This window comes from Uranotaenia lowii, chromosome 2 (genome assembly GCF_029784155.1).
Source record: "Uranotaenia lowii strain MFRU-FL chromosome 2, ASM2978415v1, whole genome shotgun sequence".
NCBI classification, from domain to species: Eukaryota; Metazoa; Arthropoda; class Insecta; order Diptera; family Culicidae; genus Uranotaenia; species Uranotaenia lowii.
In genome coordinates this window covers 369,749,887-369,817,322 of record NC_073692.1, presented here as the reverse complement: position 1 = coordinate 369,817,322, position 67,436 = coordinate 369,749,887, and the positions used below count along the sequence as shown (strand labels likewise).

The 67,436-nt window shown below is 39.5% G+C and overlaps 2 protein-coding genes across 4 annotated transcripts; one reads left to right on the top strand and one right to left on the bottom strand.

Moving 5' to 3' along the window:
• Window positions 1-9,482: 9,482 nt before the first annotated feature.
• Window positions 9,483-49,644, bottom strand: LOC129750156 (stAR-related lipid transfer protein 7, mitochondrial-like). 3 transcript variants are annotated; one of them, XR_008738313.1, is made up of 7 exons: window positions 49,109-49,644; window positions 21,882-22,227; window positions 21,646-21,818; window positions 21,231-21,581; window positions 21,040-21,166; window positions 20,716-20,846; window positions 10,792-10,930 (listed from the first exon to the last, which is right to left on the bottom strand). XR_008738313.1 is itself a non-coding variant. In XM_055745403.1 (6 exons), the coding sequence occupies exons 1-6, from the start codon at window positions 49,325-49,327 to the stop codon at window positions 10,632-10,634; spliced, it is 1,515 nt and encodes a 504-aa protein (XP_055601378.1). In that variant the 5' UTR covers window positions 49,328-49,644; the 3' UTR covers window positions 9,483-10,631. The 3 variants fall into 3 exon arrangements, 2 of the variants coding, with proteins under 2 accessions (XP_055601378.1, XP_055601377.1); XM_055745403.1 differs by lacking the exon at window positions 20,716-20,846 and having other exon boundaries at window positions 9,483-10,930; XM_055745402.1 differs by lacking the exons at window positions 10,792-10,930; window positions 20,716-20,846; window positions 21,040-21,166; ... (1 more) ...; window positions 21,646-21,818; window positions 21,882-22,227 and adding an exon at window positions 43,892-47,248 and having other exon boundaries at window positions 49,109-49,250.
• Window positions 49,645-64,430: 14,786 nt separating this feature from the next.
• LOC129749176 (fatty acyl-CoA reductase 1-like) lies at window positions 64,431-66,325 on the top strand. The gene is made up of 5 exons (XM_055744088.1): window positions 64,431-64,802; window positions 64,860-65,251; window positions 65,306-65,851; window positions 65,914-66,039; window positions 66,104-66,325. The coding sequence occupies exons 1-5, from the start codon at window positions 64,599-64,601 to the stop codon at window positions 66,315-66,317; spliced, it is 1,482 nt and encodes a 493-aa protein (XP_055600063.1). The 5' UTR covers window positions 64,431-64,598; the 3' UTR covers window positions 66,318-66,325.
• Window positions 66,326-67,436: the final 1,111 nt, after the last annotated feature.

Sequence of the window (67,436 nt, the reverse complement as noted above, 5' to 3'; positions counted from 1 at the left end):
TACGGCTAGTAGCATCATCCATCAAACAAAACACCAGAAACATAATGTATGAGCATGTGTTAATTCTTCGAATTCTACAAACAGACCTAGATTATTTTGTTATTGCTTTGTTTGATGAATCTACTTCATCGTTTAGTGCAAAATGCATCGATCATGAATGATAAATGAAAAAAAAAAATCACCTTGACCAGGAATCGAACTCGAGTCTACTGATTACCTTTCCTACACCTAAACAATAGGCCAAATCGTCAGATGAAACAAGTCAAGCTGTAGCTCTATTATTCAGTTGACTTCATCGAGTCTAATTCGCTGCTAGATTCCCCGGCAAAAAAACGCTCATCGTGCCCTGATTAATGGTGCTTATACTGCCCCAGGGTTTTTTTTTTCATCCAATTAGGCAATAGAATATTTGAGTGTCTGAACACGAAACAATGATGTAACTCACATATTATAGCTGTTCTCTATGGTTAAATAAGCGTTTTTCCTTAAGGTGGCCATTATGCCCTTATCTCCCCTGTATCAAGTTATTATCAAAAAATTCAACCACATTATAATTCTTTAAAAAAACACAATTTTTAGTGAGTATGGTAATTAATCGTGGGTTCACGGTTTCACCTCGATTTCTAGACATTTTGTAGACATTTTCTAGCAATTATTTCTCTGAATTTTCTTAACAAATTACTAATAAACCTGTTATAGTAGGTTTGGAAGTATTGGATTCTATCAATAGAGTAATTTACCATGAGTGCACAGATTCACCACGATTCATTCAAAAGTACTTTTTTAGCTTAAGATTAAGCATAAATAATTGCTACTATAATAATCTATCTTATATATGGGTCATTCTATACCAAGTGACCGACCATGAAAATCCAAGATTGCAGCCCCATCGCGGGATAGGAACCTTAGGCTAACAGCCTTCTGCTCCCAATTTATTTAATTATTACGGCATCTGAAAGAAATGGAAGCCACCCCATTCTTAAAAATTTTGCCTTTTTCCTCAAAAACGACAATTTTCTTTTGTGAATATCGAAAACGTAAAAGCTACAGACAACGTAAGACCCTTGTTTTGAAGATTAAGTTATTGTCAATCGTATGTCACTGTTAAATTGTGTGTATAGTAGACTGTCCCAAATTTGTATGGAAAATTTAAAACCTGTGAAATGTTATGCGCTGCAGGCTAAAATTGATCCTACGCCTAGTACGAGATGTCATGCCAAATTTTGGCCGGATCGGATCATGGAAAGGGGCCGCTCAACGAGCCTGAAATTTGTATGGGATTTTGAGACATTTTGTTCTAGAGAAACATGAATCAGTTTTTAATCAACAGCTTCGGTTCCTTTCGAGTGATTTTTTGGAATACGGATTTTATTAAAGCCTTAATTATAACAAATATTTCATCCGAAGACTGTAGGGTGATATTGTTATATTGTTGATTAACTGTTGATGAAAAACTGATTTTCCATTTTTTTTAAATATATTTATTATAGACATTTAATCACGGTTGGGGCTTTCGTGTCTCTAAAAATAAATTTTTACACAATTATTTTACAATTTTTTTGAAAGCTCTCACTTTGATATAAAACTAAGTAATTTTTTTTCCTGATGGTCATTGTTGGCTAGCACAGTTTGCACGGATCCCTCTAATTCACATTCACGTCGTTCTTTTTTATACACGCTCATTTTTTTCTAACCATTTTTGACTTTTTTTCAACCGTTTTTTGGTATTTCTTGAAGAACTTCTAAAATTGTTATTTTTCAACCATACTCAATCGTTGAATTTTTACCATTCCTGAAGTTCCAATCGAAATCGCACAAAAACGGTTAAATTCAATCGAGAAAAAGTTTCACTGCTGTTGTTTTCAAACGTTTCGAAAGTGTTTGCACCTTTGACAGCGCATAAAGTATTTGGGCTTGATTATTTGCTTCTCTCTGAATCTGATTCTCCTGCTGATTCCGAACAATTTTGCAATAGATTAATTCAGGAGTAGATCCGAGAGGCTATCAGATCCAGTGGAAATAATATGAAAACAGGTATGGAAAAATTGAATGCGGGTAACATAACCTCATATCCGTTTTACGGTCAAATATTCCCTTTCAGATCGCATTGTGTGGCAACGGTGGCTACAGAAAATAAGAAAATGGTTCGTCCCAGCTGTGGAAAAATGCTGCTCCGCACGGCTCATCGAAAAACGTCTGGAACCAGCAGAAGCAAAATTGAGGAGGGATCTGGCTACAGGGTTTCGGTCGGCATACTGATGGCAGTAGAGAGGGCCACCATAAAAATCGACAGTCGGATCCTTTTCCAGTATGGATCTTATCACGATCATTTGCTAAAAGATGAGGTTCCAGGTGTAGATTAGGTAATTCGTCAGTTTATGATTCTTGATGTCTTATTGAAATACCGTTCTAAATTCCAGATAGATCTTGATATAAAAAAAAGCAAAGCCAGCTTTTATTAGACCTGAATTTGTTCCATGAACAGGCTAGTAGTATTGGAGAGAGCTGTTCCGGAAAATTTTCAACGGAAGTACGAGTGCGAAGTGAGCTTTGATCATTTTGAATTTCTGGAGTAAAAACATCGATTTACATTTTAGCGCCGATGTGGTCTAGTGGATAGGCTGGCGCGAGTCTGGTTTTGATATGCCAGGCGTACTGGGTTCGATTCCCGGTATCGGCAAGAAAACTTTTGGGTTCGAATCCCATAAGTTGCCGACAGGTAAGATGTGTTTCCTCATATAACTGACTATATAATAAGAATGTTCAATCAGTTGCCAGCTGGCCAGGTATATACACGGATGCCGGAATACTTGTAAGTAAACTAGCCCACCTGATTGACTCGTTCTTCCAAAATATACCCTACATCAACACAATACATTCACTACATAACAGTTCATACGAAGCCATGGGGTCCGGGTCTAGTGTACGCAGTGCATTGGAGATTTGTCGAACTTAATAATCTAAAGAATGCACGTGAACGCATACTTAGGCAGAAACTGCGGTGAATCCGTGCACCCATGGTGGATAACCAACATACATACATATATATAAAAACATCGATTTACATTTTCGTCAACATCTTTACTAAATGGAGATTTCAGATCGAGCCGCGGTGCAAAGGAAACCATTCTGACTGAAGCTTTATGTTAATGCATCTCAACAAGTATTACCGGAATCAATTGTATATAATAAATTTCATGTTTCGCATACTTTATTAAACTAATAAATTGGTGAAATTGATTAAATCAGATTTGGCGCTAAAATTCAAATTAAATGAACTTTCGTTTTATTTCTTAAATATTGAACTGGCTCCTTTCTTTTGAAAACGGTTATTTTTAAACCATTTTCACCTGCGAGAGCATGTTTGAAAAATAACCATAATGCAAGTTCTCCTTGAAATCTCATTTTATGAGTTTTCAGTGAAAACTCATAAAACGACTTAACCCACAAAACTGCCATTATGGTTATTTTTCAAACATTAATGGTTCAACATGGCTGACCGTGTACTTCCTACATTCAATGAGGATGTGTTGTACTGTAAGAGGTACCCCACAGCCGTTACAATCAGGTCTGGATGTTTTTTCGAAGATGTAACAGTGTGTCAAGCGAGTATGGCCGATGCGCAATCGGGAAAGATTTCGTTGTTCACTCGCAGATTTCCTATCCGTTGACTTAGATACAATAGGTTTTGTTTGTCGTAAAAACCTGCTGCGATCTCACTGTTTTTGCCAGGCGTTTTGGATACTTAAACTGATAAAGTGCTTGGCGTCAGAAGATGGTATGGTGATTTTTCATGTTTCTCCCGAACAAAATGGCTCCAAATCCCATAAAAACTTCAGACTCGTTGAGCGACCTCTCCCTGTGATCCGATCTGTATGTATGTATGTATGTAGATAATCCACCATGGGTGCACGGATTCACCGCAGTTTCGCCAACGTATGCGCTAAATTGCATTCTTTAGATTATTAGTTCGGCCAATCTTCAATGCAAAATACCACATACCCGACACCATAGCTTCGTTTGAACTGTCATGTAATGGATGTATTTCGTATATGTGTATGTCTTATTTGTAGAACAAGCAAACAGTTTCGCAACCGTATAAAATTCATAACATTTTCAGTGTTATAAATCTTTGACAGGTATTCCGCATGCGTGTAGATACCTGCCCAGCTGGCAACTGATTGAACGTTCTTATATAATATAGTGAATAAATGAAATAGTTATACAACAGAATAACCTTACCTTTATACCCATCTTACCTCAAAACACTCTAATCTTACCTTAAGATATAACCGACCTTGTTCAGTATTATAACCATATTTATTTTCATCTTATCTAAAATAAACAATTTTTAAACTATTAAAAAATTGCGAAGAGAAATATTTGAACAAAGAATCGAAAATGATAAATTCAGTTTAAGTACAAAAAACTAAGAAAAGTAAACAGGACCACAAATACAACCTATTCCACACTAGGTAACGGTTGAATCGCTTTGTAGCCTGCGGCGAATCGTATGTAGTTCCACCGACCCGTAACTCGTCGCTGCATCTAGAAAAGCCCAGTGATGACTTGAATTAAACGTTAAAATAGTTAAAATATCATAGGCCGGGATATTTTTTTACTAAGCAATTGAGTGAAAAGTATATGGAACTACGTTTTATAATAATATTATTGTTATAGCAGAGATTTGGATTGTAATGAGCCCTTAAGTTGAGCATACTATGGATTAAAATGGATTATATAGATGACCTCCAGATCCCATACCCGGCACCATGTCTTCGTGTGAACTGTTATGATGTGTATCTTTTTTGTGTTAATGTAAGTAAATATTTGGATGAACAATCCAATCCAGTGCACACCCAGTTCAAAATTAATAACATGTTCAGTGTTATATATTTACTGCAGGTATTCCGGCATCCGTGTATATACCAAGGTTGCCGAAATCACAGAAAAATCTGTATTATAACAGAATGTTGAACATAATTTCGTCACAGAATCTGTGTCACAGAACACAATTTTTTTTTAAATTTTCACACAATTCACAGATTTTCCAAATTTTGAACAGATTTTTAAAATTATAATTTTTTTTGTCATTTTCGACTTTATATTTCTGACTTCAATTCATGAAAATATTAAAACAAGGTAATGTAGATTTATCGTTTTAATAACTATAAGAAAATTCCAATTTGTTGATATTTAACATGATTTCCCTATGAATTTCATAGAAAAAACGTCACAGAAAACCGTCACAGAATTTTAGGTTTAAATCACAGTTCGAGATTTTTTTTTGACGAAAACACAGATTTTTTTTCGGCAACCTTGGTATATACCTGGCGATTTGGCACCTGACTGAACGCTCTAATTTAAATATCCGAAACCAAAATTTCATGTCATGAAAACAAAAAAGAACAATCTTACCAAATAACAGGCATTCATTCCTACGTTTTTCGTATGCGTTCATTGTAGTGCCATAACGCCAATCCGCATTTCTTCTTCGGCACACGTTCAAACTCTGGATTCGTCCGTTGATACTTAGGGTACGACAAGGTTCACACATCTATCCACTCAATCTCGCCAAACGCGATATTACTAAGAGAAAATTAGGCTTTCCGCACCACGCGCAACACAAATTCTGCGAGCCGATTATTAACAACCGAATAGCAGTAATAACCGGAGAAACCATGCATTCACGAAAACCCCGCCGAACCTGCCTTTTTTGGAAGCGATTGAACATTGCTCTTCTAATTGCAATTTCACCGCTACGTCATAGTAGGCCGAGAGCGTGTCACATATATGAGCTAACTATCATCTCGTATCATTAATTTATTTACCGGCCGCTTCAGATACTTTTCAAGTTCAAAATTCCAACTAGGACCACCATTCGCGTATTTTTGTCACATCACAGCAAGCTGTTCGGAAATTCAAAACTGCTTGTAAATTTCAGGAACCTCTCTGATTATGATTCTCTCTTTCGTGTTTTCGTAGCCATGATTTCCCTTGCCCCATACATATATTTTCTCGGGCAACTTTTCTTTCAAATTTTCTACATATTTTATCAATGTCACCAAATTATAGCATACTTTTCCACTTGCTAAAATAGTCTAAGAAGTAAGCCCTTCACAATTTCCCTGGTTCACAATAACACCATTTTTTCACACACTGCTTCGCGAAAAAAAAACGCCCCAGCCACTTTTCATTGAATTTTATTTTTCACATAATTTTGAGGGCCTTCTTTCCTCACAAACCAAATCCTTATGTAAAACCACCATTTAAATCCTCTCATCAGGAGTAATATCAAATTTCACTTTCCTATGCAAGCACTTTCTTAAAATTTCACTACTATTATATGACAAGGCAGCTATCGGAAAACGCGTCCGTTCACAAGCAAAGCTCGAGAGAGAATCCACCTCTCCCTGTGATCCGATCTGGCCAAAATTTGGCATGAGATCTTGTACTATGCCTAGGATCAATATTAGCCTGCAGCGCATAACTTTTTCAAAAGTCGAGTCATTTGAGGCCAATATTTTTGTTTTTCGCTTATCTAAAAATGCCCTCATATTTCCGATTTTTATGGCGCTAATGTGTTCAGCGTAAAATTTTACATTAGAATCTTGAAGCAGTAGATCTCATTTGGGTTTGTTGGGTAAACTAAAGCCCCGTAGTTGAAAGTTTTATTATGGTTTTATAATGGCATTTTACATGCAGCCAGATTTATAACTATTTTATTTTGATCATTAAAAATACTTGGATTTTTGATTCAACCATTTGTTTTCAGGAAGTTCTGAAAACGCCAATAAAGCTTTTACTAAATATACTGTTTAAGATGTTTAAAAAGAGTGCTAAATGTTCTATTAAAACTCCAATAAAACATAAACTAAGAAGATTGTTCCAAGCATGTTTTTGTATGCTTTATAAAGGCACGCAGATATATAAAAATCTTTGAAATACTTCAAATCACCGGAAGTGGAATGAATATCTCAACAGCATGAGTTTTGAGTGAAATGGCCCAATTAGTAGGAGAAAAAATTTGGCGGTTTCCGCTTTTCTTTTCGAAGCTGTAAATTACCGAAAATCTCATGAAACATCCACAATAATGGGTTTTGGGTAAAAGAGCTAAACAAGTCGAAACCGAATTTCGCTATCCGACGGAATCTTGAAATCCAAGATGGCGGCATATGCTCAAGTTGAAAATGCTGTAAATGACTGACAATAGCATGATACCCCCAAAATATGGGTATAAGCTGAAAGGACTCAACGAGTAGAAGTCGAATTTCGCAAGCTGACGCCATCTTGAAACCCAAAATGGCGGTTCAGATTAACTTCAAAAAGGCTATGAATCATTGAAAATCACATGAAAACTCCACATTTTGTGTATTGGGTAAAAGGGCTCAGCGTGTACAAGTCGAATTTCGCTCTCTGACAGCGTCTTGGAATCTTTTCTTTCCAAACCTGTAAATTACTGATAATCGCTTGAAACCCTCATAATATGGGTATTGGGTGAAAGGGCTTAACAAGAAGAAGTCGAATTGGCAGCTTTCGCATAAGTTTAAAATGATGATTCACGCTATAGCTCTATAGGTGAGATTTTATTTTTACGAACCGGTCAAAGGGGAAAAAGGAGAGACCGGATTGAGTGTCAATTGAAAGACCGCCCATTTACTTTAAATCTGTTCACTTTTGAATAGCTCAAATCGTTAATGTCGAATTAGCATATTCTAAACTTTTTGGAGACAAAGTATTTAGGACAAAGGAATTATCCTTTGTTTAGTGGCCAAACAAAAGAAAATTACTTTAATTCTGGGACAAATAAAAAATCATTCGTTTCTAATCTGTTTTCCTTTATTTCAAAGAATTTTTCAACTTTGAAATTAAAACAAATTCTTTGATTCAAAGTATTTTTTAATTCAATGAATAAATGCTTTGTTTCAAAAAAAAAATTTTAAAATCAAACTCATAATACATTGTATCAAATAAAAAAGAGTTGGTTTCAATGGAATATTTTTTTGAATCAAATTCATTTTTTTTTTGGGTCAAACACCAAGATTTCTCTGATGTATATATTATTGATAATCGCTTGAAACCCTTCATGATATTGGTATTGGATGAAAGTGCTAAACTAAAGGAATTCGAATTTTGCTGAAATCCAATATGGCGGCTTCAAAATGCTGTAAATCACTGAAAATCTCATGAAATTCAATTGAGATGTTATGCTATGGTTTACAATTATATTTATTGAAACATGTTTTTCGTGTAACGTTTTTAATTTTAATTTTTTTTCGAGATGAAGCGAACTTTAAGATACTATTTTATACACATTTTAAATAAAATCTTGACTGGTAGCAGAAAAGATGCTCATGGTTAACAAATTGCTTTTTTATTATTAATTTTACCAGATCACATCTCAATAATGCAATCATCATTCATTAACCATCATGGTTACTGAAAAAAATCGTAGAACTCACGGAATCGAAAGAAAAAACAAAACAAAATTTGCTAAAATGTTTTATAAAAGCTTTATAAGGGTTTTGATGACCAAAATTGTATAGCATAATGATTAAAAAACGATGGCGTTTCTAGATTTCAAATTTTAGCTTCATGTGATGTATTGATTTAGATTTTTATGAAAAATTAATGATGTAGCTCTAACGAAGTTGTGCTGGCCATAATAAAGCTAAAATTGTTAGTTGAGGTTTTTGGAAGATCACTAAAACTCTCGTTGAGGTCAGCGTGATCGTAAGGGGTATGTATTATTTTGGGTGGCAACAAGCTCTTATCTTATTTACTAACATTTCCTGGAAGTCAGCTGTTGGTCATCAAGATAACAAATATCATTTGGGGACAGAATAAACAAACCAATTGAGCACACGATGCAATTCAGGTGTTTGTCAAATGCAGTTTAGCGACCCAAATAAAAATTTAAATAAAAACTTTAAATAATCGTATACTAAACAACCTACATATCTTTGTACCTGATAATGTCAGAAAACGTGAATTTGATAGATTGAAATGTTTTTCAGATTATAAGAATCCATCATGCAGGACATCAGCATATTTGAAGATTATGCTTTAAAAAGCAAAAAAGGAGGCTACAAAATTGGTTTAAATTAAGATAACGAGATTTTTTTATTTGTCATCAATAAATCGTTGGGGGTCCATCACACGAAATGAATTGCATTTTCGGGTGGCAACAAAGGCTTATCTAGGTTAACATTTCAGCCAGAGACAATTGCCAGCTGTTGGGACAGCGTGATAACGTAGGATGAATTCGGTGTTGCTAGATGCAATGAGCCACAAAAAGGGTAATCACCAAATTTGGGAGGTTCGAATACAAGAACAATCACACCTGATAACACCAGGAAACGTGATTTTTTGAAGGATTAAATTTTTTACAATTGCTGCTAAGAACCTAGTCTAAATAAATTATTAATGATTTCAAAAAAGTTTGGCGTTCGGATAGTTTTCAAAATAAAAAAAGTACAGAATTTTGTTTAAATTTTCCCAATAGTTTTATGTGAACAATTTTCACTGCTTTTCTACAATCGCAATTTGCATAGTGTGCCTAATAGTTTAAAAATAATAATGGAACCGATTAGCGATGAACCGAATACGTAATACCTATTTACAGAAATTGGCTTTGTAACTGATTTAGTTTTATGATTTTGTATTTTGTTCGCTCATAGCTTGTGATTTTTTTTTACAATCAATTAAACGGATATTTGCATTGCTTTCGAAATTTCTCGTTTCTTTGTTTTGGGTTTCAGTGTAGTTTAGCTAGATCATTCAATACAACTCGAACAGTTTGAATGTTTTTAAATCTAAAAGGTAAAACGCAAGGAGACCACTACAGATATCGAATAGTTAAACTTTTTTTGTATAGCGGTTTCGCAAACTTGTAGGTAATGAATATTTTTTGGTATTGCACAATTTCTATTCTCTGCTACTTTTTGCAGACTCTATAACCATCATCAAAAGGCAATGTATTTTAATTTTTTTCTGTTGTTCACTGAGTCAGAAGTTACTCGATCGGGTCTCTGGTTACAAGCTAGAGAACGCAATTCTACCTCTGCTGTTTTTTTTTTATTTCAAGCACCTGTAAACGATCCCGATCGGTATCGGGTTCTGCTACTGAAATGTTACTGGTGTACTGTGCTATTATATGTTTGTATGGTTTGGTTAACGATTCTCACGATTCAGCAAACTGGTTTAATCTGGCTTATGTTTATACTTTCTGACTACGTTTCATAATTCAAACTTTGACTATATATCGAGTAGGATAGAGTTTTTAACTCGGGTTCGTCAGAATTGACGAACCTTACTTATTTTATGTTGAATGAGCAAAACGATAAATTCTTAAACGAAAACTCGGATGGTTCTGGCTAGACTCTACAATCATTATTGTAATAGGTTGGTAAAAATCTAAACTTTAAACTATGATTAGTGTGACCTTATCAGTACTCTTCTGAGGCCAGTGACGAAATCAGGAAGTCGATCCTAGAACATTCACTTCAATGAAAGCATTCACTTCAATTTTCTTCCCAGAGATCGACTCCCCAGATACGCCGCTGATGCCACAGCCAGATGGTGAATAAACTGAAATCCACATGTTTGCATTCGCAGCCTTATCAGCGCGTTCAGATGAAGTATAAATAGGAATAGAGATAACTCCACCAGGAAGATTTCTGTTGCTGTTGTTGTTGTTGCTGCTGTTGCTGTTGTTGAGCTGAGGAAGGATCTTCCGGTATTGGTGGCATTGGCACGGCCGGTGTTGAATTGGTGGAGGATGAGCCTGGTAACGAAGCTTCCGGCTGCTGCTGGCTTTTCTTTTGATGCTGCTGTTCGACCGCCTCACAGTTGTCGCCGTTGGTTTCGGGACAAGCCATGGTGTCCAATTTCTTTGCTTCCTCAAGAATGGGATGGATTTTTGGTTTGACTTTTGGGAGGGGAGTAGAATATGGGTGTATTAAAATGAAATAGTTATTTCAAAATCAAAACAATTTTTAAAGGGTTAGAAGCATGCAAAATGAGTTTAGCACGAGATGCAATTTGTATCCAATCCGTTTCATCACAAAAATTTACAAGGTTCGTTGAAATATTAAATTTGGTATGAACAATGAACATTTAAGCGATTTTCATCCAATTCAAAAAAGTAAAATCAAAATCTTCAATTTTGCATAATTACTTTTTTATGAACGCATCCTTAAAGCCAAGGAAAAAAACTTAATAATCAGACATTGAGTGTCAATTTGACACCCCTCGCTTAAAACTGCCATATCTCTCTTGTTTCTCAATCGATTTTTACAAAATTTATAGTTTTAGAAACCTCGTTATGCAATATGTTTCTCAGACAACATTCAGCTACAACATTTTAATTTTCCGTTATTCAGAATCTAAGAAAAAAATCCTTAAAGACATGTTCCGGAAAAAAGATTGTAGAATAGCTAATGCTAATGCTAGAATGCTTACAAAAGATTCACTTAAAATTTGTTCACGTAAAAATGTGATGTGATATTAGCCGTACTTTTCACTCAATGAACCGTCAAAATTAAATTTTTAAAAGAGGATTGGAAAGTTAGTTATCATATCTGTGTAAAGTATTGCAGCGCTAATGTAAACACATCACTAGAATCTGAATCGGTATGAAAATTCCTTTCTAGTGAATATAAATTATTAGAGGAAATTTTGCGTGAATACACTCAAAATCCAGTGCAAAGTTGAATTTAAGTGCAAGAAAATCTAAAAAATTGCGAATTGACAAAAAAATTCGAAAAAAATTGAAAACTTGTTAAAAATTATGATGTATTTTGAAAATCTGAACATATAAAAATGTGCCAAATTAGACTCCGCTGAAGACAGACGTATGGAAACACGCAAAATACATCAAATATATGCTTGTTGTGTTCAAATATGAGCGCCCGGAGACAAATGATGCACCAATTTGTTGCAGTTAGTTCAAGCTTCAATGTGGTTTATGAGTTTTAAAAATCCACTTGCACGTTTTTGCAATAAACACTCGTGAAGTTGAGTGAAAATTAAACTTATAGTTGCAATAAGTTGGCTAGGGAACGTCGTAGAATGTTGAAATCTTGTGCAAAACGAGTAGTTTGAATGCTCCAACTAATGTTCAGAACATCTTATTCACGTAAATCCTCATCTAACGATAGTTAAGTTTAAAAAACTAACTTTTGAATAGCTTTCAAAATAAAACCATCATAACTCTGCACTGAAAAGAGATGGAGTTTTGATGTGTTCAACAAAATTTCATGTTTTCACGTATTCTACAACTTTGTAGTATAAAGTAAAGCCACGTAAAGCTCTATCTATTGAAATAAAAATGTTAGAATTTTCAATTTTTTTATAGTGGACTTTGACTAACTTTTGATGCTTCCAAGTTATGAAGCATGTTTGAAGAAGCAAATGTTCTGAAGACACTTAAGAGATAAGATGAAAGACAGAGGTGCTACGAAAAAAGTTCCACTTTTAACCCTTTCGGACCACAGTGCGGTGTGGCCATTGCCGACGAAATTGTGAAGAACACTATAGCCTTCAAATTTCCAGATGGTGCTTCAAGCCCATCTTTGTTTGAAGTCGCTAGGTTTGTGAAAAACTTCGAAGCTGACAAGTCGTTGATGGAGTAAAAGGTAGCCGTGGATAAATCATTCCAATCTAATGTTTTGAGTTCGTCTTAGTTCATCTTTGTGCCTAAAAAATTTTCAAAGGCAAAGAAAGAAAGAACATAAACCGTAAATATCATAAATTTCTCGAAAGAAATACAACGGCTCACCGGCAGGATTTGAACCCGCATTTTCCGCTTACGGGTTCAAGTCCTGCCGGCTCACCGGCCAGTTGTATCTTTTTCGAAAAGATTATTACAGCTTATGTGTTTTCTTTCTTCGATATCTCATATTTCTCTAATACTTTATATCATTATCATATATCATTATTCATAAAATTTTAACCGAACGATGCTATGAAGGATGCCACTGCCCAGAACGCGGAGGTTTTCGTACTCAAATGGAAGTATTGTGGATGTAACGATGGCGATTGCAAAGTTTTGCATTACGTCGTATGAAACATCTTAAGAATTCACAGAGAACTGCTGCAAAAGTTATCAAAACAACTTCAAAGTTTATATTTCACACCTAGAATGTGTTGTCCAGACTACAAATATAAAAAAGTGGCAACAAGTTTATGTCAGTTTTTATACTTTTTTGTAAAAAAAACTGGGTATCGATTTTTGAAAAGGGCCAACACGCCAAGACATCTGTTTTGAGAAAAACGCATTCGAAGATTCAGAAAAAATAAGCGTAATTTCATACTATTCCCAAGCAACCAGAATTCCCTTAAAAAGGTTCCATAGAAGCTTAATCAGCTCTCGTTTGTGCCTGAAGGGAATGCTAATCAGCCCAAAATTTAAGTTCTTAAAGCTACTTTCAAGTTCGTTTAGGTGGCTGTAGAGAACGCTTTTCAGCTTTTAAGAGAATGTCAAGAAACTTCTACGCGCCGAAAAAAAAAATCCGATTGACGGATTGCTCTGACATTTAGATGTCAGGTTGCTAGGTTGCCGGTCTATCATGGTCTATCTCATTGATTTTAATTTTATTGTTTTGATTACAAAAGCTGCTTACGCCTATATAGAGAATTGAACCGCTGCTCTCTCGGTTCCAATGAAACTCACCAGCCTCTCGACCAATCCAGCAATAGTGAATTGCCACTGTAATGATTAGTATTTAAACTTAATGTCATTTGAGATGATTGAGTGGGTTGGTCAATAGATTGTACCTTAATTTCGTTCAAAGGACTTTCAGTACACAATATAAATGATAACAAAAATTCGCATCATCAAAAATTTATTCAAATATCTTAACATTTAAAAGAAAATTCGAAAAAATCTTTAACTCCATTTGTAAATATCAGTACAGATATAAACAAAACAAATACCATGACAAGAAATTGACAGACATTTTTGACATGTCACTTAGAATTCCCATATAGGTTCTTTAAAACACCTTCAAGTATCTTAATGGTGCGCTTTAGAATGTTACGCGAACGTTATCGACCTTCTTGAAAAACATTTTTGACATGTCGCTTTGAATTCCCATATAGGTTCTTTAAAACACCTTCAAGTATCTTAATGGTGCGCTTTAGAATGTTACGCGAACGTTATCGACCTTCTTGAAAGAAGTTCCATTAAATGCGCTTAAAAGTTCCTTTATCGATAGTTTATCCTTTCAAAGGGCGATAGAAGTTCCTGAGTAACTTTTACGCGACAAGAGTCACCTGAAGTTCCCGTAAAACATTTTTTCAGCCAAATGTGAACTTCGGAATTCGGAGTTAAGTAAAAACGCGACTTTTGGTTGCTTGGGTTGGCCCTTTTGTTCGCGAGGAAATTTGGGAGGGGAAAAACTTGAAAAGAAAACAGAACAAAAATGATGTTTGGCCCCTGGTATCATAAGGCGAAAGGGCCAACCCTAATTGGATACTCAAAAAAATGCTATTCGCCTTATTTAAAAAAATAAATTTTACGATGCTAAATCGCTATTTTCGGATATAAATTAGAGAGTTTAACACATTTATGTGATAATCTGGATTTGTTTACAGTTGGCGCATTCGCCGTATTCAAAAATCGATACCGAACTGTTTGTTTACATACGAGACGTAATGAAAGCTCACGCGGGAGATATAGAACTTGACTTGTTTACTGGTGTTAGAGGAATATATATTGAGGTTAAAAAAGAGACCTCGTGTTGTTTGAACTTCTCCAACCGCAAAGAAAGAATATACAGTAAGCGAAATAAGAATAGCACCACTATGTGTTTTGCTTGTTAAAATATGAATGATTGAATATCATCAAAACTTTGTTCTATAAATTGTTTTGAATTGTTTAACGAATAAATCAAGCATAAGTTTACTTTTTTTGGACGTTGCAATTGGCGTTGAGGACCAAAACTATGGAAAAAGGGTGCGAAATAAGAATAGAACCACTTGTGTTTTTTCAACAAAAACAAGACTATTTCTAAAAATTTACTGTGTAAAAGTGAATAATAATGCTTCTACGAATTATCTGAATAGATAACTGTATTTTTAGGAGTTTTCTAGAATTTTAAAGATTTTCAAAGGTTTTAAAAGGGGGTTCCAAGAGATGCTCCTCTAGCGTTTAAGAATTTGATACTTGAGCTATAATACTTTATCAAACTGCTTTATTTCTTCATTATCATTCATAAGTATGATGCAAATTGACGAAACATAGATTTGATGCTGAATTTGAATAAAAAAACAGGCTTCAAATTCAAAAATTCTAATGTTTTCAAATAGTCAAACGCTATTTCTCTAGTTTTAAGTCATAGATGTCAGCACAATCTTGCAATTAAACCGAATTGATGCCCATTTTCAGATATCTGGGATTAAATCAGGTGTGCTGGATGATTTTGGACAAGAAATAAGTACTTGGTACCGTGTGACCGCCTTGGAAATTCTAAAATCACAATATCAAAAAATAAGAATTTCATCATGAACCCATGAAAGTGAATTTCTTGGACCGATAATCAGAATAATTTTGTACTTTCCGATGGAGCTTGATGGACCAGATAACTAGCAGTATTATTGGTACGATTTGAAATTGAATCGAAAGTTGAGATGTGCAGGAATTTTGGCGGTGTTATATTCTTGTGCTGGTGTTTTTTTTTGCAAATCCGGAAAAGATTTCTGCAGCGTGAACTCCAACAAAACTGGTTGGAAAACTACATCGAAATGATGAATATGGGCCTAAATAAACCTGAAAAATCAATATTGAGACTTCATTTGGTATTAACGGCAAGATAGTGCTGCCATCTATGACTTGAAACTGGAAAAAGTGATGTTTATTGAAAAAATCTAAGTTTATGAATACCAACCTGTTTTTTTCTGATTTAAAATAAATCGAAAATGTTTGATTCATCATTTCACGTCATTTTAGTGAAGAAAGTAAGTAGTTTGGTAAAGAATTACAGCTCAAATATCAAATTCCTTAGTTCTAGAAGAGCATCTCTAAAAACACCATTTTAAAACCTTCGAAAATCTTTGTAATTCTAGAAAACTCCTTACACTATTCAAATAATTCGTAGAAGCATTATTATTCACTTTTACACAGTAAATTTTTAGAAATAGTCTTGTTTTTGTTGAAAAAACACAAGTGGTGCTATTCTTATTTCGCACCCTTTTTCCATAGTTTTGGTCCTCAACGCCAATTACAACGTCCAAAAAAAAGTAAACTTATGCTTGATTTATCCGTCAAACAATTCAAAACAATTTATAGAAGAAAATTTTGGTGATTTTCAAACATTCATATTTTAACAAGCAAAACACATATTGGTGCTATTCTTATTTCGCTCACTGTACACTAAGGTTTTTTACGCGGTATTTTTTATGCGACTTTTTTACGCGGATTTTTGAATTAGCGCGGTTTTTACGCGGATTTTCGAAATTAACACGGTTTTTTTTAAAACGGGTTTCGCAAATTAACACGGTTTTTGAGAGGAAATATTCTAAGACTGTTTCAAAGGAAAACACTTCGAATCTTTTTGTAGTTGGGAAAATCTTAGCTCTGAGACTAAGAACGTGATACATGAGACCTAAGACCTGAGACCTGACCCTTGAGACATGAGACATGAGACCTGAGACTTAAGACCTGAGACTTGAGACCTGAAATATGAGACTCGAGATGTGAGACACGAGACCTGAGACATGAGACATGAGACATGAGACGAAGGAGAGGAACTCACCGAGAACACAGTAAAAGAGAGACTGATAAAAAAGATTAAAAAGCTGAATTTACTTCAATCCGCATAATGCGTATTGTTTTAACGATCAGAATTCTACACAGTCAAAATAACCCTTACTATATTCTACTATTGTATTTGATTTGTAATTGATTTTGTTTTTTATCTTAAAATGATCATTGTACGCAAATTTTTAAATAATCATGGTTCTTGCGCGTGTTTTTAATAACGTGCTTCTTTACGCGGATTTTTAAATTAAAGTGAATTTTGTGTATTATGAAGGACATTCAGTCTTTTTTCCGAAACATGTTTTTTTGGATTTTTTCTTAGACTTTGAATAACGAAAAACTGAAGTGTTGTAGCTGAGAACATATTTGAGTTACATTACGAGGTTTTCCAAAACTTTTATAAAAATTGGTTGGGAAACAAGAGAGATATTTTGGTTTTAGTCAGGAGTGTCAATTTGACTGTAACGGGTAAAAATTTCTGGGACGGATGAGGGTGAATGTGTAGTTGAATCAACTATCATGTGTCACGGCGATTGCAGACTATCTAATTCCAATGGCACATTCCACGCACTTGCGTCCAGAGAGTCAAATTTTTCAAATAACTCCTACAGCTAAAACTTTCTGGTCAACTTGATGAGGATGATTCAACGCGTTCGAAAATGTATAGTTATCATATTTAATGATTCATATAACCTCCTTTGAATCAAGTGTCAGAAATGGCAAAGTTCTTCTAAAAAATGAACATATTCGTTGTATGAAGTGCAAACTCACCTCCAGGACGTAAAATTGATCGAATTCAAATCTTTTAAATACTGTTTAGTAGTTTACTGGATATATAAAAAAAAGTTGCCAAATAAAGTACCTCAAAATATTTTGACCCGGAACAGTTGCTATAGGCGTGCTGGTACACGTTTTTTGCGTCGTCACGTCACGAAAAAGATACATTTGTTTAGTATTCTCTTAACTTACTAGTTGAAAAAGTAGTGTTCTACTGTACACTCAATTTTTTTTATTCTTAATCAAATTTTGATGATTGGGTAAGGTTATTCAAAATAAACAATCTTTATTCAGAACAGATACCAAAACCTCGAAAACTAATCCCTGGTTCAGAATTCTGCTACCGAGTTCCAAAATTTTCTCACTTGATGATAGAAATTTATTTCTGAATACTAAATTTTAATAGATTGAACTCTTTTGAGAGTTCTGTCTCCTATTATCAATATCTAAATTTTCAGTTCTCATCATCTTTAGAAAATACTTGAAAAGGTATTTTGAAATTGTAATACAAATTTGGTTATGCATTTCATTCAAAATTTTATCCATAATTTTTTAAACTCATATGCCTTAAAATAATTATTTGTCGAATATGAAAAAACCACAATATTAAGGCTATGATTATTTAGAATCCGGGCAGTTACAAAAGCGTTAATTTAAAAAACTATTTGTTTGATCGAAAAACGTAGGCGTTTTAGTCAGTCTCCCTTATACTTCTTATCTATTTGGGCCGAAGGAAAAAATTACAGAAAAAATCAACAGTTCATGAGTTTTTTAGTCGACAATTAAAGATTTCCGAGGTGATTGTGCAAAAATATTTTTACCATGTCCTTTTTCATCGTAAATTAAAAAAAAATCTTATAAACTTAGACATCTAAAAAACAGGCAAGGTAGTCCTTTCCATTACCAACACAACGCTGTCAAATTTTGCATATCCGTATCCTAGAAATGTAGTTATCACCAAAATTAAGAGCTCGGACTCTTAATGATCATAGCTTTAGAAATCATCCTGAGTTTTTGTTTCATATCCAGATCCGAAGTTCTTAAACACGAAGAAAATTTAGTCAAAACATGAAATGTAAATTCCTAAAGCAGAGGACGAATGGCTGGAAAGGTTAAAATTCTCTTAAAATAAACAAAAAAAAAAGAATAGAATTGTTATTAAACTTGATTATTTCGCATAATTCAAAACTTCAAAGTGGCGATCCAGAATAAAAAACTCAAAATAAGATTCATCGTTCGAAATTCATATTTTAATTCAGATTAAAAATAAAAATGAAATTATCAATGCAGATTAAAACCCAAGACAGCAAATATTAAACACCAGATTGATGATTGAGGGCTCTGAACTTCTCTGAAAAAAATTTCAAAGAAAATTGGCAAATTATGCAAAAAAACCCCGGGACTGAAATTTTGTATGCTTTAATATTCCGTTGCATTGCGGAAAAAGACACAAAAATGAGTTTCAAATTTAAATTTTTGATTTATACCTAGATCAATTATTTCACATTTTTTTTAAACATATCAATTTTTTTCAGCACTCGACGTCATTATCCAACTCGGTAAGCTTCACAAATAACGACTCGTTAAAAAAAACCACTTTTTGCAATTTGTTGCATAAATAACTATTTCTTCACAAAATTTTCAAGCTATAATGCAAAGATTACTCGTTTTTATTAAAGAGTTCTTTTTGGATAATAAATGTTGAGCCCTGAGGTGATCGAGTATTAAAGTTTTAAAAAATATCAATAAATATAAGAATAGGTATAAGTATAAGTTTAACAATGTCCTAGTTTTCAAAGATATATACCTTCAAAATATATACGAATACATTTAGAATAGAAGAATAAAAAAATATAATTTTGAAAATAAGGTACACCGGGGCAAGTGCAAACGGTTTTCACCATAGTTCAACTTTCACATGTTCTAGAAAAATATGTAAATCTTCAAAAATTATAAATTATCGTTCGTTGCTTTATTAAAATGGTTCTCAACAAATTCCCGTAGAAAGTGAAAAATTAAAAAATGTTGGTAAAAAGTAACGGCACTTTTGTGAAAAAATTTCTAAGTTTGCACTTGCCCCGTTTATGGGGGCAAGTTCAAACGCAATGCTTTTTCCAAACTTATTCAAAGATGCGTCCGTGTATCGTTACTAAAACGAATTTAATACATGTTCCGGTATGTTTTGTCAACTTTTTTTGATGTATTTGCTGTTTTTCTGCTATATTAATTACTTTTTGGAACTTCAGTTTTGCTGACTGTGTTTGAAGCAAAAGACCTTCATTTGCCAAGGCATTACGGAATTTGGAATATTTGCTTCAGATACAACACTTTGGATACCCTTTCTGACCACTCTAATATAATGCTGAACCATTTTTGAGATGATTTTTTTCTATTTCTGATGTTACATGGCTTAAAGGTGCGTTTGCACTTACCCCGGTAGTGTCGTTTGCACTTGCCCCGCAGTGGGGATTGACAGGAGTGAATATTATTTTCACAATTTTTAGGGTCTACTGAAAATTTATCATAAATTTTCTGCTTTCACCTGAATATCAATCCCAAACACTCACCTTTCGACGAAAAATCGGATTTGAATGCCCTTTTTTGTAGCCAAAAAAAGCAAAATAAAAACACACTTTTCATGTCTAGTACGTACTTGAATTCGTGTGTAATCAAACAGTGCCGTGTTTTTAGTGAATAATTGAAAGAAAGTTTAGTTTATCTATGTCAGATTGTTGGTTTGGACAACAACAACAACTTCTAGAAGAAGAAATATTTTTTAATTTTTTTGTAACAGAGGAAAGTTGATCGTTTGCACTTGCCCCGAGTTTGCACTTGCCCCGGTGTACCTTATATTGTTTCACTGTAACATATATAAGTAAAGAACATTCATTGCAGGGTCGAATGGGGTAATCAGGAACAAACTATTTAACTACATTTTCGCAATATTTATAGTTAAAATAAATCTTTCATCAATGTTAAAATTCTGAAAAGAAAACAGAATTAAATTTTGAAAACAATTTCAAACTTTCCTCAAGCCAATAGTTTTTTTTGCATCAACTTTTGTTCACCTATTGAATTACAGGTTAGAAGTGGAAAAGAAAGACAAGAAGCCAATTCCAATAACCATATCACCGAAGAGAAGGTAGCGAGCAAGCAAGAACTGATAAGACAATCACCTCTGAGTTATCTTTGATTGGTTGATGTCCTGATCTCGATGCACACGAATGAGTAGTGGGCTGGACAGCCGACCAGATTTACTTGATCCTAAAGAAGACGTAGCGCCAGAATTTGAGCTTCTTTTCGACCACTGTATGATGGCGACAACGTCCACGAAATCGGAACACAGTATGGTATGAGAAAGCATGAGAAGATAAACGGGAAATGAAACAGTAAAACAACAAATTGAGTTTGTAGCCAAACAAATAAAGAAATATTGTTATAACAACGGGGCCTTTCTTGATAGCAGATGTTAGGATGAAAGAAGATTTCAGTGGACATACCTTCCTGCAGACTAGTTCCAGTCTCTTCGTTCTGCTGCGCATGCAAATAGTCTTCGGTGGAGAACCCAGGCAACGTATCCGGTGGGTACTCGAAACCTGGATCGCGATGTTTGTCCCAAAACTCAACCTGGAATGAAAGAAAGAGAAAGTTAACAAACTCCACTCTTCCAACGTGAATTTACTGATCGTACAATTCGCTTCTCGTCATGTTTCTTGGCAGTCGCGTAATCGACTGTAGCCTTGTGAAGCTGGCTCAGGAAATCTGGCATCTGTTTCTTGGCAACCCAGTTGGTGATATACTTGGGAATCGACAGACCCGGATTGTCGAAGTAGGTTAGTATGAAGGAAACGCCCGGTTTGGTAAACGTACCGGTCGTAGGTTTAATGACCATAAAGCTCCAGTACTCGTTAACACGCTGGTTGGAAGGTTTCACCGGACACTTGGGATGCTGAACACTTTTATTCACGATCACAATCACTTTTTTCGTACGATCCACGAAATACCGACGGTTATACACGTAGTCCCGATTGGCGAAAAGTTTCTGAAAAAGTAAGTTGTTTTGATTAAAGTATTTTTCGGGATTCGATTTCGAGATTGATTTTTACCGGCCAGAGCATTTCCCAGTAAATAATATGGCTACTGGATCCTTTGGAAGAAGCTGGATCTTCATCGACGATCTCTAAACTCACAGCTGTATTGTCCCATTTTTTCCTATACTCAACATCCGTTTGCACATGCAGAAAATCTTCGGCGGTTATGTCCGGATATTCAACATACACTAGAAAAAAAAATTAGAATTAAGTCATCCGAAATTTGTAGAAATGTACTTTTTAATACATACCCTTGTAAGCGTACAGTCCAGGTTTAACTTCCTGGCGCCAGGTGATCATGCCTTTCTGTTCGATGTACGGTTCCCAACATTTCCATGGATCAGCAGCACATTTATCGCTCGCTTCACGAGCGGCTCCGCGCGGACAGCTACAGTACCGGACACCCTCGACCCGGTTGTCGATCTCTTTGCGTTTCTGGCATCGCTGGCAGAAGATCGTTTCCTTCTGGAGCCGTTCCAGGAAGTTGAAATCATCGAAGTACTCTTTCACGTCGTCGAACTCGATCCGTTCCCGGTCCCAGTCGAAGGTGAGCAGAGCCGCGGACGAAAGCAGAAACGCTTTGGCATTCCGTTGGACCTGGCGGAGAAAGATAGAGAGACGACGTTTTCAACTTTCGTCGGTCATATGCTATCTGAGGATACCAAGTTCCGAGTTTCGAAACCGGATTTTAATACAGAACTCTAAGGGCTAGAGCCCGCCATTTACAGCATGAATATATGTATCTTACGTCTTCTCCTATACATTTCCATCTGTGAAAAGTTCAAATATTTTAACTTACATGTTTCTTCCTAGGGAAAACAATTTCTCCCGCCCTCCCTTGTCTTGTATATTCAAATCAACGGGTCAAAATTAATACTCAGCTCAGCTCAGCTTTATTTAAAATCTTAGAATTATTGTATCAAACTTTTTTTTTCAGCGCTGATGTGGTCTAGCGGATAGACTGGCGCGAGTCTGGTAACCCAGGCGTACTGGGTTAGATTCCCGGTATCGGCAAGATAAACTTTTGGGTTCGAATCCCATAAGTGCCGACAGGTGAGATGCTTGGGGAGTAAGTAGAGGCCAGTCTCGAACCCACCCTTGTCCTTCCTTCAACTGGTATCAGGAGGGGTTGGTTTGTTATCTTGAACTGCATTCTGTCCATATACAGCCGGAATGGATATAATGAAGTGCATGATGGTCTAACCAACGTCTCATGATCGCTTTCTATTCTACACTGCCTACTCTAAACTTTAAAATTTCCTTCTCCAAACTATCTCTAATTTTCATTTCCAGCGTCAGCTCCCCGAGCTATTTAAACGCCACAAAATTATTATATCAAACGTTTTTCGTCTGCTTATTGTTTTTTTTTAATTCTTAAAAGATAAACTGGATCGATATGAAGTTGAAGGTTATGGTCCGGTGAATGAGAATAACGATCACGTTGAGGCTGACCAGCCCTCACTTCAGGATCGAGGTCGTTAGATGATAGCGACTGGAAGGTATCTGAAGCTGAAACATGAAAGGTCGTTAGACCGACAGGAGCCAGATTGACCGCAAAGGGTAAAAATAGTACAACAATTTGAAGGAGTTTCTGGCAATGCCTGTGTGTTTTATATCAATCGAACAGTTTTAAATCAAAGAATCATTTTAAGGAAAAAAAAAATGAAAAGCTTTTATTTTGTAACTCAAAGGAAAGGTAGCAAAATTTCAATGCCGATCGGAGCCAACTATGTGCCGGAAATGCGCTGAAATGTGCATTGTGCCAAAATGATATGATTGCTTCCCCATTACTAGCATGAAGTCTCGAGCTCTCGGGCAAAATTATGCAGGACCACCACATACGAACATTCAAGCGAAACAAGAAAACTATTTTATGGGATTTTCATCCTACTGGATAACAATAAAAAAAAATTGCTGTCTGTGTGAATCGAACTCACAACAATTTTCTACCTTTATCTTGCTCATCCGATAGCTTAACCAGTTAAAGTCTGCTTCATTTAATATTGGAACACAAACAATTGCGTGTAGTTCAGTCATTTATTAACGAATTCATAATTTGTTTTTCATACAAATGTAGCATTTTCTTTACTCTTTCATAAAAAAAAAAAATTAAAAAAATTATTCATTGCTGTTTCGAAGAAATTCTCGTACTTTTCCCGTAATACGGGGCACATTAGGCGGCGCACACCCTTTTCGTCCACCGTTTTGGCGATTTGATTCCACCAGTTCTTCATTTGAGTCATGTTCCTAACAAGTTTTCCCTTTGCCTTTAGCCTCCTCTTCGTGATTGCCCAGTTTTTCTCTATCGGCCGGAACTGGGGGCAGTTTGGGGGGTTGAGGTCCTTCGGTATTACGCTGACCCCGTTCGTTGCGTACCATTCCATAACCGTTTTGCTGTAATGGCAGCTTGCGAGGTCCGGCCAAAACATTACTGGACGGTCGTGGGCACGAATAAACGGCAGAATCCGTTTCTGTAGGCACTCTATTTTGTAGACTTCTGATGTCATTGTCTTGTCAGTGAGAAAGACTTTGGTTTTCTGTCCACAACTGCATATCCCCTGCCAAATCATGTACTTGCGGGCGAATTTATCCGCAAACACGAACTTAAATTTTGCAGGTACATCCCCCCAAGCCGTCGCCAAATAAAATTTTTGACCTGGGATTTGCCCAAAGTCCGCCTTCACGTAGGTCTCATCGTCCATCAGAATACATCCGTCGAACTTGGTCAGCACTTGGTGGTACAGCTTTCGAGCACGGATTCTGGCCACATTGTTCTGCTTCAGCGTCCGATTTGGCTGTTTGCTGGCTCGGAATGACCTTATTCCTTCCCGGAGACGAATTCGTCGCACCGTACTGTGAGCGGCCTGGAACTTATTGGCCAAATCGCGGTCTGAAAGATTGGGATTCCTCTTGACGGCCTTGATGACTTTCCCACGCAGTTTCCGGTCGACAGTTCCACTCCGACGCTTCGAATGCGGCTTCCGAGCCGTCGTCAATGTTTCCTTGTACTGCTTGATAACACGCCATACGGTATTTCTGGGCATTTTAAGCTGTTTAGCTAGCTTCGATGCCGACAACAATGGATTTTCAAGAAAACTGTGCACAATTTGATCTCTCCGTTCGGCTTCCATGGCGGTTGTTTACAAAATGCTATCGTTTGATGTTATGACATAAATACATGGTGAAAGGTAATGAATTTCCCGACACGTGGGTGAAAAAAGTTTCCAAATCCGTCCACTAGGAGCGCCACAATAAGCAAAAGAATTTGTTCCAATATTAAATGAAGCAGACTTTATCACCAGTGCCGAATGGAGAACAAGGGTTAATTTTTATAGTCTTTCTACACGGTACATCACAAAAAAAACGCACAGTGTCTGCCGTTTGACCGGGGATTTGCCAGTAGGTATTGCATTATGACGGCGGAAGGCCATGGAAACGAGAAACTGTTATTTGCTTTCCTACTGCCTGCTTACATACACAGGCACAGCCGGGCAGCTTGGCCGGAGATTGTCTCCGGGTGGTTTGAAACAAGGAAATGTTTCTTTTTCTGTGCAGTTTTCCTAATGCAGCCTCACATACGCACGCACAGCATCGATCGAGTAGATCAATTCATTCATTAACTGTTTCTGTTGGATCCCTCGTTCATCAACGTAACAACTGGTTCTCCCGGTTCAACCGTCAGCCTGACAGATGCCGCAGTTCCGTATCGGTGATGAACGGAAACCAAGGAACGTCGTCAGAACTACCATTCTTATTATATTCATGAGCGTCAATATACAACCTTATTTTAAACTTCCTAATTCCGTGTCTTTTAATTCGTACAACCGGTATCGCAACAGTGGTGACGAGGCCGGAGCTAGTGCGTTCATAAAGCGCGCGTTTTTGTCAAAACAAGCCAAAAGCCACGTTATGCAGGACACCAACAAAGTTGCGGCTGCAGCAGGTGCAGGAAGACAGGTACCACTACCACAGAACTTTTCGGAAGCATTTCTGCGATTCCTGACTAATCAACAGGCCCTCATGACACGGATGTTCTAGCAGTTGGCCTCTACACAGCAGGCCATCAAGAGTTTGTCCCGGGACGAAACCGTGCTAGACTCTTTATCGAAAAGCATGGTTGAGTTCTCCTACGATAAGGTCAGTGGACACATCTTTAACGCTTGGTTTTTCCACTACACCTGTTTGAACGCGACGCAACTAAGCTGGACGATTCGGCGAAAGTGCGGCTCCTCCTAAAAAAATTGATTTTATTTCTTCTATGATCACAAGTGGCAGTCTTGCGGCAGAGTTGGTCACCGTAAAGGCTATCGCGCGGTCGCAACACAACAAGAGCAACACCGGTGCAAAAAACACAAGAAAAGAGAACAAGCGCAAAACATCAACAAAAACACTGGCCGTACACAAAGATGGAGCTGGAAAAAAATTTGTGGATGTAAACATCCTCCACGTCCCTCTTCGACTGCAACTGTACACCGGGTCGGATATTTCGATCCTATCGCATCGATCTTGGGTCAAACTTGGAAAACCCAAACTGAGTCCAGCAAGATGTCGGGCCAAAACAGCTTATGGCGGAAATGCAGTGCCAAATCACCATCAACGGCTGCACAAAAAGCAGTAAGTGCTTCATAGCTTATCCTAACAGTGATATCGACATTTTAGGGATCGACTGGCTGGTTTTATTTTATATTTGGGACCGCCTAATCAGTGCCTTATGCAACAAAGTTGACCTCCATCTACGTCGAGTGTGTCGTAATGGACCTTTGCAACAAATCGCCTGGTCGGTTGGCACACGGTAATCCCAAACCGATCTTTCGCCCGAAACGACCAGTTGCGTGCAGTGTGGAGGCATTGATGGAAGACGAGCTCTATCGCCTGCAGGAGCTAGAAATCTTCTATCATGGTGGTCCGGAAGCCGAACGGATCCGTACGGATATGCGCCGATTTTTCGACTGGCTTGCACGATGTTCTCGAGCCAAACCAATATCAACTTCACTTAGGATAGTCAACCGCTGCTAACTATTAACACCCACAAAGGCCTATTTCAATTCACCAGGCTTTTACCAGAAGTCAAGGCTGCCCCCGGTACATTTCAACAGTTGAAAGACACTATGCTAGCCAATCTTTATAATACGTTGATCTGGTGCTCCAGCGGTTGAAAAATTTTGGATTCACGGTCCGCATAAAAAAATGCTCTTTCTGCATGCGGAAAGTGAAATATCTCGGCCAGATTCTGGATGGCAACGGCAGACAAGATATCACCCATCGTGAACATGCCGCCCCCACACGACGTCTCAACACTGCGTTCGTAGCTGGGCGCGGTAAAATATTACGACAAATACGTCAACGAAATGTACCAGCTTCGACATCCGATGGACCAGTTGCTGAAAAGTGGCTTCAAGTTTGTTTGGTCAAAATGTCAAGCTTCTTTCGACCGATTTCGTCAGATTCTACAATCACCGCTTTTGTTGACCCACTACAATCCCAAGTTGGAACTCATCGTGTCGGCAGATGCTTCTAACGTTGAAATCGGAGGCCGAATTGCCCATCGTTGGTGTTTGCGGTGCCTCGATTCCATCGCCTGGTTTTCGGTCGACGGTTCATTCTTGAAACCGATCACAAATGACATCTGTTACATTTCTACGGATTCTTTTGCTCACGCTGATGTTTTATCACGCCTAGTCAACCGGCATGTACAGCCAGAAGAAGATTTCGTAGTGGCTTCCCTTGAACTGCAGCACACCGTCCGGAGTGTCATGAACCAAATGCTTTCTGTTTTACCGTTATCATTCACGGCGGTGACATCGTTCAACTAATTACCCGTTTCATCGATTCTGAATGGCCGTTCAAACAGTCCAGTATCGTCAACAGTGAAATCCAGAAATTTTATCAGGGATTACGTCCATTACTACCATGCGAATGCTTCTAGGAGTTTTCGCAAGTTTCGGAGCACAAACTTTGGTCTCAGACAATGGCACAAAATTCAACAGCGAGCAGTTCCTGCGATTTTGCGAAACCTATTCCATCACTCATCTAAGAACTGCACCGTTTCATCCCCAATCGAACGGCCTTGCTGAACGGTTCGTCGATACTTTCAAGAGTTCCCTCAAGAAAATCAGCGCAGTGGGAGAAGCCTTAGACGAAGCCATCGACACATTGTTGCTCTGCTATCGGTCGACACCATTCCGCAGCGCACCTAGTGGGAAATCTCCGATAGAAGTTCTTCTAGGTAGACCGATACGAACATCACTGAGCCTGTTGCACCCTCCATCAGCTGTTTTCTCGAACGAAAATGGCCAAGACGAGCAGTTCAACCGGAAACACGGAGCAAAACCGAGAAGTTAAGTATCACGAGACCTCGTTTGGGCCTAAGTTTTCCGAAACACAATTACTTTTGGGAAGCGGGCCGTGCTCTCGAGCGTATAGGGAAGGTGATGTAAAACATTTAATTGCCAAGCCTAGCTATTTTGATGCGTTCCCATTGCAACCAACTACGCATCAGACATGAAGCGAAAGGCCAGCAATCCCCTTTTCGTGAATCCCAACTATAGCTGGGGACATGGTAACAGCAATCCTTCATCGGAACACGTCGCGGCATCAGCTTGGAGTCTACCACCATAACCTCGGAAGGGTTTGCAGCCGCAGCTCTTGCCACGCCGCCACAGTTCTACCCTCAGAAGTGTTCAACTAACGGTTTCTCTTCGCACATCTTCACGAACTCGAAGGCAGCCTGTGAGGTACGAGCCGTATCATCTCTACTAACGGGGGGAAGTGTTGGATCCCTCGCTCATCAACACCTGGCTCTCCCGGTTGACAACCTTCATCTTGACAGATGCCGCAGCCCCGTAACGGTGATGAACGGATACCAGGAAACGTTATCTGAACTACCATTCTTACTATATTAATGTGCGATTACCAGTTTACATGTTATTGTACAAATCCATTTTAAAGTCAATATAAAACCTTATTTGGAATAGTAATTCCGCGTATTTCAAATCGTACGGAGTTGTCCAGCTGGCCTCTTTATCCTGTGATGGTATAAGAAGGGACATGAAAACGTTTTTATTTTGTTTTCTTCAGTCATAAGCAATGCGGTTGGCTGGGAGGTTAATGCCAGCGGTCTCAAGTATAATCATTGCGCTGATGTTCGCATGTTCTGTCAATAATGGCGTAGAAATATTGAGAACTCATGATTGGAGTAAAGTACTGAACCGATTTGCATGAAACTTGGCAGGTGGGTGTTAATGAAGCCGTGAAAGGATCCTATTATGGTTTGAGACTCCTCCCCCTAACTGAACTGGAAATGAGGAAAAGGCCTCACAAATAAAAAAAGTATGTTTCCATAACTTGAGTACTGATCATGCAAATGAAATCAAAATCGTGTATTGCCACGCCATCCGCGATGGGTTCGCCCGGATTACCATTGTTCTGCTAAGGAGTTGGAGTCTGCAGCAGACCACGAACGATGCCTAGGATGATTCCATTGCCGAAGAGAAGTAGAGTGAGTCTGATGTTTCGGGTCAAGCAACTAAGTTGTTGCCACAAGGGCAATTAGACCGGGAGCTGACGACACTCCAGCGTGCGACAGTTCTCGATTGGGATTGGGCCTGCTAAAAAGAATAAAGCTTGCTCTTTACTCTTACACAGATTTCCATAAGAATGACAGCTAATCGGAGTGAAATTGGAGTCAAGGCTGTTGCTTTCTCTGTTTAACACACGAGAAATGGTATACCCTGGTTGCGAGCGCGCCCATCGCCCATGAACGGTAAAAGAAATGAAGAGAGAGAAGTAAAAGAAGAGATCAGTTGATAGGAAGAAAAAAAGCGCGTGGTTGATAGTTTCGGAAGAGGAATAAATAGTAGTAGAGTGAATAATTTAGATAGAAAGTTTGAAGGTTGATAGATAGGCAGTTATCGAAAAGTGAAGTTTAAGCGATTGCGCAAGGAGAAATCGAGGTCTAGGTAGTCTCGATATTGCCAAATTAGATTCCGTAAGTCAAAACCTTTCGTAAATCCTTCTTCCACTATAACTCTTAACCTGTATTTGGTAAGATTCCCTTACGTCCAATCGGACCACATTATTGCTGTGCGGGTTTCGGATAGTTCGCTACAAGGCGATTTCGTGCAAATTACGGTAACTGGTTTGTTAGATTTATTTCCTCCTAAGTACTAAATTATCACTCTAAAATAGGATCCGAAACGTTGTACCCAGTTAGTGAGGAGGTCAAGCAAAGAGTTTGCTCGGTTGACTGATTGTAAGTGAGGTTATGTATAGTTGAAACGTTATGCAAAACCTTTCTATGTTTCAAGATTTGAAGTTCGTTTAATCCAGAAATATACTGACGAACACAGTTCGCCTTGGCGGTTTTGACTCTCGCTAACAAAGTTAAGGCTAGATGTACGGAGTAGTGGATGCTGTGGGTACGCTGCATTCGCAAGGATTACGCGCGAATCCAAGATAAACGACATTCGATCGGCACCCTACGCGCAAAAAAAAAATTACAGTGGTTGTATATATGAAACGACCGAGAAGTTCACGTAGAATTACTACAGCCTTTCCCGAGTCATGTGTTTTTCGTTTCAAATAAGCATTCTAGAATAAAGTATGTCGAATTTTTTAAAGGAACTTAACTTCGAAAAAAATCATTCTTCCATAAATTGTCGTTTTAATAACTATTAATGGTCTAAATCGACCCATAAAGATAGTATGCAGCTTTTTCAACTGCATAACAAAAGGCGAATTAAATATAAGTATAAGCAGAAACAAGGCCGATGTCGTCGAAATTATGCGCCCGGCAGTTATGCAAATAATGTGATAAACACATGAGCTTTGTATCAAACGCTTGCGAGAAAAGCCTACAATGACTGCTTTGATCTAAACGCTTGACTCAGGGCAAAAGCTCTCAAACTGTTTTTAGTCTCATGCGTCTCGTTGGATTGGAATCAGTATCATGTTTTCATTTCTCTTAAGATCACATAGCAATCACTAGCTTAAACTGTTGCTTAAACACAAGATTCCCGAGAAAGCGTTAGATTGACCATGTTTTCATATCTACAAATAACAAAAAAAGGCCCTTTTCAGGGCCAAAATCTTAAAGAGAGTTGCGCTTGACTTTTCTTTTACAATAGGTGGATGACGAGTGCGTTGTGTTGGTGGTGCGTGATGGGTGGGTGGTGTGTGATGGGTGGGTGGTTTGTGATGGGTGGGTGGTTTGTGATGGGTGGGTGGTGTGTGATGGGTGGGTGGTTTGTGATGGGTCGGTGATGTGTGATGGGTCGGTGATGTGTGATGGGTGGGTGATGTGTGATGGGTGGGTGACGTGGGATGGATGGGTGATGTGTGATGGATGGGTGGTGTGTGATGGATGGGTGGTGTGCGATGGGTGGTTGGTTGGTGGTGGTATTTGATGGGCGGGTGGTGTGTTACGTGCGGGTGGTGTGCGATGGTGGGTGTTAAGCGAAGGGTGGGGATGTGGAGTGTGGTGGGTGAAGGTGGTAAGGGGGTTGCGGCTGTGTGTGTGTGTGTGTGTGTATGTGTGTGTGTGTGTGTGTGTGTGTGTGTGTGTGTGTGTGTGTGTGTGTGTGTGTTTGTGTGTGTGTGTGTGTGTGTGTGTGTGTGTGTGTGTGTGTGTGTGTGTGTGTGTGTGTGTGTGTGTGTGTGTGATGGGTTAGTGAGGTGGGTTAGTGAGGTTCTGAGCTGTCACAACACAACTTGCTTCCGCCGCTGTTGGTCAGCTCTCCTGCTGCCCGTGTCACTAGTTTCAATTTCTCTGATACAATGAACCAAACCGTCAGTTGACCCCTTGTTTTATACCTTTCGTAGGCTGGAAATAACAAAACTTATGAAGGGGCGGGGCGTCTAATTTTTTTTTCCATTTTCGAATAGCCACTCAACGTTGAGCAGGCTTGGTATGTCTTTTAAGAGAGATGTCTTTGAAAGAGGCGTTTTTCGTGACGCGAGATCGGTTCGCGAATTTCAATTTGCCCCCCTATAGTGTTGCCGTAAGACGTAATTCTACGTCAAAACAGGGTACCAGAAACCTAGGGTTGCCTTCCAAAGAAAAAGAGGTAGACCTGACTAGGGTTGGAGTTACAGATTCTGGCCGATATCTACAGCGTTGCTGATGCCTAGGATACGCCGCATGTGAGGGAAGTTTAACCAGTTTAACTGCACTTTCAGAACCTTTTCCGCAGTGAATATCGTACAGAAATGGTTATTTCACTAGACCATTTGAGTAGGTTTAGGAAGTCGTCTTTGTTGGGAATCCTCCATATTGTTACGTAAAGTCCCGAGGGCATGCTCTGACAGACGCTTTTCCAGGATATCGGCACACGACAAACTGAAGATTACGAGTCTCCACAAGGTTGACCCCCCCCCCCCCCCCATTTACTGTTAGACCCCTGGTCTGACACAACGTCATCAATATTACTGGCAACAATGCTTTTACAAATACAATTTATTCTCTCATCTCATCTTTAAAATAAAGTTAGTTGTTACTTTGCTTCCATACAGAACGTATGTGTTTTGTTCTCCTTCCGCGTTGCAATTCCCTACACGGAAAAAAATTGAGTGGTTATCCCAAAGACGCTGTCATGATAATTTTACCATTTCAGCGCTATAGTATTTTCAACCACGAAAAGTTTAACATCGGTTTTGTGAAAGTGCGCATGAAATAATATTGAAATTACTATGTACCTGGTAATTTTCGATAACTTTCAATGTTTGTTGTTGAAAATACTATGGTCATGATGATTTCATCATAATTTCTATCACAACTATCGTCCGCATAGTAATTTTGACATTGTGGCACCAATTCATATCAACAAAATACTACGCACATCGTACTTTTGAGAACAAAACATATTTGACTCAAAAACATAAGTGCGTATGATAATTTTACTATGGTAAACATTCTTGTTGTTTACACTAATTCAGGATCATTAATCATCAAACCCGTGAGTAAAAAAACTAATTTTGAGCTGCTTTATAGTTACATAACTTTGAAAATCATTCCTGAGCATCGGAAGAACACACTAACATTGACCGACGTGTGTCGGAAGTGTGAATTTTCATGTTTCAAATAATGTCATAATGCATGCATGCAAATAAACAAACAAACATATATAGTAATTTTACTATTTAAATCAAGCTCCTCGCTCCTCCTAATCTTTATCATAACACATACTAGTTTCATCATGAAACATATCAATTTTACTAGGGACGAAGTAAAACAATGCATCATTTCATTGACAATTTTACTAAAACGCAGCCGAATTTACTATGTGCAGCCAAATTGAGCACATGGTAAAATAGCTATGCGTAAGGTATTATAAACAACAAAACATATTTGACTCAAAAATATGGTCGCCTGTTGTTCGTTTAAACCACGGATTTAGTAATTTTACTATGCTTTTTTTTTGTGTGTATAATCCCTAACAGGTTATGGGCCCAGTTCAGTGAAACGCGTCGGCGGTTTGAGAGTCTAGTTTTTTTTCGCAAAGTTGAGTTGAAACGCGCGCGTTTGTTTTTTGCGCCATTATGGAGTGGGCAAAAATTGCCAAATTGAATAACACGAATTATGAATCGTGGGCATTTTCTGTTTCTGCGTTACTTCGGCGGGAGCAGTTTTGGAAATATGTTGAACCTGGAAATCCGCCGTGTCCGTTGAACGATGCTTGGACATCAGGGGATGAAAAAGCTCTTGCTACTATCCAGTTGGCTGTTGACGAAAGTCAAATTGCGTTAATTCGAGATAAATTAACCGCACAAGCAACATGGCGTACATTGAAGGACCACCATAGCAAAACATCGTTGGGACAAAAAGTGACGCTACTGAAGCAGATCACGAATCAAAATTTCAAGGTCGGCGAAAATATGGAAAGCTATTTGTCAGAGATTGAGAAACAGTATGCGCGTCTCGAAACATCCGGCTTAGAAATGTCAGAGTGCTTAAAAGTGGCCTTAATTTTGCGGGGTCTTCCGGAATCATTCAATCCACTGACAACTGCTCTGGAGGCCAGGGATGAAGAAGAGCTAACATTGGGATTGATGAAAGTGAAGCTTATTGATGAGGCCGAAAAACAAAATAAGCAAAGAGGAATCATGGAAGAACAAGTTCTGAAGGTGGCAAATCAAGGCAGGCAAGTGCCGGTGTGTTACGGATGCGGTGGCCGTGGGCACATCCAACGGTTTTGTAAAAATGAAGATGGCGTCCAGAAAAATTTGAGAAAAAAGAGAGAGAGAGTTAAAACAGTGCGCGAAGACGACAGAGAAATGTCGTTTACGTTTTTAGTGTGTGAGTCAAACGATAAGAATTCTTGGCTTATTGACTCGGGCGCGACATCACACATAGCCAATGATAAAAGTGTATTTGTGCGATTTGATAGTGAAGAGCGACCACACATTTCGTCTGCTGATGGCAAAGTTATATATACAGAGGGCATCGGTGATTGTGAATTGAAGTGTATAAGTGAAAACGGACAAGAACATTCGATAACTTTAACTGATGTGATATACGCTCCGAATGTGGACAGTAACCTGGTATCCGTTTCAAAACTAGCCATTAAAGGTGTTAGTGCAGTGTTTGACTCTACCTGTTGTAGATTGTTGTATAAAGACAAAGTTGTTGCCAAAGCAGACAAAAGTGGGTCGTTGTATCGGTTAAATCTCTCTCATGGACGATTGATGACAGTGAGTGACAAGAAGCATTCCGACAATTGTATCCACACCTGGCATCGGAAATTGGGTCATCGAGATCCGGAAGCAGTTAAGGAAATCGAACGCAAGTCTTTGAGTGATGGGTTGAAACTACGCGACTGTGGCTTGCGTAGCACATGCGAAATCTGCGTCAAAGGAAAAATGACTCGTCCACCGTTTCCCGTATCTACCAAGAAAAAATCTAGAGATGTGCTAGACATATAGTACACACTGACATATGCGGCCCTATGACTCAAACTCCCGGTGGGTGTCGGTACTACATGACCGTTATTGACGACCATAGCAGATACACAACGGTGTACTTCCTCAAAGAAAAGTCTGAAGCTGGCAACAAATTACGTGATTACGTTCGTTTTGTCCAGAATCAGCTCGGCAAGAAACCAAAAGTGATAAGATCCGATAGAGGTGGAGAATATACAGCTAATAGTATTCGAGCATTTTACGCAGAGGAAGGAATAAAGGCGGAATTCACGACTGGGTATGCCCCTCAGCAAAACGGGATTGCCGAGCGAAAAAATAGGTCGTTGAACGAGATGGGTTTGTGTATGCTCTTAGATGCTGGATTACCTCGTCGGTTCTGGGCAGAAGCTGTCAATACGGCAGCTTACATACAAAACAGATTACCGTCAACAGCAGTCGAAACAACACCGTTCGAAATATGGTACAAACAAAAACCCGACCTTGACCGCCTTAGAATTTTTGGATGCACAGCGTATGCTTGGATACCCGAACAAAAACGAAAAAACTTTGAAGTGAAAGCTGAAAAATTTACATTTGTTGGCTACGCATCCGATAGTAAGGGCTATCGTTTACTGGACCCCCAGACAGGTAAAATCGTGATTAGCCGTGACGTTAAATTTGTTACTAACGATGAGCAGCAAAATGAAGTTTTTTCAAATGTTGAACCACCATCTGCCAATTCTAACGTATTTTTTCCACCGAATGGTCCAACATCTCCAACTCATCCAGAAACTGAAAGTTCAGACGACGAATACGTGGGATTCGATGAGTCAAGTGGGTTTTTCCACGGTGTCACCGATGAATCCGACGACGGTGTACCTATGCAGGAGGAGGCAGATTCCCCAAGAAGGTCTACTCGATCCAACTTTGGAGTAGCACCAGAAAGATATAATGGAACGATTAGTTTGGTGGCTCCTTCCGCCGACGAGCCTCTGAGTTACAAAGAAGCCATCGAAGGTCCTGAAAGTAACCAATGGAAAGCCGCTATGGAGGAGGAGATGGTTGCTCTTCGGGAAAATCAGACATGGGTGGTGGTGTGTGGTTAGCTCTGCGACGTAGTTCCACCTCCCCGTGGTGCAGAGTGGAAACGTGTCTGCTTTATGCAGATGTACGGCCGAGAGAACTACACCCCCCCCCCCCCCCTTATGAAGACCCTCGCTAACGAATTTGGATTACGACAATGGAATTTCTATCGGAAACCGACTCCATTGGTGAAGGTGTGAAGCTAACCGTGCCGATGTACCTGGAAGGCTGGCGGGTCGTTAAGTCACGCCAGTCTCTAACGGTTGCCTGTGGGGCACCGGGACACACCCCACAGTATCCCAGTCCTTGCTGCGCTAAGCAGGTCACTGGCGCAGTGGACCGTTTGTTACCTGATTACTCGTGGGATCAAATATGCCAAAAAATCAGAAAGAAACAAAAAAGGACGGAACGGATAAAGGCGAAAGCCCGAATCCGTTCGGCGGGAGTAGCCTTAGGCGTTCACCGGTTAGGCAATCTGCCAACCCGGTGGACCCGACGGCAACGTCGGTGGAAACACCGAGCGATGTGCGAGCGGACCCGTACGATCAAGTACAGGAAGCGCTGGAAGACCTACTGAGCTCCCCGGAACTCCAAGATCCGGGAGCTCCAGTAGAGTTGGTCACGGCCATGGCTGGCATCGCTGACCTTGTGGAATGTGTGAAGGGGAAGTCCAACATCCACAAGGAAATACGCGAGAAGCTAGCCAGGGTGATGCAGCTCTTCATCGCAGCCAACAAAGCTGTGGTGGAACGGCTTGCGGAGCCCGAGGCCGCCAGACCAAAAGAGCGAGGGCCGGCAGAGACTCCTCTGAGGGCGGACACCATCCGCCCAAAGAAGGTCAATGCCTTTGCCCAAACAGAGGGCAGCCTTGCGTTTGCTGGCAACAGCAAGCGTAAGAGAGGGTCTCCCGGGGAACTCAGACCCGGGGACCCTAAGAAAAGAGCGGAGGATCCGTCTGTCCGGCAGGATCCTGCGGCCAGCGCTTCCAAGCGGGCGGAAGGCCCTGCCGAAAAGGCAGATGAGCCGACGAGCGCAAATACCGGATGGCGGACGGTATCGCGCAAAAGGGGAAGGCCCAAAGGTACGGAGACGGGAAAAGCCAAACCCCAACCCCAACGACGCAAACGTCGCGTCAGGGAGAGGGGCGAGGCGATTGTCGTCAAAGCACCTGAGGGCACGTACGCAGATGTCTTGCGACAGATGCGTACGAACGAAGATCTCGCCGATTTAGGCGAGAAAGTTCGGAGGATCCGTCGGACACGCACCGGCGAGATGATCCTCGAACTGAAGCGTGGTGCTGGAAACTCCAGCGGGACCCTTACGACTAAGGCCGCCGAAGCCCTTGGTGACAAGGCTGAGGTGCGTGCCCTTTGTAAGGAAGTGACCATCCGGGTTAAAAACCTGGATGAAGTCACGACGGAAGACGAACTGCGGGTGGCACTGGTCGAGCAGTGCAAAATCTGCTCTGACCAGATGACGGTTCGTCTGCGGAATGGCCCTCCCAAATCTGGTATGCAGATTGGGCTGGTCAAACTTCCGGTTGCAGCAGCAAACGCCGCACTTAAGTGTGGGCGGCTACAGGTGGGATGGTCTATCTGTCAGATATCCATCCCCCAGCAACCGGACCGGTGCTTCAAGTGCCTGTTGAACGGTCACAAGTCGTTCGACTGCACTGGGCCAGACAGAAGTGGCATATGCTGGCGCTGCAGCGAAACCGGCCACAAGTCGGCTAACTGCAAAAAGCCTGCTAAATGCCCTGTCTGCGCTGGAGACCACGCTGTTGGCAACCCTAGGTGCCCCGCCTACACAAAGGCGCAGGCGGTACCACCCCGGGCGCCAAGAGCATAGAGGTCGTCCAACTTAACCTCAACCACTGCTACACAGCACACCAGCTGTTGCGGCAGATGACAGTTGAGGAAAAGTTGGACATCGCGCTAGTGGCAGACCCATATCGCAGAGCTGCGAATGGCATTAATTGGGCGACTGATGATGCCAAACTGGCCGCGATATGGGTTACAGGTAGTTTCCCCATACAAGAAGTTGTGGCGACGGAAAACGAAGGCATGGTGGTGGCCAAAGTTAACGGGATCTACTTCTGTAGCTGCTATGCTCCCCCAAGGTGGTCCTTGGAGAGGTTTGGCACTATGGTTGACAAGATGGTGGATGTGCTAATGGGGAAAAGCCCCATCGTTATTGCTGGCGACTTTAACGCGTGGGCCGTTGAATGGGGTAGCCGCCTCACAAACCCCAGAGGTCAAACTCTTTTAGAAGCCCTGGCGAGGCTTAATGTGGATCTGGCCAACGTAGGGAATACCAGTACCTACCAAAGTTGGAACGGGAGCGAGTCAACCATAGATGTCACCTTCGGTAGCCCGGGGTTGGTAAGCGATTGGATGGTGAGCGAGGCCTACACGAATAGCGATCACTTCGCGATTCGCTATCGGCTAGGCTCAAGTACGCGGACAGGTAGACGCGAGTCTCGTACAGGAGAACGCCTCTGGAAGACAACGCAGTTCGACCAGAACGTCTTTGTCGAAGCGTTGCACTGGGAGAGGAACCTGGACAACCTGTCCGCGGAAGAACTGACGAGGGTTCTAGCTCGCGCTTGCGATGCTGCGATGCCGAGAAGGGCCAAGCATAAAAGCACTAGGCCACCCGTCTACTGGTGGACGGAGGAAATTGCGGGTCTGCGTGCCGACTGCCATAGGGCAAGGCGCAGGATGCAGAACGCAAGGACCCAAGAAGAGCGAACGGAGCGTAGGCCACTCTTCACAAGCGCGAGATCGGCCCTCCGCAGGGCCATCAACGCAAGCAAGAGGGCACGTTTCAAACAGTTATGCCGTGACGCCAACGACTGTCCATGGGGTGATGCCTATCGGATAGTCATGGGCAGAACTAAAAGTGGGGGCGCACCACCTGAAACGTGCCCCGATAAACTGAGAGTTATCATCAATGAGCTGTTCCCACAGCACGATGTTACCCGCTGGCCAACAGTCCCGTATGACTGGGACACCAGCGCCGAAGAGAGGATAACGGTGGAAGAACTTCGCGAGATCGCCAAGTCTCTCCAACCGAGGAAGGCCCCCGGACCGGACGGCATTCCGAACGTCGCGGTGAAGGTCGCGATTAGGGAATTCCCCGATATGTTCCGAACATCGTTGCAACGATACGTGACGGAACGGGTGTTTCCTGACACGTGGAAACGGCAGAAACTTGTTCTTCTGCCAAAGCCGGGTAAGCGTCCAGGAGACCCATCGGCATATCGGCCGATCTGTCTACTGGATACAGCGGGTAAGGTCCTGGAGAAGGTGATTCAGAACCGACTTCAGAGATACACGGAAAGTGAGGGCGGACTCTCGGGGAAACAGTTTGGTTTCCGTCGAGGTCGCAGCACCGTAGATGCCATCCGCTCGGTCATCGAGGTAGCGGACAGAGCCAGGCTGACCAAGAGGAGAGGGCTCCGCTTTTGCGCGGTTGTCACTCTGGATGTGAAGAACGCCTTCAACAGTGTCAGTTGGACAGCGATTGCGTCGTCGCTCATCCAAATGAGGATCCCGGCATATCTGTATAGGCTTGTGGAAAGTTACTTCCACAATCGCCAACTGCAGTATATGACCGGCGAGGGTTTGCGAACACAAGAGGTTTCGGCGGGTGTTCCACAGGGGTCAATTCTCGGCCCGGTTCTGTGGAACATCACCTACGACGAACTCCTACGAACGAGCCTCCCATCGGGAGCCGAACTCGTAGGATTTGCAGATGATGTAGTCCTCTTGGCGAGGGGCTCCTCAACAGCGGAGGTTGAGCTACTGGCCACGGTAGCTATCCAGGAAGTGGAACGCTGGATGCACTCCAAGTGCCTGCGTCTAGCCCACCACAAAACCGAGATGGTGCTTATCACCAACCTGAAATCACCCCAAACAGGTACCATTGCCGTTGGATCGTGCAACATCGTGTCTAAACGCGCAATTAAGTACCTAGGGGTGATGATTGACGACAGGCTCAGCTTCACGAGCCATGTCGAACACGTGTGCAAGAGAGCGGCAATGGCCACGGCCGCACTCACACGAATGATGCCGAACTCCTCGGCTATCCAAAGCAGCAAAAGGCGGATCATTGCAAGTGTGACCACTTCGATCTTGCGGTACGGAGCAGCGGCCTGGAGGCAGGCCCTGGGAGGAAGCTGTAACCTGCAGCGACTTAGCAGCGTTCAGCGGCTGATGAACCTGCGGGTTATCAGTGGATACCGGACCATGTCGTCCGAAGCCGCCTGTGTAGTAGCGGGTGTTATGCCCATCTCGGTTTTGCTAGAGGAGGATGTCTATTGCTACGACAACAGAGACACGCCCAACGTTCGAGATCTCGCCAATGAGGACTCGATGTCCAACTGGCAGCAGCTGTGGGACAGCTCAACGAGAGGAAGGTGGACCCATCGTCTGATCCCGCACATCGGGAGCTGGATCGGAAGAAGGCACGGTGAAGTGGACTTCTATATGACGCAATTCCTGACTGGTCATGGATGCTTCATGAAGTACCACTACCGGTTTGGACATGTGGCTTCGCCATACTGCCCAGATTGTGGTGACGTAGAGGAAACACCCGAACATGTGGTGTTTGTCTGTCCGAGGTTTGCGGCGGTACGTACTTCCATATTTGCCGCCTGTGGGCCTGACACGACAGCAGATAACGTTGTACAGAGGATGTGTGCGGATTCCAACACTTGGCACGCGGTCAGCGATGGGTTCACCCGGATCATGACTGCCCTGCAGAGGAGCTGGAACCAACGGCAGTCCGCGAACGGTGTAGGATGACTCCATCGGCGGGGAGCATCTGAGTAGTGTGCGTCCGATCCCTTGATCGAAGCTACAAAGATAAGGCAACATCTTCTGCGTAGCGGAGGTCAGGGGTGCGCCGCGAACGTGTGTAGGATACCCCAATGTCGGGGGGTATCCGAGTAGTTCCGCTTCCTAAGAGGGAAACTGCGGGGATAAGACTTTACCTTCCTCGTAGCGGATCTCGAGGGAAGAGGGTTAACCACTGTCGGGGGATACCCACGGGTAGAGAGGCTCTCGACGCCGGGCGAGCCTCTCGAGTCGGTGTAGGATGTCGTCACCGTCGGGAAACATCCGAGTCGTAGCGTTCCAAGTCCCGAATGTGTGCCGTGACAGGCGCGAGTCTAGGATAAGCTGCTCTCGATTTGGCACACAACGGGCAGGAAAATCCGCGGGCCAAAAATCCTAGGGTTGCCAACCAAGGGGGATAAAGAAGACCGGACAACGGTCGGAGTAGACTGACCCCATCGACGGGGGGCTGTCGAGTAGAGTGCGTCCGACCCCACGGTTTGAAGTTACAAAGATAAGACAATACCTTCTGCGTAGCGGATGCCGTGGGTGCGCCGCGTTCGTGTGTAGGATGCTCCACCTTCGGGGAGTATCCGAGTAGAGCGGTTCTCAACGACAGAAGCTGCGGGGATAAGACTTGACCTTCTTCGCAGTGGAAATCGTTGGGAAAGGGTTATTCCACGTTCGGGGAATACCCACGGGTAGAGTGGCTCTCGACGCCGGGCGAGCCATTCGAGTCGGTGTAGGATGACGTCTTCGTCGGGAATCATCCGAGTAGTTGCGTTAAGTCCCGCGCGTGTGCCGTGACAGGCGCGAGTCCAGGATAAGCTGCTCTCGATCTGGCACACGACGGGCAAGGTGGCAAACTTCGAACCCTGAAGATAAGAGGTCGGGCTTCGAGTCGTTAGAGGAGAGGTCAGGCCTCAAACCTTCAGGCGGAGAGGTTTGTGTGGTCAACCCCGAGTCTTTATGATAGGAGGTCGGGTCCCGAGTCGTAAGAGGAGGGATCAGGCCCCTTACCAACAAGAGGAGGGGTACAAGTGGTCACCTCGAGTCATTACGAGGAGAGGTCAGATTTCAAGTCGTTAGAGGAGAGATCGGGCCTTGAATCGTGCAGAGGAGAGGTAAACCTCGAGTCGATGCGAGGAGGGGTCGGATCTCAAGTCGTTAGAGGAGAGATCAGGCCTCAAGTCGCGAAGAGGAGAGGTTTGTGTGGGAATCTCGAGTCATTGCGAGGAGATGTCGGTTCTCAAGTCGTCAGAGGAGAGTTCAGACGTCGAGTCGTAAGGATGAGAGGTTTTGCTGAAAGTGGTCTCGTTAATGAGTATTGCCTTTGAGCGCATTAGCGCGAATAGACCTCCCACTATTGAAGCATAGTGTACTAAACAGTTCGAGGTGGGAACCAGGTCTGCGGCCCCAGGTGGAGTTTAGGGAGTAGGGGGTATACCGGAGTATATCATGAGTCTGCCCATTGTACCCATGGACCCAGAGTAGCAAACTGGGGGGACGCGGTGGCTCGCCGTGCCTTGGAATACAATCCGTAAACCGGGATTTACCACCTGTGGTTACCAACTAAAAAAAAAAAAAAGACATGGGAACTGACGCGCTTGCCTTTGAACCGGAAGATAATTGGTTGCAAATGGGTGTACAAACGAAAACTTGATGAGCATGGTAAAGTTGTTCGTTTTCGTGCTCGACTAGTAGCACAAGGATTTTCTCAAAAATATGGTTGTGACTATGACCATGTTTTTGCTCCGGTCGTCAAACAATCAACGATTCGAGTTGTTCTCACCATAGCCGCCAAGCGTAATATGTATGCAAAGCACATCGATATAAAAACCGCATACCTGTATGGAGAATTAAGTGAAGAAATATATATGCGCCAACCTCCCGGACACCACGAAGGAGACGAAGCAACGGTGTGTCGCCTGAAGAAAAGTTTATATGGGCTGAAACAGGCAGCACGTGTCTGGAACTTGCGAATCAACACGTTTATGAAGGATAACAGCTTTGAGCGTTCCCAAACAGACCCTTGCTTGTACATCAAACGAATGAAGCCTCATAATTTGTTCATCCTGTTGTATGTGGATGATATCATAGTGGTGTACAGCTGTGAAAAAGAGTATACATCCATCGTCTCAGCTCTCAAAGACCAATTCAAGTTAGCTGAGTTAGGAGAACTGAAACATTTCTTGGGTATACACATTCAGAAGAAAGAACAGAATTATGTTCTTGATCAGTGTTCTTATATTTCCAAGACTCTCGTGCGTTTTGGTATGGATAAATGCAACCCCTCCAAAGTTCCCATGTCTACAGGATTTGTACAACAAAAGGAGGAGGATAGTGAGGCACTACCAACAAATAACCAATATCAGTGTCTCATAGGAGCTTTGTTATACATAGCTGTTAATACGCGTCCCGACATTGCAATTGCCACTTCCATCTTGGGTCGACGCGTAGCTAAGCCTACAACAGCTGATTACATTGAGGCTAATAAAGTGCTGCGATATTTAAAAGGAACCGTGAATTTGAAGCTCCATCTCGGCCACGAAACGACCTTGGAATGCTACGTCGATGCCGATTGGGCGAGCGGAATCAACGACAGGAAGTCAAATACAGGCTTTCTATTCAAGTTGGGAGGTGGATTAGTCGATTGGTGCTGCAGAAAACAGGATAGCGTTACTTTATCCAGCACCGAGGCGGAATATGTGGCTTTGGCCGAATGCTTGCAGCAGCTCACGTGACTACGTAGGCTGATGGATGATTTGGGCGAACCCCTGCAGTTACCGATACCTGTGAATGAAGATAACCAAAGTACCATTGCATTATCAACAACTGAAAGATTCTCCCGTCGATCAAAACACATTGATACAAAATATCATTTCGTCAAAGATATGGTGAAAGCTGGTATCGTCAACATCGTATATCGTCCAACTACTGAAATGGAAGCTGACATCCTAACTAAGCCACTTGGACCAATAAAACTATCGACGTTCCGGACATCGATTGGCGTCGTAGCTGATAACGTTGAGGAGGAGTGTTAGACCCCTGGTCTGACACAACGTCATCAATATTACTGGCAACAATGCTTTTACAAATACAATTTATTCTCTCATCTCATCTTTAAAATAAAGTTAGTTGTTACTTTGCTTCCATACAGAACGTATGTGTTTTGTTCTCCTTCCGCGTTGCAATTCCCTATAATCCCTAACATTTACTTGGTAATGAACTTATGAAAAAAACACGTGCATCAGAGACGGTTGCGTCTACTCAAACATGCAAATTCTTGAACGTTTTAACATTCTTTATCGAAGAAAAAAAAAAAGAATTTATTTATTGAAAAGAAACATAAAATGCACAAGTTCTGGTGAGAAGAAAGACGGGCTGGATTTCGGACGGAAGAGCAGAGCGTCTTCAAAAACACTAGTTGTACGCTGGGATGACTAAAACGTAACATTTATTCCACACCGATACAGTTTAATAGAAAATTAGAAATGTAAGCATTAGTGGTGCTAGTAGCTTAGCCTATAGATTTGCTTTGCTAGCGTTAGTGTTCCTATCTGGTTGGTGCTCGGTAGGTAGTAGTTAGACTATCCCGTTTTGTTTTAGTAAATTTTGTTAAACAATAGACATACAAAAGGTATTTCACTGACTGACTGTTTCGCTTTACAACACCTAACAAGGCCATCACTTTTCTGAACATTCAAGTAGATTTTTGATCAATTGTTGTGTAAAAATAAACAATACATAAATCGTAGATTACAGGTCGTTTTATAATAACGTAATAGGTATTTTATGGCTGTCTTTAAAAGTATCAACAAACCGCCTTAATCTTCACCTTCACCTATCTTGTCTGGCTGCTGTCTTCCTATTGTGACAAAAAACGAATGCACCGATGCTGTTGTAGTAGTAGAGAGCTGTTTTAGTAGTTCGATTCTAACGGAATGAAAAATTATAACTTTCTCTAGTAGTTTATTGAATCCATCATATGATAGTCACGTTCACCGGGAAGTAAGTTGGATCTCTCTCTCTTTTTTTTCTTCTTGTTTTGAGATCTTTCATCTGTATTTTAAAAAAATGCACTGGATGCCAGGTGATAGTTGTAAATTGTGCGCTTTCAAGGTGTGAGTTGGTGTCGTTTAAAAAAATAAGCTTTGAGCTCGTGCTTTCTAGTGGTTTGATATTGTTGTTTTTTTTTTGTATAAAATTTGTGTATGAATAAGATTTTTTTTTAACTCGTAGACGATCCTCTTTTACACTTTTCAAATTATTGTTCCTTTTATTCAAACAGGCTTCCAATAACTTGTCAAAATAAATGCTGCTTTTGTATTTGTTTTTTGGGGAAGTTAGAAACTATCCAAAAATAAAAGATCTCCATATCTATTTATACCTAAGAGTTTTTTTTATGTCAGGTTATAAAAGGAACGTAAAACTTTTACATTTGGATAGCAATTATTGTTCTTTAGAGGATCAACGAAGCTTCAGCTACTTCTTCAACTCGACTAACAGTTAACGGAAACGTTCAATTGGGGATTTTTGATTGATTTCAAGCATTCATCAGCCAAGGATCATATTTTGATAACACAACATTAGTGAACTTGAGTTTTGCTCAATTTTATTTTCTTAATTGCACAATCCAAGGCTTGGTCAATTTCGCTAAAAACCGGCACTGCCTGCCGGTTGGCCAGATCAACAAGATAGGCCCGGCCTCGGTTGTAATCCTTGACCGCAGCTGGGGTTAGCTTTTGCTTCGTGGGACTGTCTTCGGTAGTCAGCATCTGAACACATAACACCACGTCATATCCCATGCCGATGTAATGGGCAGCCAGGGTCATGGCGTTCAGCGACCGGGTTTCATTGGTTATCACGAACAACAGAACCCGGCTGGCATCGAGCAGGTCGAAATCCAGCGATAGTTTTTCCTCCGAGCAATGGGTATCATAAACATCGGGACTGGAACCGGTCATGCCGTCTACGCATTCGTGTAAATGTGAGGTATAATAAGAAAGACCGTTTTGCTTTAATTTTGGAATAACGTGTTTCTGGCGCCAGTTTGTGAGCATCCAGCAGCTTCCACCCAAATAAATATCCCGCACTGGAAGAGTAGAACATTGTTCCGAGGTAGCTGGACTATCATTTCTCGAATCGCAGCCCAGGGATGATTGATTTCGCTTTTCGGACGCATCCATTTGATGTTTCGAGAGCCTGTCCTGTTCCGAATTGCATGTCATCGAGCCTAGTTTTTCCACCATCGAAACACATTCCTGACCGGTTGAATTAAATCGTTTTCGATCCATTGGGGTGAGAGTTAACACTGGGAGGCAGTGGTTCCATTCGGGGCAATCCGTTAGATACACTGGTGGTTGTTGCAGGTTTGTTCCGTAAATCGGAGAAACGCAACCGTTTTCGAGAATTTCTTGTTGCAATACCGACATGCAAGAATCGAGCATACAAAACTCCTCCAACTCGACGCTATAGTTATCATACTTATCCTTTCCGTCACATTTCTTCGACACAGAACCTGCTGTCGTTTGCCTAAGTTCATCGTAAAACATCAAGACATGTTTCACAACATTTATCGTTACAATATCGGGAGAATATCCTAAGGCAACCAAGGCTTTTCTACATTCCGGCAACCGAACTGTGCCACTTTCCCCCTTGACCTTGTCGTAGGTTCGACACACGGAAATCAACCGAGAGGCTACATTTTTCGGTTGATCTCGGCACTTTTGCTTCGATAGGATCAGCTTGACATGTTCCAACGCTTCGGACATATCGTCCAATATCGGCAAACCTTTCCGACGAACAAGTTGCTTCAAAAGGATCTGATTTCTGGACAAATCAAGAAACTCCTCAAACGACAGCGCATCATTGAAAATGTTTTGATTCGGTTTGTACGGAAACAGCACCAACACAAGATGCTTTATGTTTCGCCCGGATATGTGGGCAACCTCAATGGCTCCGGCAGTCGATCGGGTCTGGGAATCCAACACAAATAGCAGAACCTTTGCTTTTTCCTTCGCTCGATGTTCAAGATCAAGCAAACTCGAGGTCCACTCGGAAACTTGCGGATTGTAGAACGATATATCCAATCGATTCAACGCAGGAATGGCAACGTCTGCTCGCCACGTCGTCGGATTACAGGACCCTCCCAAAAATACCTCCGGTCCAATCGAGTATTTAGAATCTATTAAGTACTGTTGCTGTTGCTGTTCCTGATGCTGCTGATCAAGGTTCCTTTCCCTAGCGTCTGAATGCCTTCTCTCACCCGGTTTTTTCGCTTTTCCGCCTTCGTTTTTATCCAGATTACTGCTAACCGTAGTCGTGTACTTCAACTTACGAATATCGGACACAATAACACAAAACTCCCCGAAAGTCAATCCACTCTTACGAGTTTCGTCGTTGCTGGTGCTGCTGCTGTTTTTGGAGACGAGCTCTGCCGTTTTCAGCATATTCTCGACCTGTCCATCCGATGGATAAACCTTGAGCCCAGCAAACAGCCGCTTCAGATTATCCAACCCCACCACTTCGTTTCTGCCTGCGGTTGAATTTTTACTCCAAGCGTCCCATGCCGTGGCCAGAAAGGTCTTCGAAACGTCATAGTTCATGTGGTACTGCAAATTCAAAGTGCTGGGTCTCATTTTGGATCACTCGACGACGACAGGCTGGTACTGACACTGGGGTTTCGATCGGGAATCGTGACACAGCTGGCGTCGTTGCGAAATGCAGCAGCCACCAGCACTGTAGGATGTTGATGAGGTAGTAGCAACAGTACTAGTGATGAGTCGCGTGGCGGTGGTGTTCTGATGGGACGATGAGACGGGGCGTGGCGTTGTGGGCGCGGGCGGCGTGGAATTAACGAAAGAGAAACAAAATTTTGAATTAGAATCTTTGCGGAAGAAAATAAAGCCGGGGCTCGAAGAAGGCACAGAAAGGCGGCGACGGATCAGGGAATCACGCCGGAAATACTGTGTTTTAATACTGTGCATTGAAGCTCAAGAATTGTGGGAAACCAATTGATTGTGTTAAATTCATGGTGTTGATTCAAGGTTATCGTAAAATCACTGACCCGCCACACGCCACGCACCGTCTTAGAGCTCGTATGTTCATTGTGGGATTGGAGTAAGGTCTTAGGGTTATTGGGACACATTCAAGTAAGGACAAATAATACAGTAGTGGACGGGTTGTGACAACACAAAGAACGCAATAAACATAAATATAAATGTAAGTCGAACAATTTACGAATGTTATGCACCATTGCTAATGTAGTAATTATCTACAACGTCCAAGCGTTGATGTTTTAGAAATTTACACAATTCTAATTTTCGTCTAGAATGACAATCTGACCGTGAGTTTAAAAAACTTTATGTGAAAGAGAATCATTCTTCTCGTTTTTTTTCGTGTTATAATTTTTGCTATACAATGTTCATTCTACAATGTTTTAAAAAATTCACTGCTGGTATTTTGTAGGCTTCTTGAAAAAAAATCTGACTTGTACTAGACTAAGCTTGCCAGAATGCCCGGTTTTATCCGGGTTTGCCCGGATATTTGATGCAAAATTTCGAGAAAGTCCGGTCCGGCCCGGTTGCCCGGATATCGTGAAAAAAGTCCGGATATTGCCCGGAATTTTCCAAAATTTTCACAAAGAAACCAAAAATAATTCAAAGTTTTTGAGTAAGTTTCAGCAAAATCGATTAACGGTATGGAAATTTTCAACGGTTGTTTCAAATAATTTCACTTATTTACTTTTATAAACCTTTAAATATTTAGGTGTTCCAAAAAGTTTTTGGAAGTCTGCAATTACATTAATAAAATAATAATTTCATTTTTTTCCATTTTTTCTTTGCTTTTATATACAATAACACCTAAATTTTGCCCGGTTTTTGGATTTGAAAAATTGAAATCCATGCCCGGATTTAGCCAGGTTTTTTTGAAAAAATGCCCGGAATTGCTAGGCCCGGATGGGAGTGGAAAAAATTCTGGCAACCTTATACTAGACTCAAAATAAATCCATTAAAAGAAATAAATAGTTAATCATTTTTAAATGTCTATTAAAATAATAATGGAATAATAATTTAGCATATGATCAAGGTCAAATAGATCCCATTAATCATAAATGTAATAATTTTGAAAACTAAACAAAAAAAACTAAATCAACATTGACTAACAAAAGTCCAAAAACCGCAATTTGGAAACATAAATACAAAAAGTTGTGTCATACAAGTTTGAAGGAGAAAAAAAAATTGATTCAATCAAACAATTTAACATTGTCAAAATTGAATAAAATTATGTGATATCGCAATATTTGGAGAACCGAACAGCTGCATGTCTTAAGACGCAGCAGCAGACAGAAACCGAGTTGTTTATATGCTACATCGTCATGATGCGCCTAGAACATGGTTATATTTAGTAAGCGTTCTAAAAATAACCCGATGTGTAATAAACAAGTTTACTAAAGCCGAAAGGTCTCTCCTTGATCACTACTAGTCTACTGATCCCGACGGCCGACAGAATAGGGCACTTATTTACCTCAATCACGATTTGATTACATAAAAGGTTTTCTTCTTTCATATAGCTACATAGCTTAGCGAGGCATGTGCCATCATATCCATGGGATCGGATTGGCGCCTCCCCTCCACCCACGACAAAGAAAAAAAACTCACCTGTCCCCTGAATCGACGCAGCAGCTCCCGCAGAGCTCGTTCTTCCCAGATCTTCGCATACAAGGTAAAGATCTGCTGGCTACGGCGGATTTGCTGGGCAAATAAGAACTCACACTGGGTAGCCCACAGGCGCAGAATGTTCGGCGATTGGTCCTTTACGTTTTTCCTTAGGTATCGATTGACTTTTCGTAGCACCAGTGCGTTGTTGAAAATTTTCATCTCGCTTCCCAACTCGACTCGCCCTCGATGTTTTTCGTTTATTTTTCTTCACCACCAACTTCACTACCTTATGGGTATGTTGTTGTTCCGGAACCGAATCGAGCTTTCTCCTAGACTTTTCGAACGCCACCACCGACCATGACACTGCACATTCTCGGATGAAATCGAAACGCACTTACGATTGTTTCTCGCGAGTTGTTTAAAAAGGGTTTTAAGACGCAAATTGTAGGGAAAAAACGTAAAACAAGCACCAGCGGATCACCCACGGACTGCGACGAGAACGACGGTGATGCAACTCATGAATAATTTTTTCCCTTTTTGGGGCGCCGTTGACAGCAGCGAGGCTGTCAAAAACATGTGACATTTTCGATGCTGTTCCGGTTTTTGCTGTTCCGCGAAAACTCTCCACAAGGGCAAACCGATCGTTGATAAAGTGATTTATTTTTTAATAATTGTTGAAACTGAAAGAAAAATTAAAAAAAATTATATCTTTTCATCAAAAACTATCTAACAATACACACTTTGTATTACGAGGAATGAAACACTTCTAGATAGACTGATTTAGGTCAGCTTCAAAGCTAAAATTTATTATAAAAATTAGCAAATTGTAGTTGGATAGTTAGTTCATTTAGTGCTTACATTTTAGTGTTCTCCTAACCTTCTTCAATTTTCCAACATGTAAAAGCGAATCCCGACAGTATGTACAATAGTCTAGGATGCTTTGATCTAACTGAATTACCTGTGGTTTAGTAATTGTTGATTTTAATTGTTTTGATAGGATTGTATATAATACTCACGGTTCTGCTCAATATAAAGAAGTAATTATAAAGTTACTGAATCCTGTTGTAAGCCAGTGATACAAGCTAAAATAGTAGGGTTATATTAGAGCATTGAACTCATAAGTTCGAAAATGGTACTGAGTTCTTGGTAGTTAAATTTAATATTAGACTTGCCTGAATGTTATTATAGCGCCAGCACTAAATTTTACTTCGGAAGTCCGGACTTCCGATCCCGAACTTACTTCCGAACTTTTGACAGTTGTGTTTAAAAAAATCACAGTGTATTATAGCAACGTTGCCACACATAAATTTGTATCCACCGAAGTATCTCTACATACTTTAAGCGGGCCACAGACTACACAACATTGGTACAAATGCGATGAAATGTTGTCGCTGTGAACACGATTTGCATCGTGTATGGCACTGCTTGTATGATCGCCCAAACGGTTTGAATAAAATCTATCAGGATCGAAATATTTTGTACAAACCACCCTCTGTCGGGTTGGAAATGTTTTTTTTTGTTGTTGTTGCTGTTACTGTTTTCGCCAGCAATCGTTTAAGTTCGCGTGGAATATACTCTTCTGGGCAAGAATGAGATACACAAACGATTCAAATGAATTTGTGGCAACGTTGATTTTATATGAATTTGACGCACGCTTAAATAAAACGACTCAATATGTTTTGGTCGGAAGTCAGCCATGATGCCAGTTCACCAAAGACGTTTATAAAATTTTTATCTAAACGCACAATATGTCATTCGCGGAACAGTATCCCTAGCACTTACTCTATTTAACTAGATAATCTTCTTTTTAAGAAATTATAAATTCTACACCTCGTGATGGCACTAGACACGTTTTCGACTTTAGCATCTGTTTTCGTACTACTATTACGATGACAATTATCGACGGTTCCCTTTTGAAGATGTCATCGCCTAGTAGCGAGGGGATGCTCGTTGTCAACACCTATCAATAAGCGCATACTACTTTGCGGCGTAACACTTTGAATAAGCAATTCATAATCTTTTTGAAGTTAACTATTATTTACTGTTCCTTTTCTAGCATGCATCAGAGTGTCTACGGCTCCAATTATATTAAGGCCCCTATTCTAATTCGCGCGTTAGGTGACGACAGTCGAGTCACCTTACCGTCGCGGGTTCTAGTCGCCTTATTCCGATAGTCGGTGTGAGTGAAGTGAAAAAGGTTCATTCCTAAAGTCCATCAAAAGTGACGTTTCTCAACTATAACCCGACTCTTCACAGCAAAAAAATTCTAAAAGTACACGGAATCTAAAAAACGAGTGATCTATTTTTTCTTGAGTGTAATTGCAAAAAGATGTAATTTTAAACTCCTTTTGATGTAATATTAGACTTTTTTCAAAAATAGGATAGAAATAAACTGTTTTGATGTAATTTTACATTGCGTCGTGCAAAAATCAACCGGTCAATGAAATTTATGTCACAAACCGTGTAAATGTAGATCTGTTTGATTTAAAATTGAATGCAAATATTTAACTTCTGCCTTTTTATATTTCGTTAGTTTGCGCACAAAGTAAACAAGTCGAAAAATTATTCGGAAACGAGTGGATCAAAGGCGTAGCTACCTACAGCAGCACTTCTAGAGTCTTTTAAAGTCGTAAGTATACGTGAAATGAAGAATGCGGTTGAAACTGACTAGTTTTTTCTCCATTACAGCAAGGTCAGATTTTTTCGCAGAGGCTGATATTTATCCGGACAAACTTTTGTCAGATCAATTCAAGTGTCCAAATGCTGACCGAAAGATCGTGATGTCCCGGAACCATTCGAGGATACTGATGACGCTGAACTTTGAAAACATCCCCGTCCTGAGAATCATCGGATGCAACAACAATTCCAGCTTGACGCTTTCCGTGATGGTGTTTTAATTTTCAGTTTTGTAAATAAATGTGAATTAAAAATAATACGTGTGGGCGTATTCATTCAAAGACAAAAGCAAAAACCTGAATATTTAGCAAAAATATCAATATTTACGATAATAAATTTTAAAATTTACATCCCTGTGTATTTTTACACGACGGCTTTTGTGATCCGATCTCGTGCATTGGTTTCAATCTAAATTTACACGCCTCAAAAATTACATCCTGGAAAAAAATAAACCGTGATAGAATTTTACATCGAAATCGATGTTCCGTTTTCGTGCATCGTTTTCGATCTAAATTTACACGAATTTTTCTTGCTGTGTTGGATTCGAGTGACTTGGGTGACTCGACTATCGTCACATCACGCGCGGCGCAGAATAAGGGCCAAAGACAAAAAGCTAAGAATGAAAAGGCAGAAAAACTAATGAAAAAACAAAATTACTAAAATGGAAAAAAAGATGAAAGGACAAAAAACACAAAAAAGAACAAAAAACCAAAAACAAACAAGACGAAAAAAAAAACAAAGAAGAAATTAAAAACAGAAAAGGGACAAAAAAGACAAAAAAACAAAAAGACAAAAGAAAAAAGAGGCAAAAAAAACAAAAAGAAACAAAAAAGACAAAAGAGAACAAAAGACAAAAAAACAACAAGTCAAAAAAAAACAAAAAAAAAACAAGAATAAAATGACAGAACGAACAAAAACAAAGTGATAATAAAGACTAATATTGCAAAGATACTAAAATCACAAAATTACCAAAAAATTAAAATTACTCATAGAATAAAATAACTGAAAAACTGGCGTAAAATATGACGAAGGAAACACATACAGTTACACATCCCAGCGTGACGTTCCGAAATATGCAGAACATTTTTCAGGAAATTGTGCATACGTACGAGTAAAGGATTTATTTCGTTTGTAACAGAAAAATATTTTGAAACATTGTTAAACATATGGATGGTTGAATTCCTGATGTATAACGCGTTACATTTTTTGTACTGAAAATAATGTTTAAAATTCAAAACATAACAAAATATGATATCATTAACAGTGAGAGATACAAAAGGCGTACGCAAAACGTGAGCAAATCGCTTCAGTTTTTCTAGACATAGGGGAGATGGGGGCATAATGGCCACCTTAAGGAAAACGGTTATTTTACCATAGAAAATAGCTATAATATGGAGGTTACATTATTGTTTCGTGTTCAGACACTTGAAAAGCCTATTCCCCAACGGGCTGAAACGTGAAAAACTAGATGAAAACGTTAAAAAATGCATTTTAAAAAAATTTGCCAAAAGCTGAAAACCAGCCACTGTGGAGGCATATTGAGAACCCCCCCTGAGGCAGTATGAGCACCATTAATCAGAGCAAGATGTGCGTTTTTGCCGGGGAATCTAGCAGCGAATTCAATTCGATGAAGTCAGGTGAGTCGTAGATTCATCAAACAAAGCAATAACAAAATAATCTAGGTCTGTTTGTAGAATACAAACAATTCACGCACGCTCATACATTAAGTCGCAGACACCAGATACCCAGACTGATCAGTGGCGCCTGAATCCATACAACTACAAGTCGCCCAGAATCATACGCCATCTGTCGGGGCATCGTGAAACTACTGTGCTTCACCAAGAAAAAAAATTACACTTGATAATTAACAGTGTTCGGCACAAAAGCGCTATTCCGCTAATCGCTAGTTAGTCCGCTAACTTTTTGTTAGCGGTTTAAATTTGGCGCTAAGTTTTGATTGAGCTAGCGAATTGAAAAGTTCCGCTAATTTTTGGTTCCGCTAATTACAGACCGCTAACCTCCATATATTTGCATCAATCTCTCGAATTATTGCTGATATAATATACTTCTTGTCATTTATTAAGCTGAAGTGACATTGAATAGCATTCTGACCCCAATATGCGCTGCAAACGAAATTTTTCACTTCTAATAATCTCAGTGGAGGAATGCATATTAGAGTCAGAGGAAATGTGTATTTTGGGTCATTTTTCCCTCTTTTACCACTTCTTTACACAACATTCACAGAAAAAAAAAACAAAATGTAAATGGCGTTAAAGAATACAAAACTACATCTTCCGCATTTTTCAGTTTTCTCGTGTAATTGTTTGAAAATTAGATTATTTTTTCATTTTTTAGACCGAGAGATGATGAAATGCTCATCTACGACAGATTGCGTTTTGTTCATCTATGTATATGACAATTCGATCAATTTATCTAACCTCCAATAAAATATTTAATATTTAGTTATTCCTATTTATATTTATTATTTATTTACCTATATATTATTAAGCTGGACCAAATATCAAATTCTTCTTTTGTCAAACGACCCCCCAAGTACAGTGTAAGGTAGTTTATTGAAAAATTTGATAAATTTCACGAAAATTTAAACAATTGAAAGATCGTAAATCAATTTGGTAATTGAATCACCTCTTGGATTAATTTTTGTTTCAAATTTTCGATCTTAAATAAGTCAATTTTTTAATTTGGTGCACTGTAGTTTGTATGCAAGTACGTTGCATCCAAGCTTATTTCCAATTTGTTCCTATTTATTGAAAATTTTAATTATTTTTTATTTACCCCCTTCGTGATGTTTCAAATCCAAGTGACAATAGACGAATTTGATATTTGATATTGTTGATCAACAGTTAGCGATTGGCGCTTTAAGTGCGAAGCGATAACTTTTTCGGCACATTTAGCGTTTTTAATTAGCGATCGCTATTTTTGAATGAGTTAGCGATCTAGCTAGCGGCGCTAATTTTTCAGTTAGCGATGCCGAACACTGATAATTAACAAGCCAAATGAAAACCGTCTTGATTGAATCACTAGTATTTGAAATTCTATCTCAAATATTTTCATTATCGTTTTTGTCTTCAATGTTAATTGTTTACTTTAATTAACTGTATCATAATAAGAGATGAATGTTATACAAACAATGACTGTTGATCGATTGAGATGAAAAAAAAAACAAACGTAACGTTATAGCGGTCCTTAGTTCAGAGCCAATTAATTTTGAAATTCAGTTTTGATTTCAAAATTCATTTATCCGGCTGAGTAACAGTATGAAAATTATAATGTCTGTTATAAATAATTCATTGAGTTCGGAATTGTTCGTCTTAATCTGAAAGGTTGACTGCGACCAAAAAGACAAACTATTTATAACTCCTTGAAAAACTTGATTTCTGTTTCTTGGCTCGTACCTAGATAGGTTTGAGGAGTGAAATAAGTAATTGACATATATTGAATAATATTTAAATGTGATGAATGTATTGATAAGATCTTTAATCCTATTTGCAGCTGAAAGTGTTCGTGACATAATGCTGGTAGTTTCACTAAAACTTATAAATTTTTGGTAAAAAACCTCAGAAATGACCGTGTTTGTCGACCGGGTATTTTTCCCTGCTCAAATCTGCGTGAGAAATGTCAAAAAACAACTGTAATGACCATCTCGCGTGAACTTTCATTACGCCGTATCAAAGAAAAATGCTTCAAAAGTTATCAAAATTCTAAATGGAATAAAGTTGCTACTAGTTTAAGTTAATTTTTGTTTTTTAAACTATTTGTTTACATTTTGTTTCATACGACGTAATGACAGCTCACGCGAGATTTTGGAATAATTCTAGACTGGACTGCAAAATTAACCTTAAAAGCGACCATGTTTTTAGACTTTTTTCCTCATCTTAATCCGTACACGAGAGCAACTGCGCGTGAGAAATGTCAACTTAAAAATCTTTTATTCGAAAAAAAACTGCACTGAATTTGGAATATTTCAAAATGTATGTTTCAAATCCATTTCTCTTTGCTTCCGAAATTTTTTCACCTTTGACATTCAACCAAATTCTTTGATTCAAAGTTTTGTTAAAACCATATTTCGAAAGTAATTAGTTTTCTAAATGAATCCATTCTTCAAAAAACTATAATTTTGAATAAGTGTCACTTTAATGTTCCTTAACCGATGTCCAGTAAATAAGAAATAATTTCGCTGTAACTAAACTTATATATTGATTTTAATGCTTTTCCACACCACCAAAACGAATTTTGAATGGTAAAAGAACAGTACTATCTTGATGCAAACGAAAGTCATTTTTATTTTCTTGCCGTTTTATGGAATGTCAAATATCGTATGTCTGTGTGAGTGAATTCCTATAATGTTTTGATTTTGATGTGACGAATTCACGTTTGTTTTATTTTACCCATGGATAAAATCAATTACACGTGCGATATTCAAAAAATGGTTCGAAATTTAACCATAAAAATAATAATGCAAAAAGCTAAGCTATTCTTACTAAACAGACTCGGATGATTGGGATTGTTTGTCAAGAATCATCATAATGTCAACAAACACACTTTGTTAGAAATTTTACTAAATTTGCAGGAAAATGCATCATCTCGAAGCTAAAAATATTTTTTCCACAACTGCCTCTTCCAGTGGGCGGTAAAAGGGCTAGTTTGATATCCAAGTTTAGTTAGATATTTTAAAAAGAAGACATTTCTCGAATGTGACTAAATTTTTCATAGAAATGGAAGTTTTAGGATTTATTGGAGAAAAAAGTAAATAAAAATCTGACACCGGTTTTTTGTTGCAGATGGTGACTTGATAGTATATTTCGCTGTTGCGATTTTCATTAAGTTTCTTCTGTTAACAAAACATTGCTTTACAAATTTTGTAAATATCACCTCTACTTTTGTTTTATTCAGTTTTTGTAAACCTCTATAAATGCGACAGTAATATAATTTAAAGCCACATTTAATATACTGTAGTTTTGCAATAAACAATCAGTGGAATGTTTTACGATGTCATTTGTCGTTTTTTCAAAAAGCCCTAGATCGTTTTATAACTATTTACCAGTGTTCGGCATCGCTAACTGAAAAATTAGCGCCGCTAGCTAGATCGCTAACTCATTCAAAAATAGCGATCGCTAATTAAAAACGCTAAATGTGCCGAAAAAGTTATCGCTTCGCACTTAAAGCGCTAATCGCTAACTGTTGATCAACAATATCAAATATCAAATTCGTCTATTGTCACTTGGATTTGAAACATCACGAAGGGGGTAAATAAAAAATAATTAAAATTTTCAATAAATAGGAACAAATTGGAAATAAGCTTGGATGCAACGTACTTGCATACAAACTACAGTGCACCAAATTAAAAAATTGACTTATTTAAGATCGAAAATTTGAAACAAAAATTAATCCAAGAGGTGATTCAATTACCAAATTGATTTACGATCTTTCAATTGTTTAAATTTTCGTGAAATTTATCAAATTTTTCAATAAACTACCTTACACTGTACTTGGGGGGTCGTTTGACAAAAGAAGAATTTGATATTTGGTCCAGCTTAATAATATATAGGTAAATAAATAATAAATATAAATAGGAATAACTAAATATTAAATATTTTATTGGAGGTTAGATAAATTGATCGAATTGTCATATACATAGATGAACAAAACGCAATCTGTCGTAGATGAGCATTTCATCATCTCTCGGTCTAAAAAATGAAAAAATAATCTAATTTTCAAACAATTACACGAGAAAACTGAAAAATGCGGAAGATGTAGTTTTGTATTCTTTAACGCCATTTACATTTTGTTTTTTTTTCTGTGAATGTTGTGTAAAGAAGTGGTAAAAGAGGGAAAAATGACCCAAAATACACATTTCCTCTGACTCTAATATGCATTCCTCCACTGAGATTATTAGAAGTGAAAAATTTCGTTTGCAGCGCATATTGGGGTCAGAATGCTATTCAATGTCACTTCAGCTTAATAAATGACAAGAAGTATATTATATCAGCAATAATTCGAGAGATTGATGCAAATATATGGAGGTTAGCGGTCTTTAATTAGCGGAACCAAAAATTAGCGGAACTTTTCAATTCGCTAGCTCAATCAAAACTTAGCGCCAAATTTAAACCGCTAACAAAAAGTTAGCGGACTAACTAGCGATTAGCGGAATAGCGCTTTTGTGCCGAACACTGCTATTTACAAATAATTGGGTTTGTCACTATATATTTCTACTCTGGAAACTTGAACTTACCCTTGACGGAGGTTTCGGGGTTAACGAAATCTTACAGTTGAAAGTGATCTTCACAAATGAAGCCAAAGATGTCATAAAATGGTTACTTTTCAACCACAACACAATAAGGAAGTGGTGAAGAAAATCTGAAGATTTCATTCAAATTTCATTTCTGTCGAAGTCGATGTATTTTTTATAAGCTTTATAGTTGAATTCTATCCACATTTGGTTAATGCGCTCCAAGTCAAAAACGGTTCTTTAGTGGTTTTCGAAATATATCGTGTTATTTTTTTTCTATCAAAAGTAGGTAAACAAAAACGACCGTGTTCATCGCTAGATGTAAAAAAACAAACAGCACAATGCAAATGTGTGTGTGATTTATAGAGATTTTTGCTTTTGTGTATGTGGCCGTTAGTTTCACGATAACCCGTAGATAGCGCTGCGGAACAAGCGCCAAAATCAGCCTTCAGTGGTCAGTCTGGGTATCTGGTGTCTGCGATTAAGTGCTTTGTTCGGAGGATGATGCTACTAGCCGTATAATGTAACAATAAAAAAATCGATCATGAATTGTGAATGGAAAAAAATCACCTCGAACAGAAATCTAACTCTAGTCTTTTGATTACCTCTCCGACACCTTACCAATAGGCTAAATTGTCGGATGAAAACTAGTCAAGGTGTGGCGCTTTAAATCAATTTTAATTCGCGGGCTAGATTCTACGGCAGAAAATGCTCATTATGCCTCGATAATATGGTGCTCTATATGCCCCTAGTCAACAAATTTAAGTAAAAACGTGTTTTAAAATTGATAAAAGTGAAAAATCAAAAATTTTATGATGGTAAAAATTGACAAACAATGTGTACATCATGTTGCAGTGCGTACATTATTGATCAAGGTTATTTTAAGATCATAAGAGCTTATTTCGTGGTGCTCAAAAATTATAATATTTTCGTAACTTTAGAACCAAGCTAGTTTTTTTTTAAATATCTCTGTAAAGATGATAAGGAGATTCCTTTTTTTGTGAAAAATTAATACTATAGGAAGTACGAAACAAATCCTCATGAAAATTTATTTAAGAAAATACGCACTTTCGTAGAAAAGCGTAGTTCTCATTATGCCTCGGGTGCTCGTTATGCCCTCATCTCCCCTAAAGGGAGCTTTTGATGCAGTCTCAATAGAGGTTTTGTCAGACAAGTTACCCTGAACAACATCTTTTACAGCTTGCTTTGTGAGAAACATTTGAACTTTGCTCACGGAGATATTGCAGTTAAAAGAACCTCCCGCCTCCCGCATGGTTCATGTTTGAGTCCACTTTTGTACAACTTTCACAAAAACACAAAATTTCGTTTAGGGTGCCTGAATAAAAAAAAAAATACAACATAATATGTTTTTTTTTTTTGACAAAAAAAGTTAATGCATAATCAATGAAATCCGGGCAACCGGGCCTGGCCGGACTTTTGTCAAATTTTGTAATAAATATCCGGGCACACCCGAATGAAACCGAACAATCTGGCAACCTTACTTTAGACAGATTGTTTTCCGGGTTTAAGGGCTTGAAATTGATTTTTCCCCTCAGAAAATGGAGATGGTAGTTTTCTTTAAGAAACATAGACCTGCTCAACCTAAGCTTCAACTCCTATCCTAGGCACATCGATCACTCAATCGAGGTGTTTCAAGTATCTTGGGGTCTGGTTTGATTCCAAATGTACCTGGCCATATTGAGTATCCGAAAGGAAAATGCCAACAAAGAATAAATTTTTTTCTATCAATCACTGGCACTTGGTGGGGGCCCATCCAGAAGAGCTTATAAAAGTATCCCAGCCAACAATTTGGTAGGTATATCAAAAGATATACGTACATCTATGTCGACACAAATCATCGTATATGACGTTAGAAAAAAGCATATACCTACCAAAAGTGGAGGCAATATACGTACATGTTTTCGTTATTTTCTGGTTAACGACATCGACCACATCATATGTGATGTCATTTACGATGTTAGAAATACTTTGGTACTTTATGTCGCATTGGCGTCATTTTGTACGTTACATTAAAGGATTCGATTCATGCGCATTTACGATGATGGGAGGATTGACAGTTTCATCCACACTTTATGCGATGTGTGTTTTACCCTTTTACGACTTGAAGCGATATGATGATAAATTGGCGATTTAAGTCACCCTTAATGCGAGGTATGTTGAACTCTTGTACGACTTGAAGCAATCTGACGATGAATTGACGATCTAAGTCACCCTTTATGCGAGGTGTGCCGAACTCTTGTACGACTTGAAGCAATCTGTCGATGGATTGGCGATTTAAGTCACCCTTTATGCGAGATGTTTTGTACTCTTGTATGACTCGAAGCAATCTGACGATAGAATGTCGATTTATGTCACCCTTTATGCGAGATGTGTTGCAGTCTTATACGATGTTCAGAGATTTTAACATCGATTGACAACTTAAGTCACATTTTATAAGATATGTGTTGTAAGCTTGTACGATATGATGCAATTTGACATTTGATGGACTCTTTAAACGATATTTTATGTGAGTTGGGATGTACTCATGTACGATTTGTATCATAAAACGATTTTGCGGACCATTTTATGTAGCATGTTATGTGTAATATTGTGATTGAAATTCGACGCTAGGAAGAAATAAAATTAGTTGATGATTTAAACTGATTTTTATTATAACTAACATTGAAATGCACTACATATATTTTCGTAGGTACCGCAACCGGGCATTGTCCCGCTCGTTACTTTCCTAACTGCCACCGCCTCCATGCCTCCCTCAGGATCTTTGACGCCTCTTTCTTTCTGGTTTACAGCGGAAATTGCCGGGCCACAATTCTGTCCGTGAACATTTCTTGATACTCGTAGTATGCGAATGCAAATCGTCGGTAATTATCCGGCGGGTTTTTTTAATCTGAGCCTAGTAGGGGAGAGTAATCCTGTTATTTTTGAAAGGAAAATGTTAGTGAGGTTTCTGTCCAACGTTGTTTTTCCAAAACTTACCTTTATTATTTTATTTCATCCGTTTGCTTGTTTGCTTTAGTCGTCAACTTTAATAAAATTCAAATGCTGATACAAAATTGCAAGCACGATCGCAAAATTGCACATCCACTGAACACGATTTATCACGATGAAGTTTTAATATCATGATGAGATGTGGGCGAACGCTAAGTATCTGTTAATACGAATCTGATTTGATCGCATTAAATATATTTATATCGTGGGTAAAGTGACCGATTATACGATTATAATTATACTTGCTATAATATTTGTAGCTATATCGAAAAGACACGGTGTTAATTTGCCTACTAATGTGACATTCTAGTAAACATACAACGTGATACGAAAGATGATGCTTACGTAGTATTCTTTACGAATTTATTCGAAGTCATTTACGATTTCGATTCGAAAGTAATTTGTGTACCAATGAAATGCTTCTTAAGAAATCTTATGCGATCGTTATAAGATTTCATTTGACATCGGTGGAACTAAATACGACTTCATCCAACATATCGTAACTAAGTCGTATTTCATTGGGATGTTGCATCTTCTACGATGAATAAACGATATGGTCGAATGGTAAGTGTACATATTTACGATTCCGATTGAGTTGCATCTATATACGAGTTCGACGATGATTTCTTTTACGATTTCATGTTGGCTGGGATACCTAGTATCTTCAAACCAAGTATCTTCAAACCAGATTTATGTTTATATACCATGTTCTCATGTCAATGCAGGTAAACTCTTCTTTGTATTCTCCAACTCGTGTTTGCAGCACTGACTACGATAATTCTTCTATCCAGTTTGATTTGTCTATGCAGCAGGAAATTCGTGGAATCCCGAATCCGCATCGTTCACTTTTGATTCCAAGCATTTTCGAAGCTAAATATAGACACGTCGTTGCTGATAAAATGTTCTTTACCGATGGATCGTTTATAGAGGAATCAACGGGATTTGGAGTGTTGAACGAAATCTTCAGCGCCTCTTACAGTCTCCAGTCACCATGTTCTGTGTACATCGCAGAATTAGCTGCTTTTCATTGCGCTCTGGATAGTATCGCCACACGACGAACACTTTTATATTATAACTGATAGTCTTGGCTCCGTTGAAGCAATCCGTTCAATAAGACCAGGAAAATACACGCCGTACTTCCTCGAGAAGATACGCGATACGTTGACTACTTTATCAAGACGTTGCTTTACCATCACCTCTGTCTGGGTCCCCTCACATTGCTCAATAGTAGACAATGAGTTTCGATCTTCGCCTATGAATCTTTTTATTTTCATGTTTCCCTTTCTATCTCTCTTTTCTTCTAAAATAAAGTGTTAAGCTAAGAAATAAATTGTAACAAAAACTAGTTTGGCTCCTCAAAACCTTAAAGTATGAGCCGTTTCAAATAAAGGATTTACAAAAAAATAGTAGGCAATGAGAGTGCAGATTCCCTTGCAAAGGTGGGTGCGATGGAAGGCAACATTTACCAGCGTGAAATCGTTTTCAACGAATTCTATTTCTTGGATCGGAGAAACTCTCTTGTCAACTGGCAGCGCAAATGGGATGAGTTGGGTCGGTGGATCCACTCGATTATCCCAAAGGTACCTAGCCGCTAGAGCGAATTTAATAGATTCTCTTCAGACCCGAGGAATACCACCCTGCACCCCAGTAAGAGATGTACTAGCTGGGATAGACATTGATTACATATTCAAAATATAGCTTTTTCTATCAGCTAAGGGGTCAATGATCGGTCATTTCATCACTGAAAGCCTAAGGCGACAGCACAGAATAGCACGCCGTGAAATAAAATCTGTGCCCAGTGATGAAGTGTTTGAAATTCGGAAGTGCAAGGATTTCCAGGTAAACTTCGACCCACTCGCCGCAGCAAAATTGAACGTCCAGTATCGCCGTCAATTAAAATCCCCCTATCCTGAATTCTAGGGCCCCTCAAGTTTACCCATACTCACCCGTATTTCGTAGTGCCACCACGCTACAGCGTGCCCGAGGGTGTGTTTAGGACCTACAGAAGGTAGTTTGGTGGTTGGTTCAACATCCGAGAGTATACAACCCACAAGTTAATGAACGTTGGACGTTTCTAGTGAACAAAGTGTTTTCTTGGCTAGCCTTATCGTTCGAGCTCAAGCCGACACTGAGGCGTTGATCAGAAAGTTTCCCCAATTTTGTACCGTTTACCGAATCGGATGGTAACACAGAAGACAGAAATTAGACGTAAGACGTGAAAATTGAAACGTGAGAAGAAAAAAATAAGACGTGAGACGTTAGAAAAGAGTCGTGAAACCGGTCTCTTGCCTTTCTTTTTTATATCTCACTTCTTAGGTCTTATATCTATGGTCTTAAGTCTCATTTTTCATGTATCATATCAAAGATCTCAAATCCCCGGTTTCAACTCTCTAGTCCCATGCCTCATTTCTCACATATTATGTCTAAGTTCTCAGGATTCAGGTCTGAAATATCAAATCTCATGTCTCAGGTCTCATATCTCAGGTTTCACGTCTCAAGTCCTAGGTCTCATGTCTAAGGTCCAAAGTCCCTAAAGCAAAGCTCTTTTCGCAATTTGTAATAATAAATACCGGTTGTAGTAAAAAAAACATACAGATTCCTTTAAAAAAAATTTAAAAAACAGCTACATTTGGACAACATTATTAAATGATTTTTCAACCAACCCAGCGCTCACTGTGCGCCGTGGTCACGAAGTCAATCGATGCACTGTCGCGTCGTCCGGTAGCTAGCCTATTTGTAACGATTGACCTTTTTGTATTTTTTTTTCAATTTCGCTACATCATTGAACCACGTGCCGGCTTGTGTTTAATCATTCCTTGCAGTATTTGAAGCAAAGACCACGCCAATAAAAAACAAAACATCGTAACTCCAATTGACCGGCAGGTGTCACGTGCTGTTTCTGATTCAGTACTTCTATTGTCTGTTGCTCGCGTTTTGCAGTAACCACCACGTCGACAGATGATAATTAATGTTTGATGAGTGATTTTCCAGTTGATGTTGAATCACAACAACCATTTGATGGTTGTTGATGAATGGGTTTATTGGTGGTGTAGAGTGTAAATCCCGGAAAAATTATGATTGAGGATCAACAAAACTCATAACTGTGCGTTTAATGTGTTTAAAACAACAATTTTTAAAAATAAATAAGATGGGATGAAGTTAATTGCACTTTCCATAAAACTGTAGATTGAACTCCAATTTCTGGTATCGATGACTTTTGCCGGTCTGCATGTTACCTGTCCAAGGATCTAGATGCGAATGATGAGAAAGCACACTTCACCTATCGATCGATTCATCGATGTGACAAGTGCCCTCAGTAACCTTTTTGCGTTTCGTCACAGAACAGTATGGAAAAGCGTAGAACATTTGTTTCCTTGTTCTATCGGTTATTAATAAGCGCGAGCGTATTCTAATAATGCAAACGAATTGTTTATGCTACATGGCGCGGGCCGATGGAAATATATGCTTGAATTATAAATTCAAATTTTATTGTTGCATCAAAAGGTTATAAAATTAACTGAAGCACTGGGGACAAAGTCAGTTGTATCAACAATCATGGATACGAACGGGTTGAAAAATATACCGGAAAGTTTTTCTGGGGTGGACGTTTTCATAACCGGTGGAACAGGATTTATGGGAAAAATACTGATCGAAAAGATCGTTCGATCATGCCCAAATGTGAATAACGTATTTGTGCTTGTGAGATCTCGAAAAGGCAAAAGTGGGCAGGAACGAATTTCTGAAACCTGTAGTGTACCTGTATGTTTGAAAAGTTATGACTAGCTGTGTTGGTATTCACAATGTTTTTACTTTTAGTTGTTCGATCTTGTTCGCGAAAAGTTTCCGGAGTTTATGGAAAAAATCATTGCCGTTGAAGGTGATTGTATTGAGTTGAAGCTGGGCTTGAGCAGCGAAAATATCCAGCGATTGCAAGCAGTGCAGTTTGTGTTTCATGTGGCCGCCAGTGTGCGATTTGATGATCCGTTGAAGAAAGCAGTTCTGTTGAATGTGAGAGGCACGAGAGAGTTGTTGGATCTGTGCAGATCAATGCCGAAACTGAGAGCTGTTGTACACGTATCGACGGCCTATTGCAATCCTAAAGTGTTCGAAGTCGAAGAGCGAATCTATCCAGCGAAATTTTCTTGGAAGGACGCTATAAGGTGTGCCGAACAAGTCGATGAAGACGTTTTTGAAACACTTGCGCCGAAGTGAGTTGAGTAATGGAATGGGTATTTGAAAGTCTAGAAGCATAATCATTTCAGGTTGACGAACTTCGCTGTAAACACGTACACTTTCACCAAAGGGTTAGCTGAGCAAGTATGCAAAGACTACAGCGATGTCATTCCTTTGACGATAGTGAGACCATCGGTTGTCACTAATACGGAATTTGAACCGATTCCTGGATGGATAGATAACTTCAGTGGACCTACCAGTCTTCTGATAGGAGGTTGTACCGGAGTTCTGAGAGTGATATATCTGAATCTGGATAAACATATCAACTGCATTCCGTCTGACGTTTGCATCAAAAGTTTGATTGCTGCCGCTTGGAAGCGCGCCAATAGTTCGGCGAAAGACACCCTACATGTTTACAACTGTGCAGTGGATCATGTGAAGTCCTATACTTACGGATATTTCTGCGTCGATGCTAAATACATCTATTACAAAACACCGTACACAGCCGCGTGGTATAAACCGGGTTATATTTGTACCGCCAATCAAACTCTCTTCATCATTCTGTTCGCTTTGTTACAAGTTCCTCCGGCTTTATTCATCGATATGATCCAAAAGTTTCAGAATAAGCCTCGAAAGTAAATTAGTTCTAAAGATTCAATCACACATTTTTCTATTAAATACATATCTATTTTTCTAGATTCTTCAAACTTTTACGAGCAGGCTTCCAGGCATCGATGGCTTTGAGGCATTTTACCCACAACGAGTGGCAAATCGAAACGGAAAATTTTAAAAAACTTTCCAATGAGCTGCACGAACTAGATAGGTGAGATATTCAAGTGAACATCCCAGTAAATAGTTCTCCATCAAAAGTCATTCCCATATTACAGGAAAGACTTTTCGCTAGCTCACATCACCACCAGCCTGAAGAAATATTTCGAAACCAGCACGATAGGCTCGCGGAGATATCTGCTGAAGGACCCCGATCACACGATACCAGCCGCTCTGAAGCAGTTGAAACGGTTTCGCCTTGTTGACAATGTTCTGAAGTTGTTGATTGGTGTTGGGTTGTTCTGTTGCTTATGGAAACTGTCGATCAATTGAATGATTTAGCATAGCGATTATTTTTACACTCAGAAAAATACTATTATGTATGCCATAAGATTCTCTTATGAAGTGGCGCCATAAGAAAAATTAATGAAATTCATAAGATTGTCTTATGACGCGAATGAATTCTGAAGATGAACGCCTACTTCAATGAGAGGTTGTTGCTTTTCATAAGAGATTCTTATGGAAACAGTAAATCACTTTCTAATAAGAAAAATTCTCGATATTTCGTGCTGAAAACATTCGCTTTATTGTTTGCCAAATTCGTTTAAAATTAAATCCTGCATTGTCACCATCAGCAGCGCATCAACAGACGGCTCCATCAAAGTTTTTTTTTGCCGCATCTTAATCTTCGACCTTTCGTTTTTTGCCCATCAGCTTGCTGGAAAGTAAACAAATAATGTATTTTAGTTTACTGATATATTCAACGTTCACACCAAAAACATCAAATCGAACTTACCATTCCGGAGATAACAATAACATTCAACATTGAAGGAAAACTATAATAACTATGAACTGGCGATTGCTTCGTACTGTTAGATGATGAAAAAAAACTGATGCTATGAATGAATGTGTTCATCATTTTTTCACAATGCCGTTTCTTCTATTTTTCATAAGAACATCGTATGAAAATTGAAAGAATTTCATAAGACTCTTATGAAAAATTAGTTGGGACGCAAAAAAGTGGTTCATAAGATGTATCTTATGAAATTTATAATAAGATTTCCCTTGAGTGTAAAGAAAATTAAGATTCTAAATTAAGCGGAGATAAAACAAATCCAACAAAACTGCATAACCTTACACCCAAAATAATTTAGAAATTTTTTCTACGGGATTTTTCACGTAAAATAAAATTTTGTTGCATAAAATCGATTCTACGTGAATTCTGTAGTAACCACAGTGTTGCAAGAACGCCCTGGTGGTAAGTATTTCACTTCCAAATAATTGGCGCATGAATTTCACGTAAATTCTAAGTGGATGACTCAAAATCCGTTTTGTCGCATCATTCGCAAATTCTTATAAGAAAAGGGAGTTTGGCAGTCAGTCAGCTGGTTTTGTTTGCTGAAGATTTTTGAGGTCGCGGTGTCTGTTTTTATGTTTAAAGTTTTAAATGAA

Excerpts from the sequence above, each read along its gene's own strand:
- LOC129749176 (XM_055744088.1), top strand. The coding sequence starts at position 64,599 with ATGGATACGAACGGGTTGAAAAATATACCGGAAAGTTTTTCTGGGGTG. Across the intron at positions 65,252-65,305 it reads TTTGAAACACTTGCGCCGAA|GTTGACGAACTTCGCTGTAA; the intron begins GTGAGTTGAGTA and ends TAATCATTTCAG. Across the intron at positions 65,852-65,913 it reads TTTCAGAATAAGCCTCGAAA|ATTCTTCAAACTTTTACGAG; the intron begins GTAAATTAGTTC and ends CTATTTTTCTAG.
- LOC129750156 (XM_055745402.1), bottom strand. The coding sequence starts at position 47,086 with ATGAGACCCAGCACTTTGAATTTGCAGTACCACATGAACTATGACGTT.